Source organism: Pelobates fuscus, chromosome 3 (assembly GCF_036172605.1).
Source record: "Pelobates fuscus isolate aPelFus1 chromosome 3, aPelFus1.pri, whole genome shotgun sequence".
Taxonomy (NCBI): Eukaryota; Metazoa; Chordata; class Amphibia; order Anura; family Pelobatidae; genus Pelobates; species Pelobates fuscus.
The window spans coordinates 174,055,602-174,119,666 of NC_086319.1; the positions used below are offsets into that span (position 1 = coordinate 174,055,602).

Below are 64,065 nucleotides of genomic sequence, written 5' to 3' on the forward strand. Positions count from 1 at the left end.
ATCCCTTACATCCTTGGACAACTATTTGGTCTTGGCCATGGTGGAGAGTGGAATCTGAGTGATTCCTTCTGTGGAGATGTGTCTTTTATACAGGTAACAAGCTGAGATTAGGAGCAATCCCTTTAAGAAAGCTCTCCTAATCTCAGCTTGTTATCTGTATAAAAAAACCCTGGGAGCCAGAAATCTTGCTGATTGATAGGGGATCAAATACTTATTTCATTCATTGACATGAAAAAATTTATAAACTTTTTTTGAAATGCGTTTTTCCTGGAATTTTTTTGTTATTCTGTCTCTCACTGTTAAAATACACCTACCATTAAAATTATAGACTGATCATTTCTTTGTCAGTGGGCAAAAGTTTAAACTCAGCAGGGGATCAAGTGTGTTTTTCCCCTCACTGTGTGTATATATATATATATATATATATATATATATATATTTGTGTGTAGAGGTCTGTGATTGTATGTGTATAGTCTGACTGTATGTGTGTAGAGGTCTGTGATTATGTGTTTAGTAGATGGTTTGTACATATCCTACAGAACAATAACAAATAAGGGAATTATCTACCAAATAAGTAAAATATCAAAATTGAGAAGTTTTATTATATAAATGAACTAGAAAAGCTACAATTTCTGGGGAAATTGTGTGAAGTGTTCTTGCCTCCACCAGTAGTCTACAACTGGAGTGGGTGGAGTAACTGTTATTTATTTATATAGCACATTTAATTGCAACGTTGTTGCCCAAAGTGCTTCACAGTTACATTAAAACATACAGTTATAAAAACATTAGCAGGTGCAAAAGGCCCTGTCTATGACATCACTTGCTGCTGCAGCCTGGCACAGGTCAGAATATTTTGGCGGTTTCCATCTTCAAACGGTCGTATTTTAAAAACTATAAATCCTACAGTGAAGAGCTTTATATTGTGAGAATCACAAGACCCAAACCTACATTTTGATATATAGTATGTCTCTGAGATATTAACAATAAAGGCACAATCGCAGTTTAGAAATTGCCCTTCAAATGTGAGCTTTGCAGAGTGGAGTTTCAATGAATGTCAATGGACTGTGTAAGTTGCAAACAAATGGTCATATTGTGAAAACTATAAGGACTATGGCTTAGCTGTGGACATTTTTAGTGGCAGCAGGGATAGCTGAACGTTTTGATATAAGATTTGAATAGGTGGGCCTGAAAATGAGGGAGCGGTGGCAGTTTAGAAATCATGTCCTGATTTTTCAACTTTTGCCAGCTCCCACTCTAGCTTTGCCATTCATTCCTATGGGACAAATTTCGCCAGAAGAACGACGATATTCCGTGAACCATTCGGCGAAACGTTCCACAAAGTAATAGCAATCCGATCGGGAACAATCTGCACGTTTTGGTAGATTTTTGTCTATGTAGTGTAAAAACTGTGGGAGGAGTTAGGGTGGCAAATTTGGCTATAATAATATATATGTGAGATAACATTAAGTGGTCTTGCTATGCAAGAACACTTAATTACAGTGTAGATTTTATGTGCGGCCCAAGACAATTCCTATTCACGCAATGTGGCTTGAAGAAGCCAAAAGGTTGAACATCTGTGCCTTACACCATGCAGCAGAATTGTTTTCATTCAATCAAAAGTTTTTGGGGATATGTAGTGAATCACTGCAAGTTTCATTCATGCAAAATTGACTAAAAATGTTAACCAATCTGGCGAGCTGTAGCTAGCTTCTATCAGTGTACTGATTTCATCCACCCCCCCCCCCCCCCCCCTATGAATTAACTATAGATGTGGCTGTGGAACTGACTATTTCATAGATTTCCTCCTTTGCTGTATTTAAATGAGGGACTGGGCATGTAGATTCTGTTATCTTTGCCATTAGCTTTTAGGTATACACTGTGTGAAGACAGGCAACCTCCTTACACTAGAAATATACAAAAAGCATAGATATTATGGAAGTGGAGAGCCCATTACTGGATACATATCAAAAGTAGGGATTGTCTTCTTGGAGGGGACTGCAGCTAAATGGATACTTTGTGTGGCATGAGGGAGGTGTCTTCATAGCTTATTGGGAACTATTCCAACCTGCCAGTCTCTCTCGTCTTTCTCCTCTGCAGGTATTGAAGCATGGTTTGTGCTCTGCCTGCTGTTTCTCCCAAGTGGTTCCAGGATTCCTCTTTTCTTCCTCATAGCCCTGCAATGGAAATTGAGATTATTATTGATGTCAGTTCTCTACCCTTCCCTCTCCTGTCCGCTGTCCCCATTTTCATTACTCCTGATCCTCTAGTGTCTACCCTAGCTGTCTCCACTCTGATTCTTTTTTCATTTAATCCCCTTCTCTTTTTGTCCTTTTGGTTTTCTTCCTCATGTTTCTCGCCCTTTGTTCACTTCTCCTGCCCCAGTTCTTCCTTCCCCTTCCACTGTCACATGCAGCACTTGATGGCTGCCATGTCTGCCTCACTCCTTCCCCTCCACTAATGAAGGCGGCCATAGTTTGTGGTGGGCCCCCTCTGTGACTCCATGCCGCCTCTGCCTCTTTCCGAAGGACAGCCCTCCTGGGATCTTCAGGGCCACAGTCGGCACTCAAGATGTGGTGACAGATCTTCATGTGCGACCATTTGGTTTGGCCAAGCACATCTCCAGCTTCTCCTGCAGGCCACTCCACTAACTTTGGCCAGTATTATTACTATGCCTCCTTCTTATCCTGCAGCATCGAGAAAGGCACCACATAGAGGTGGTCTGCTGTCCCTTCCAGGTTGGACCTTCCTGGAAGGGTATCTTGCTTGTCCTCCTGTGGTTATTCCTATAATTAACCCTGCTCATGCTTTGCATTCTAAATTTACACAGCATTAAGTGTACCTTAATGTTGCACCTTTTGATTATGTTAACCCTCTGGTTATCAACAATGCTGCTCATGTTATTCCTAGTGTAGTCTGTCTATTTCAATCCTCCTTCACTTTGCCTGAGTCTGCGCCATCTGTAGGCACCGGCTCCTTCAAGTTTAGCATGGGGTGGACATAACTTTGTCTTGGTGTCAGGGTAGGATCACTGTCTCATTCCACATGGACTCCCAATTTGTCCAATGCCCTTGGTACTCCCTAGTTTTTCCTTCAATTTTGCAGGCATTCAGCAAGCAAATGCCTCCTGTGCGCTGCTGAATGAAGTCAGGCATACGTCCAGTGACACCGTCCTTCCATAGCGACCTGGGCGAGCATCTGATATGGCCCCTCCTCGGCAACCTTTGGATGAATCCCCTTCAGATTCTTCTCCTGCACAGTCTGGGCAAGAACAGTGACCTGCTGTGTCTAGTGATGGGTTGACTGATTCAGTGCAGGATCGCGGTGCCATCTTCTGGACCGACAGTCCATCATGCATGCAATTAAGGACCTGTTTGCCTCTTCTCAGCTTGTTGTCCACGTTTTTTACGCTTCCAGCAGTTCAACATTTCATTAACAGCCAAGCAAGTGCCGGGAGTGAATGGTACCTTGTCCAGATTGGATTGGCATCGCTTTTGTTCTTTGACTCCCTTTGCTAATGAGTCTGGTGTTGCCCTTTCTGTGGCAGTGGCTGAAAAATGGCAACTACTCCTACTGTTGCCAAGTGCCTCCTAATGCCTGGAAATTAAATGTTGGCCAGTTTTTGCCACACCACTTATGTTTCGATGCTGGAGACTACCCAGGTTATTTTGTGTGACTTTTATCCCTCTTGTAATCCAGTATTCTTTCAAGGCAATAGTTCAGTTGTTTGCCTGTGTTGGCTTATTTTTAGAGGCTGGCAGGAAAGTCCGACCTTACTAAGCTTTTTCTGGTCAGGCAGGTTCTTAAGGGTTTGTGTATAGTGGCATGATAGCTCCTAATGGCAGTGAACCCATTACTCCTTAGCGCTTGCTTTCCATTTTGTGTGCGCTTTGTGTCAGGATTACCAAGTGATCCAGCACGCAGAATTATATTACACCTAGGACTTAGGATAACGTATAACCGGACCTTAGAATCCAAGAATAGTCAAAATACTTGCCACGGTCAGGAACACAGAATCAGACACAACGATGAGGGAAAGCCAAAAGTCAAGGATACCAGAAATCAGGGAAGTCAAACAAAGCCAAAATCAAATACCAGAAATATAACGATCAGGAACACTCTCTCGGATAACCAGCTAAGGGAAACTATGACAGGGCAATGAGTAAGAGGAGAAATTAGTTTAAATAACCCTCTTGTGGGGGCGGGGCTTATACTCTGAGCAGAGCAGCCGCATGCCGAGCGAGCTCCTGCATAAACCGACAAATTTCGGGGTAATACCCCCATCTCCAGCCTGAATCCTGGCACCCACACTCATAATCCTGCCAGGGGACGAGTTGCTGCACATAGTGACTCCACTCTTAAGCTCCTGAGACGCAGAGGGCCCGTGGAGAAGAACTGCGGCCTGCAAGTGACCAGGTGGGGGGGAAAGGCGGCCGATTTCCCCACTCTCATGGTTGCTGAAAAGAACTGCTTCAAATAGTTCCCCCCCCCCCCCTTTGGACCGGTGGGGGTTATCCCGGTCCCCACTGGACTGCTACAGCTAAACCCTGTGGTCAGATAAGAGAACCTACATGCATGCGACAGGAACCTCCAAAATGGCGGACACACATTCTCCAGCAGAACTGACTAAACTACCTACCAGCACTGGCCGCAGCTTCTCTGTCAAGCACTCACTGGAGAGACTGGAGGCAATATTCACCAGCTTCTGGGCAAAATTGGAAGCACGAGCAGCAGCTTCAGCTTCTCAACAGTAGACTTCTATCCATCAAGCTGAACCACGTGGAATGAGCGGACCCCCTACGAACACCGAGGGTAAGCAAGTGCACTTCCCTCCACCCTTATCCCAACCTGGGCCAAAAAACAACCAGGGCTCAACAAAGCCATTCCAGTGCCCGCCCGCTGTTACTCTGAAGGGGACCCATCATTACAACCCACACGGGAAGGACTTGGGCACTCTGCGCCATCAGGCGAGCGAAACGGAGGCACTAGACACCACATGGGCCCAGTACCGGGTGGACACCCTCTCACAACGCCGCCCCAGCGCTCCCTCTAGCAAAATCTCTGCCTACACCGTAGGCCACCCGGAGCCAAGACAGGGAATGGGGTGAACTCCTACCAAGGTCTGCCTGGGCATATCAGTGACTACCATGCTTTTACCACACTGACCGATCTGCCCCGGCCTGAGCCAGAATTGGATGTGCCACATCACCTGCTAATTCGACCTCATTGGACTTCCTTTATTAACCCTGATGGTACCGAGTTCTACCCGACCTGAACAGTAAAGCTTGATGTTTAAATGTTAATTGTTAAATGTTTATGCCTTTTACACCCATTGACCAGGCTTACCCAGTGAGAACTACCCATTTGATTAAACTACTGGTCAGATTGCTACATACCTTCTTCATTCACATACTATCTTGAGATAAAGTGGTCCCACATGCTAGTTGCTGATATAAGCATGCTTAATTTCCATGTACCAATCGTAGGGTATACATAGTCAGCAGTAATTAGCAGGTTCGCAGCCCAACATGTTTACCCTTATATAAAGTTGCATAGCATGTCTCCTAATAATGCAGCTCACTTAACTATGCTGGCATACAGCCTGTCTCCCGACTATCTCGATAGTACCCAGTACACAACATGTATACTAACACCACTAGCTTCTATACACTTTGGACCCATCACTTGTCTATTGTCTCAAGCTCAACTTACTTCACGCAACCCAGTACACCAGACACACTAAGCTAGCCTGTCATACTAAATATGGTTTCTTGTTTTCACACCTCTATCAACATGCCTAGGATTTTGAATCGACTAGCTTCTCTTGTCTAATATGTAACCTAGACATGCTTTGCTTAGCTTGTAATTTACACTGCTTAAAAGAAAAATGTGCCGAATACTCAAATGCCTTGTAGCCAATATACGCGATGTCTAACTAATTGCCTAGTCAGTGCTGTTGGGGCATTGAAAGATTATCTGTAAAACATGTGCACTCAAAAATAAAGAATATAAATAACCCTCTTGCAGATCCGATTGGCCATAACCGGCCTTTGACCCCAAAATGTATGTGTCATATGCACGTCGATGCCGTCAAAACCGTGGAGCTACAATATGGCGTGGATCTGCAGCGACCGGCTTCCACCGCCATGTTGCAGCAGTCAGGCATACTGGCGCCGGACCGCTGAGCAGCACCTTCATTACAGCTAGGAAGGCAATTTTCAGTGCAAACATCACAAGGTGAGGATGAATATGTGACACTTTGTCCTTTACCTGTTCCTCACCTTACAAAGTTTTCTTGTTCCATGCTGCTTTCGGACTGGCATTTCTTGGGACCCTGCAGTTGGGGAAGCTGGTGGCTCCCTCTAAGTCAGCCGTTGGGTTTTGGGGGAGTTCAGTTAACCCACGTTATTCTGATGGGTGTATAGTTTTGTTGCCTGTCCCATGGTCCAACATGGATTGGATGGGCAAAAGGTTCTTGTACAGGGGGATTGGGACCTTTGGCTTGTGGCATTGGGCAGGTTTTTATTTTTTGTAATCCAGTTGCTCACAACCATTTCATTCAGTTCCTGGTGCTTTTTGGTGGGTTGTCCTTTTTTAGGTATCAGTTTGTTAAGGTGTGCATGGCATCCTATTCGTTTCAAGTTGGGGTGGCCACTCACGTGGCGGGGTTAAGTATGGATAAGCGGAATTTCCATGCGTTGGGTTGTTAGAAATACCCACAGTACAGGCTGTACATTAGACTCCTTACCTTAAGTGCAGACCCTGTTGGCTCCACACATCCCTGTTGAAGTTCACCACCCCAGGCACACGCATCAACTTTTTCCTCATCCCTCTCGGCTGATATGCCCCTGTTTTCCGGTGTTGGCAAGAGAGTTTCTCTCTGGTGGCGAGAGGGTGTGGCACCAAGGTAATGCGGAGATGTGCCGTCAGGTTTCAAGTTCGGCCCTTTCCTCCTCAAGGTGTTGGCCTGTTGGAGAGCCCTTCCTGTGCATCTGGGTGAGTAGCTGTGGCCAAAGAGGTCCATTATGCCTGGGTGGAAGAAATGGGAGCTGCATCATCTTGTGGTCTGAGGCATAGAGTTAGGGTTAGCCTCTGTGCTGCCACCCAAGTCAGTTATTATGTATTAGTATTTTCTATTTCTATTGTAGGTTAAATGTTGGATGCTTTTTAATTATGGTTACTTAAAGCAGCCAGCAATGGTTTTTTTCCTTTCAATCTGTTGTTTGTGTATCCTTGCTATATTATGGGAGGTTTAGGGAAATGCTACAGAGGGTGCAGGCAGGGCCGGATTAACATAGGGGCTAATGGAGCTGCAGCTCCAGGCCCAGGCCCAGGCTCATGGAATAGGCCTATTAAAAAATTTAAAAAATGTATTTTTTTTCTTAGGTTTGCCACCTGACTGGTATTTTAAGGCACAGCCGGTATTTGAGGCTGCCTGGCCGTGCCGGTATTGCAGTAATACCGGCAATACAAATATTTTTCTCAGTATGAACGGAAATTACTCTGCAATACCAGAACCAGCCAGTAGGGGGTCACTGTGTATGGAGAGATGCAAGGATAGGAAGTTACAGCATTTCCCTCCCTGCTTCTCTCTAATCACTGATACGCAGAGGAGCAGCTACACAGCACAGATAGTCCAGACAGTAGCTCCCAGCCTGCAGAGACAGACTACAGTTCAGGTATGTGAAGGAGGGGGTGGGGGGGAGGCAGCAGGGAGACACTACGGGACACAGACACTAGGGGACACTGGGAGACACTAGGGACACAGTGTCTCCATGTCTCCCAGCCAGTGTCCCTAGTGTCTCAGTGTCCCCATGGCTCCCAGTGTCCCTTAGTCTATCAGTGTCCCCATGTCTATGTCCACAAGTGCGCCATGTCTCCCAGTGTCCCCAAGTGTCTGTGTCCCCATGCCTCCCAGCCAGTGTCCCTAGTGCCTCAGTGCCCCATGTCTCTCAGTGTCCCTAGTATCTGTTTCTCCAAATGTCTGTGTCCCTATGTCTGTCTCCCTAGTGTCTGTGACCCCATTTCTCCTAGTGTCCCCAAATGTCTCAGTGTCCCCATGTCTGTATCCACAAATCCCCACCAAGTGTCTCAGTGTCCCGGGGTCTCTCATGTCTGTGTGTCGCGTGTCACTAGGATACTAGGGGACACAGTGAGACACGGGGACACAGAGACCCCGGGACACTGGTAGAAATGGGGACACAGACACTGGGAGACTAGGGGACTGGGTGACATGGGGACACTGACACTGCTACATAGGGAAACTGATGCCAGGCTGGTCTTCCAATTCTTTGGACAGAGATGCCCCCTTTTTAGGCATGTTCGCCCCTTTTGGCAGTTCTGGTCAAGTGATTTGCATCAGTGGCCCACTCTTTTACCCCGCCCCTTGACTTCCTGCTTCACTGGACACTGCTGTTAGGGGGTATGGATTTACTTGAAAAATTAAAGCATAAATTAGAAAGAGATTAGCATTCTTATAGTTGCATCCTTTGAGTTTCCCTCCAACACTAACTGCATCAGATACATGACGCTTGAGAGGTATGACTGTTTTAGTGTTTTTAGTCGATATGATTCTGTAATTAGGCACCATCATAATTGTCAGCACCAGGCCCACCAGGCTCTTAATCTGGCCCTGGGTGCAGGTAGTGTTATGTTATGTACCGTATATACTCGAGTATAAGCCGAGTTTTTCAGCACATTTTTTTTGCTGAAAAACCCCAACTCGGCTTATACTCGAGTCACTGTCTGTATTATGTCAATTTGCATTGCCATAGTACAGACTGGGGGCTGTGGGGGCTGCAGAGCTCCCTTCTCCTCCGCGCCGGTCCGTTCAGCACCTCGGTCAGCTCCCAGTGTAAATCTCGCGAGAGCCGCGGGGTCATAGTGCGGCTCTCGCGAGACTTACAGTGTGAGCTGACAGAAGAGCTGCACGGACCGGCGCGAAGGAGAAGGGAGTGACAGGAGCTGCAGGAGAGGTAAGTGCTCCCTGCCAGCAACCCCTCTTCCCCCCAATGAACTACCAATGCCACTGGACCACCAGGGAAGGAGAGCCCCCCTCCCTGGCCAGCTAGGAAGCAGGGAGGGGGCGAAAATAAAATAAAAATAATAATAAAATAAAATAAAAAATAATAATTCAATATAAGAAAAAATAATAACAAAAAATATATTAAACTAATTAAAAATAATAATAATAAAATTGCCCACCCCCCACCAAGGCTCTGCAACACACACACACTGCACTCATACACACACACTGCATTCATACACATGCACACTGCACTCATATACACACATGCTGCACTCACACACACGCTACACACACGCTGCACTCACACACACGCTACACACACGCTGCACTCACACACACACACTGCATTCATTATATACACACACTGTAAATAAATATTAAATTAATATAATTGTTATAGGATCTAATTTTATTTAGAAATTTACCAGTAGCTGCTGCATTTCCCACCCTAGTCTTATACTCGAGTCAATAAGTTTTCCCAGTTTTTTGGGGTAAAATTAGGGGCCTCGGCTTATATTCGGGTCGACTTATACTCGAGTATATACAGTATTTATCTATGTGGATGCACGTAGGGACAATACGAGATCTAACCCTTATGATACCTTTATTAATTAAACTGTGTTAGCTGCATAATCATGCGCTTAGTTAGTAGAGCCCAATACAACGTTTTACTTAATAGAGAACACCTAGTAACCCTTTATTTTCACATATGGTTCATGGAAAACATGAGCAACATTTGTGCAGCACAAAGAATAAGAAAGAGGTCAGAAGTTTACATAAAACACAGTGTCCTGTTACCTCCAGCCAGGAAAATCACAAGAGAAAGGTTGTGGTTGACTTGATATTATGCAGAACAGGTTTATTATAAATTACAGTTGCTTCCACTCACTGCCTATCTCGTGGTAGAGAGTAAGTGTCTCCACCACCATAAGCCTTGACAAAGAGTGCTGTGTGTCCAGAGCCAAGCATGAGGCAGAGACTCACTGTGGACATGAATCTCCTGGCAAGAAACCAGGGAATGATATAAGAAGCAGTTACACAGTGGACTTATAAAACAGAGCTACAAGCATTTTAGTGAACAATTCTATGAAGCAATGCAAAGAGGTATGTGGAGCAACAGAATGAAATGTAGAATGAGATATACGGAAAGGGATATTATAGTCACCATAACAACAATAGCATACTGTAGTTGTTATGGTGTGTTTAGCATGTCCCTGCAAGTATTTTAATGTAAACACTGCCTTTTCAGAGATAAATTACTGCCTAGTTACACCCCCAGTGGCAGTCACACAACATGCAGCACTGACTTCAGCATCTCTGTACTCTGCATGAAGAAGCTTTACTTTCCCCCATAGAAATGCATTGATTTATTGCATCTCTATGAAGAGATGCAGATTGCCCAGCGCAACGTTTGGCTCTGCCCCCGACCCACCTTCTTGGTTAAGATCAGCTTTGACGATCTCAGCCAAGGAGGTGGAGCAGGTCATGCGCTAGCAGACCCATGCAGCGTTGGAATAAAGGCAAGATTTAACCTTTTTAAAGGGGAAGACCAGCCACTTAAATTGTGTTTTTAACACTATAGGGTCAGGAATACACATTTGTGTTTCTGACCTTCTAGTGTTCCTTTAAATTGAACGAGTAATTATCGGAAAATTGTAATGAGCATTGTAGTTACAAAAAGCGATTACAACTAATGAAAGATTATGTGGACTAATAAGAGTAGTTATAGGGAATGGTTATGAAGCCTAATACGAGTAGTTATCGTGAAATACTACATTGACTACTAAAAACTGTAATAAGGGGTTATATTGCATATTAACATAGTAAAAGTTTATTTGAAGCACTGGGAGTAGTTATTGAGAGAGGTTATATGGAGCATAGCAAGATGCTATAACGGGTGTGGATATGCAAGGCATGAGCAGGTAATCAAAGTAGAGTTGTAGGGGCAATAAGAAGAATTTCAGTGAACCATTATATGAGAAGTCAGATGCAGGAACAGATAGAACAGGAAGCAGAATAGGAATGAAGCCTGGATCCAGGGATTTCAGCATCAAAACGCCAAGCTACAGGCAGGAGGAGTATTATGGGGGGCGTGTCTTGGCCACCATCTTGAATGGCCACATTTTAGAGAGGCTCCTGGACAAGGGGGACAATTTTGTTCCAAAAGTGCCAATTTTAACCTTAATGGACCAACTCTGATCAAAGCTACAAATAGCCAGTCCAATTTCTAACTTGCAGAAGCAAAAAAAAGTCTGACAAATCCGTACCTGGAATGAAGAAAACGGAAGCAGGAGCTGCTGGGGCTTCTAAATCCGTCTCGTTTCGCCACTAAAAATATCGTTGGTGACGTCAGGGAAATCCCTCCCTACCTCCGCCCGGTCTCCCAAGCCAAAACTTATGCCTGTGTGGCCGTGACCCGTTCGCAGCATCCTGAGAGCAGCTGGATCTCAGCATGCTCGGAGCACAGCATTGTGACTCCTGTGAGCGGCAAGGTTTGGTCAGCAAGCCGCTTGTGGTCTAACACTAGAGCAGCCGGTCGCTCACTTACAAATGCGACCGGATTGCAAGTGAAGGGGAAGGCAGTGTGAGGTCACGCTCCCCGTCGGGATCCTCAGCCTCCAGGTTGTCGGTCTCGGCAGGGGGGGCCTCTGCTGTCCGACCCAAAACTTTTAAAGGCACAGTAAGGCTATAGTAAGCCCAGAGGATAATAGTATGGAATTAGGAGCTGAAGTGCTCCAAACAAGTTCTTATTCTGCACTACCACAGAGAATAAGTCATGATACCACAACAAAGGTGGCTGCCAGCCCAGATAGTGTATTCCACTCCCAAGATGGCCACTGCCACCTCCAATATGGCTACTACCACATTTAAAGCAGCGACTTACAATCTCAATATGCCACCTGAACTGGCAGACCTGCCACCATCAGCTGGCATGATAATTCAACTCATTAAAGATTTGAGAGTAGATTTGAAAAAAGACTTTAAAAAAGACTGACGCATTATATGGAGCCATGGAGGGCATTAATCAACGAAATAATAGAGAATAGATTGCACTCTCGAGCAATCTCACCTGGATCTGGTTGAAACTGTAAAAGAGCTCCAGAAGCAAGTGCACCAACAAGCGGAAAAGTTAGCGGATGCGGAGGATAGAAGTAGGTGTAATAACCTAAGGATCAGGGGGATCCCTGATAATATCGATTCTCTGGAGTTACCAAATTATTTCCAGACAATGGTGAAATCAGCTCTATCAACTGCTAATAATACGGATTTACTACCGGACCGCATCCATAGATTGCCCAAACCCGGCAATGCACCTGCGGTTGCACCCAAAGATCTGATAGTGAGATTTCACTACTACCACATTAAGGAGGAATTTCTAGGTGCAGTAAGCACGTCAGGCCTCACGGGGGATTACAGTGGCATGAAGGTCTTCCAAGACTTCTCTGCTCAAACAATGAGGCTATGCAGGGAATTTCAACTTTTCACTGCGGAGCTAAGACAGATAAGATATAGATGGGGATTCCCGCATAGATGGCCAGAATCTCATAATCACATCACCTGAGGAAGGAATGGAACTCATCAAATCCAAGAATAGACGTCAGGTTTCGCCTCATAGACTCTCGCCGTGTACTCCTGTGCAGGCCAGCAAGAGAAGCAAATCGGACACTTCCTGAGATTCCAGCTCATAGAGTTACAGTCTTCGTTTTCCACGGTCGTAAGTTGTTCGACACTTCAAGTTGAGATGTTCTTCCTATCTTCACAAAGGAATTTTATTAATTAGATTTTTTTTCTCTTTATTGATTTTATGTCATGGTTCTGAGAAAACTTTATCTCTGAAACAGCCTATCGAGTCCTGCTCCAGTTCGGAGATTTATCGGGATTACTTTGAATCTTTACTTGTTTCTCTTTTTTTATGACAGACTTTTGAGTTTGCACACCAACGGTTATTTGATATTTGCCTTTACGGTTTATTTTAGAAATCGATTCAATTACTAAAAACATTCTAAATTTATACTATCAAAATTGTTTTTTATATAATTTCATATTTAATTTTATTATTATTTTTTATTGTTTTGTGCTTTTTGTCCTTTCATATGTCATACTTAAAAAGTTGCTTTTTGTTTTTGTTTTTTTACTATTTATATTGGCTCCCCTTGTACCCAGTAGCCTTCTCTCCCCCAACCTGGGCCTAACACCCTGAGATGGAGAAACTTTTTTTGTTCTCTCTCATGACCCTCTTTCACTGTTTGTTTTTCACCCCTGATAGGAGTATATGCCCAAGTTTTTTGTACTGCTTTTTTATTTTTCTATATTTTTTGTCCATCCATTCTTTAAAGCTTGGTAAAAATGTTTCCAGACCACAATCCACTGCAGTGCTTCATACAAAAATGCATACTATGTGTCATCAGCAACTTGCAAAAATGTGTTTATTTACTATTCCTGTACACACATGTACACAGCTTGAGTTTAATTTGACAGTATTGTTGGACTTGCATGTTTCTCTCTTGGAAGGCGGTTGCTTGGACTCTCACAAAGTTGAATGTTCTTTTACCCTTTACCAGGTATTGCTGTTCCATAAACCATGGTTTTAAAATATGTCATTTAATGTGAGAGGCCTGAACACCGCCCACAAGGGACGATTATTATTCAAAGAAGCAAAATCCAACAAATCAGATGTCATCTGTGTACAGGAAACGCATGTTAAAGATGATAAAGACCATAAGATTATGTCAAAGCTTTTCCCAGTCCAATACCATTGCACTTATAAATCCAAGTCTAGAGGTACATCGATTTTCTTTCACAGGAATCTAGCATGTTTGACAAACAAAGTAATAACGTATGATGACAGGAGGTATTTAATATGGATAGGATCACTCAATAACATTGAATATACTATTGTGAATATGTATTTTCCCAACACCGGTCAGTTGCAGTTTTTTAGGAAATTGATGGACTTAGTGAATGAGAATGTGAGAGGCAGTTTGGTAATGTGCGGCGACACAAATTTTGTTATGGATGGAGAATTGGATAACGCTAGGGAAGAACGCGATCAACAGCATAGAGGGGATAGTGACAGATTAGCATACAAATGCTCCAGATATATGATTGAATGTGGCTTATACGACTCCTGGAGACTGATGCATGAGAATGAAAGATTTTACGTATTATTCTGTCTCTAAAAATATGTATTCCAGGCTGGACCGGTTTATGGTCCAGGGTGCTTTAATCCCGCACATCTTGAAATCTGATATCTTAGACATCAACTGGTCCGACCATGCTCAAATCATAATGCATATTGACAAAATTGTTTCATCAGCCCCAAACAGAACCTGGAAATTAGGCGATTATTTGTTAAATTATGTTGTGAACAGGTCATTGACTGAGAAAGCTTTGAGTGATTATTTTTCGGAAAATGCTTCACCCGAGGTTCCTGGCGAGGGGACTTGGAATTCGCATATGTCTATGTTAAGAGGTCATTTTATTTCTAGAGCGTCTCACCTGAAGAGAATTAATAGCAATAATTTAAGAACATTGGAAAAAGAATTGTACAATTTGAACCAGGCTAATGAATGTGGGCCATCATCCTCCCTATCAGCAATGATAGGAGAAATTAAGGATAACATTAAAGGAACACTATAGTCACCTAAATTACTTTAGCTAAATAAAGCAGTTTTAGTGTATAGATCATTCCCCTGCAATTTCACTGCTCATTTCACTGTTATTTAGGAGTTAAATCACTTTGTTTCTGTTTATGCTGCCCTAGCCACTCCTCCCCTGGCTATGATTGACAGAACCTGCATGAAAAAAAAACTGGTTTCACTTTCAAACAGATGTAATTTACCTTAAATAATTGTATCTCAATCTCTAAATTGAACTTTAATCACATAAAGGAGGCTCTTACAGGGTCTAGCAAGTTATTAATAGTGATGTACCGAACTGTTCACTGGCGAATAGTTCCCGGAGAGCATGGCGTGTTCGCGTTCGCCACGGCGGAAGAACACATGCGCGGTTCAATCCGCCCCCTATTCGTCATCATTGACTAAACTTTGACCCTGTGCCTCACAGTCAGCAGACACATTCCAGCCAATCAGCAGCAGACCTTCCCTTTCAGATACTCCCACCTCCTGTACAGCATCCATTTTAGATTCATTCTGAAGCTGCATTCTTAGATAGAGGAGGGAAAGTGTAGCTGCTGCTCATTTGATAGGGAAATGTATAGCTAGGCTAGTGTATTCAGTGTCCACTACAGTCCTGAAGGACTCATCTGATCTCTGCTGTAAGGACAGCACCCCAAAAAGCCCTTTTTAGGGCTAGAACATCAGTCTGCTTTTTTTTTTTGTGTGTAATCTAATTGCAGTTGCCTGCCTGCCTGCCAGCTTCTGTGTCAGGCTCACAGTGGATACTGTGCCCACTTGCCCAGTGCCACCACTCATATCTGGTGTCACAATAGCTTGCATTTAAAAACAAAAATGTTTTTTCACTGTAATAGATTAATTAGCAGTTAGTTGTCTGCAAGCGTCTGTGTGTCAGGCCAACAGCGTGTACTCTGCCAACCTCTGCAAGTGCACATTGCCACTTATATCTGGTCTCACAGTAGCTTGCACGCAAAGTACCACTAATCCAAAAAAAATGACAGGCAGGGGCAGGCCACCCCGCAGGGGCCATTGTGGTCGTGGTGCTGTGATTCCCTTTTGCCCTAGAACAGGCAACCTTCGGCTTTCCAGATGTTGTGGACTACATCCCCCATAATGCTCTTACACACATAATGCTGGCAAAGCATCATGGGAGGTGTAGTCCAAAACATCTGCAGTGCCGAAGGTTGCCTATGCCTGCCCTAGAATAATGCCCAGTTTTCAGAGGCCACGTACCCTGAACTTGAAAAGTTCTGAGGACATAGTTGACTGGCTAACACAGGACACCCAATCTTCTACAGCTTCCGCTCAGAACCTTGACGCACCATCCTCCTCCATCTTAGCTTTGGGCACCTCTCAAGATACCACTCACCCGCCTGCCACCACCACCAACATTAGCATCACAGCCGCTTCACTTGGTATGCCAGAGGAGTTATTTACACATCCGTTTGAAGAAATGAGTGATGCGCAACCATTATTGCCAGAGGATGTAGATAACAGGGATATGTCTCAGTCAGGCAGCATTACACACATGGACGTACGGTGTGATGATGATGATGTTGTACCCGCTGCTGCTTCGTTTGCTGAGTTGTCAGATACAAGTGAAGCGGTTGATGATGACGATGCGTCCATGGATGTCAAGTGGGTGCCCGCTCGGCAAGAAGAAGAACAGGGCGAAAGTTCAGATGGGGAGACAGAGAGGAGGAGGAGGAGACGAGTTGGAAGCAGGGGGAGGTCGTCGCAAGGAGCTAGTGGCACAGTCAGACAGCATGCATCGGCACCCGGGGTCAGCCCGACAGCATGCCAATCAACGGATGCTGTGTCCACCACCAGAATGCCGTCATTGCAGAGCTCAGCAGTGTGGAATTGTTTTTGTGTGTCTGCCTCTGACAACAGCGATGCCATTTGCAACCTGTGCCAAAAGAAACTGAGTCGTGGGAAGTCCAACACCCACCTAGGTACAACTGCTTTGTGTAGGCACATGATCGCACATCACAAACGCCTAAGGGATCAACACATGAGTACAAGCAGCACGGAAACTCAAAGCCGCCATCCTACTCATGGTCCAGCATCTTCAGCCACGTCAACCACTGCTGTCCTCCTTGCCCCCTCTCAACCATCCGCCACTCCGTCTCCCGAATTGAGAAGTTCCCGCTCATCTGCCCACAGTCAGGTGTCTGTCAAGGACATGTTTGAGCGTAAGAAGCCAATATCAGAAAGTCACCCCCTTGCCCAGCGTCTGACAGCTGGCTTGTCTGAACTCTTAGCCCGCCAGCTTTTACCATACAAGCTGGTGGAGTCTGAGGCGTTCAAAAAATGTGTAGCTATTGGGACACCGCAGTGGAAGGTAACTGGACGAAATTTCTTTTCACAAAAGGCAATCCCCAACCTGTACTCGATTGTGCAAAAGGAAGTAATGGCATGTCTGGCACACAGTGTTGGGGCAAGGGTCTGACCACTGATACCTGGTCTGCAAAGCATGGTCAGGGCAGGTATATCACCTACACTGCGCATTGGGTAATCCTGCTGACGGCTGCCAAGGATGGAATGCGTGGCTCTGCAGAGGAGTTGGTGACACTGCCACGACTTGCAGGCAGACCTGCTGCCACCTCCTCTACTCCTCCTACTCCATCCTCTTCCATAACCTCCTCGGCTGAGTCTTCTTCTGCTGCTGCATCTTGCTCCACATCAACGGCACCCCCACCCCCCCAGCTCCCCAGGTACTATTCCACATCCCGGATATGGCAGTGTGACGCCGTCTTGGGTTTGACTTGCTTGAAAGCAGAGAGTCACACTGGACAAGCACTCCTGTCCGCCCTGAACGCACAGGTGGAAAAGTGGCTGACTCCGCAGCAACTGGATATCAGCAAAGTGGTTTGTGACAATGGAACAAATTTGTTGGCGGCATTGAAGTTGGGCAAGTTGACACATGTGCCGTGCATGGCACATGTGTGTAATCTGATCATACAACGCTTTGTGCATAAGTACACAGGCTTACAGGACGTCCTGAAGCAGGCCAGGAAGGTGTGTGGCCATTTCAGGCGTTCCTACACGGCCATGGCGCACTTTGCAGATATCCAGCGGCGAAACAACATGCCAGCGAAGCGCTTGATTTGCGATAGCCCGACACGTTGGAATTCAACACTCCTAATGTTCGACCGCCTGCTCCAACAATAAAAAGCCGTTAGTGAATATTTGTATGACAGGGGTGCTAGGACAGCCTCTGGGGAGCTGGGAATTTTTTTGCCACGTTACTGGCCGCTCATGCGCAATGCCTGTAGGCTCATGTGTCCTTTTGAGGAGGTGACAAACCTAGTCAGTCGCACCGAAGGCACCATCAGCGACATCATACCATTTGTTTTCTTCCTGGAGCGTGCCCTGCGAAGAGTGCTGGATCAGGCCGTAGATGAGCGTGAAGAGGAAGAGAAAGAGTTGTGGTCACCATCACCACCAGAAACAGCCTTATCAGCATCGCTTGCTGGACCTGCAGCAACACTGGAAAAGGATTGTGAGGAAGAGGAGACAGAGGAGGAATGTGGCTTTGAGGAGGAGGAAGACCAACCACAACAGGCATCCCAGGGTGCTCGTTGTCACCTATCTGGTACCCGTGGTGTTGTACGTGGCTGGGGGGAAGAACATATCTTCATTGAGATCACTGAGGAGGAGGAATGGGAAATGAGTAGCTCGGCATCCAACCTTGTGCAAATGGGGTCTTTCATGCTGTCGTGCCTGTTGAGGGACCCTCGTTTAAAAAGGCTGAAGGAGAACGACCTGTACTGGGTGTCCACGCTACTAGACCCCCGGTATAAGCAGAAAGTGGCTGAAATGTTACCAAATTACAACAAGTCGGAAAGGATGGAGCATTTGCTAAATAAATTAAAAAGTATGCTTTACACAGCGTATAAGGGTGATGTCACAGCACAACGGGAATCTAACAGGGGAAGAGGTGAAAGTAATCCTCCTCCTCCCACGACCACGCCGGCAAGGACAGGACGCTTTAAAGCATGTTGTTGATGGAGGACATGCAGAGCTTTTTAAGTCCTACGCATCGCCACAGCCCTTCGGGATCCACCCTCAGAGAACGACTCGACCGACAGGTAGCAGACTACCTCGCCGTAACTGCAGATATCGACACTCTGAGGAGCGATGAACCCCTTGACAACTGGGTGTGCAGGCTTGACCTGTGGCCTGAGCTATCCCAATTTGCAATAGAACTTCTGGCCTGCCCCGCTTCAAGTGTCCTGTAAGAAAGTACCTTCAGTGCAGCAGGAGGTATTGTCACTGAGAAGAGAAGTCGCCTAGGTCAAAAAAGTCTAGATTACCTCACCTTTATTAAGATGAATGAGGGATGGATCCCGAAGGGACTGACAGTGGGCGATACATTCGACTAAAAAAGGCCTGATGAGATGAGCTGCCTTGGGCTAAAAATTGTCCACACACTGCTGTATTTTAGCTCTGAATGCCAGTTGACTTGCGCCACCAAATAGGGTTCAAGCCGCAATGTTTTAGGGCACTTTCTGCCTGGGAAACAAACATAAATTTTTCTGGCCGCTGCTACAGCAGCGGCTGCAACAATACCTAATTTTTCAGGCATGTGTACATGCCTAATTTTTCGGGCCTCTGGTGCTGCACACTGTGGCTTCAAAAACCAAACCAAAAATAAGGCACATAACAGGGATTAAACTGATAGGAATAGTACTCCTTAACACACCACTCCTATCTGGTGGCACATTAGATTGCACGCGCAGTGGCCCAAATTTGAAGTAGGAGGACCGACCAAGCATTTTTTAATTTTTTTTTTTTAAATTCTTTATTTTTCTTGTGCATAGATTGACAACTAGCGTGTAGCGCCACAACAGCGTCTACAAGCAATTCCATAACATTGTACAGTGTGGCATTTTAGACGGCACATTTTTATATTATATGAAGATAGCAAGCTCTTAAACAACGCTTTCGTAATAAAACATGCTAAGCTAGACATGCATAAAACAGATCTAGTTATGAGATGCATATTATTGATTAACTGCGCGTTTTTAACTATAATTATCGCTTAGCAAGCATAAAGTATAATAAGAAAATAAATTTAGCTTTTGTTAAATACGTTAAGGCAATATGCATAGGGATATACAGCCCCCTAGGTCAGATTGGGTTTGCCTGAGATCGCCTTTCAATATTGAACTGCCTATTTTCCTAGCCTATAGAAGGAGAGAATCACGTGGTTCTGTTCTCAGGATTACATATATGCAATTTTTAACAGGATAATTCGAACGCATATGAGTCATAATATGCAAGGTGAACATTTGCATTTAGAGGGAACTAAAAAGAAAAAAGACAAAGTAGAGGTGTGTTTTGCTATAGAGTGGTCGGCAGTTTACTCAGCCTGTGCCTGTAGGGGGGGGGGGGGGACACTGTCCTTAGCCAGCTGGAAACAGGAGTCCATCTCGGTCACCCAACCCCTTCCCTGGAGGCTGGATATGTGCGCTGGGAGTGAGGGCAGGCGAGGTAGTCGGTGGTGAGAGCAGTCAGGAGGCTGGTGTTGCGTGCAGGAGCCCTGTTGCCATGCAGCGGTAAGGGGGGGGAACGTGGGCCCAGTCTCTTTCTGTAAGCCGTCGCTGGCGGTGGGGGAGCGGCCGCCTCCTCCACGCCAGCCTTGCTTGTAGGCCTCGGTTTGCGGTGCTGGGTGTTCTGCAGTCGATGCCTGGTGTTTGGCACCAACGCGTAGCCCTTGTCAGCAGCTCTTTGTTGGTGGCCCATTGGACGAGTTTTGGGTCGTTTTGATGCTTTTTATGCGGCAGATTTGGCGTTTGGAGCGGGAGCAGTTCTGACCTGCGTCCGCTCGGCTCTGCGTCCAGGCCCCGCCCCGCCCCAGCATCTTTTTCCATCTCCCGGTTCCTAAAATCGATGCCATATACACGTCCCCTGATAGGGCGCCAGCTCGTTATTCTCTTGGGCGCCAGCTCGTTATTCTCTTTTTCACTTCACTAGGGACACTTTACTGCACTATGGGCACTTAGACCCACTCTTTGTCTTGCACAGTGTTATTCCTAGCCAGCATCTGTGATGGGAAATCAGGCAGTCATCTAAACGTTTAGATTGAGCTTTAGCTTAGGACACCCTTGAAGGTGTTTAAGGAGATTAGGGATAGTTTAGAGGATTCTTCTTAGACCTCTCTGAGTCTTTATAGCCCTTCTACATATCCAGCATTTCTGGAAACTAGCTAAGAGAAAGGGTGGCTGTGTGTCTGTGATACATTTAACTTTATATCACCCTATTGACACTTTTTATGACAGCATCACTCCGGTCTCCATACTCTCTGCCTATACTCATCTATTTAGAGGGAATTTCCTTGCCCCAGGCAATATTATATAATAGGTAATAGTATTACCATTATTACACAATTAGCCACTATAGGGGAATGAGTATAGTATCCCTTTGTTATTTATAAATGATACAATAAAGACTTTTGTCCATTATTCAATTTACTTTAACAAAGGGTACTAACCACGGTATTAGGAAGCATTACTCTGCTATCCCTTTCTCCCTCTATTATACACCTATGCTCACTAGGATTTGTAGGTATCACTTTATTATAGTTGTCTAACCTTTTCCTATGCCAGTTTTAGATCTCCTTCTTGGGATTTTTTCTTTTTTCAGTTTATTAGTATACCTTGGTACAAGCCATCGGTGCGGCTGGCACCACCACCTGACCACATTTCCTCGTTTCTTCCACTCATACTGCTTTTTCCATCTTTGAAGGGGTTTGGCGAAACACGGAAATAGTCCTCTACTCGTAACAGGGATTAAACTGATAAGAATAGTACTACTTAACACACCTTATAAGAACGCACAGAAAGGCAACGCAGAGAGAGGAGTCTGAAGAAGAGGAGTCAGAGGAGGAAGGTGGCTTTGAGGAGGTGGAAGACCAAACACAGCAGGCGTCCCAGGGGGCTTGTTGTCACCTTACGGGGATCCTTGGTGTTGTACGTGGCTAGGTGGAGGAAGAGACCTTCAATGACATCAGTGAGGACAAGGAACGGACATGGCTAGCTTGGTATCCAACCTTGTGCAAATGGGGAGTTTGCGGTTGTGCAAATGGACTGTTTGCGGTTGTGCAAATGGACTGTTTGCTGTGCGTTAAACGGGGAGTTTGGTCTGTCACTGTGAAGCGGGCGTAACCCTTACACTACCTGATCGATACAACATCATACAGTAGGTCCCCCGCTCATTATTTTTATGGCCCCCACCCACGGGTGGGGGGCAGGCGGGAGGACAGTAGGTCCCCCCCCCCATTGTGATTCATGGCCCCCACCCACCGTGCAGGGGTGGGGGCCGGGGGGGAGGACAGTAGGTTCCCCCCCCCTTATCCTTATTTACTGAATATTCCCCTGTATAACAATGTTTGGCATTTAGTGAATATTCCTTATTCTGCTCTGTGTCAGTGTGTATCAGGGTCCCTGAGGACAGGTGTCAATCCATATCTGCCAAGTGACCCTCTGTAGGGGGAACAGTCCCTATTCTGCTCTGTGTCAGTGTGTATCAGGGTCCCTGAGGACAGGTGTCAATCCATATCTGCCAAGTGACCCTATGTAGGAGGAACAGTCCCTATTCTGCTCTGTGTCAGTGTGTATCAGGGTCCCTGAGGACAGGTGTCAATCCATATCTGCCAAGTGACCCTATGTAGGAGGAACAGTCCCTATTCTGCTCAGTCTCGGCCGACGGAATCAGAGGGAGGAGCGGCGCAGAGGAGGAGGCAGCAACGAGGGACATCGCCGCTGCCTCAGGTAAGTGACTGAAGGGGTTTTCACCCCTTCAGTAACCGGGGATTGGTGGTTGGGAGGGAGAGGGACCCTCCAGTGCCAGGAAAACGGATTGTTTTCCTGGCACTGGAGTTTCCCTTTAACTCAATTTGGAGAGATATCGTACTACAAATTAAACGAATCTAAGACTCAGGCCCTTCCGTTTCATTTAAATAATTTGGAAACCACTGCCCTTAAGAAATCATTTATTTGATTGGAGAACTGACTATATGGAATATCTTGGCATTCATTTATGCAAAAATTTGGTCAAATCACAATTTGAGGAAAGAATGGTCGGACTTACAAAAGGAGATGGAGAGATGGGATGGGATGGAGCTCTCATGGCTGAAAAGGGTAGAATCTATTAAAATGACAATACTTCCAAAAAAATTACATTTTTTTTTAGGACCATGCCTCTGTCCATCCCCTTATCATTTTTTAATAAAGTTCACTTGACAATGCTGAAGTTCGTCTGGGGGAAAAAACCTGCCTGAATAAGGCTCACTTCCCTGCAGCACCATAAATCGAATGGCGGTATCGGTGTCCCCGATATCCGCAAATATTATTTCGCCACTAATCCTGCAGTGGCTGTGAGCTTTAATAACTAGGTTAATAAACTCGGATGGATGGAAATAGAAGAATCAAATATTTTACCGGTTATATTGTCAGAATTACCTTGGTTAAACCCTAAGAAAAGACCTGGAATTACAAAATTATTTTTATCTACCAAGACTACGCTCAAGGCCTGGTACATTATTTTTAAAAATGACCATTCTACCAGTTTATATAGAGCAATGCCTATTGAGTTATTGAATTCTGTAACCAACAAGGAGTGGTTTCCCCAATAACAGCCCTAAATCAGAGCAATGCAAAAGGCTACTCTTTAGGACTGGGTTCAGAGAGTGAGTGGCAGGCTAAAAAAAAAAAAAAAAAAACAACAATTTACTCTTTGAGATGGGCTTTAGTAGCTAAATTGTTTTTTCCCCAGAACTATTAGTTGCCACTAGTCAATACTTTGCACCAGTGAATGCTAAATTAGACCTCAGTGTAACCCTACCTGGCATGTAGTCTACCAAGTCAGCTGTTTTTCCTTTTGTACACTAGAACTCTTACCATGTGTCAGGATCTTACCTGGTGTGGAGTCCGACATGCAGATAGTTTGTATCATTTGTGGCTTAAGTTCAACGTTTTTTCTTCATTGATTTTTTTAAGAAAATCCATATATTGCAGGAGAAAGAGGAACGACTATTAATATACTTACTACATTAAACATCTTCTGTTCAAGGACTCTTTACAAGTAAATGATTTATATAGGCATCCTACACTCTTATAACAAATCAAGAACCTCCTTTTAACTGGTTGGGCAGGTTTTAGCACTCCATACAGAGTATAACTCCTGCTCTCGACGTTCTGTTTTCGTTATACCTGTGAACAGATGAAAAGGCAGAATGATGTAAGAAAAAGCTCTACAAATCAAATTTCTAGACATGTGCAATTCGTTTTGATCTGAATGTAAATTCAGCCGAATTTTGGGCAATTCTGACATTTGCATGCTTCCGAAGTGCCGAATTTCGGAAGTGCCGAAGTGCTTCGGATTTCTGAAAAGTGGCAAAACAAGAGAGGGAGGGAAAATTACATGAATGATGACAGGACTCTTGACCAATAAGCTAATTCCTGGCACTGCGAGCCCTACAGATGTGGTTGTGGTGGGAGCCCTATAGCTGTGTAAGTGGTTGTGGTGGTTAGGTGCCGAACCAAAACCAAATTATTTTACTTACCCGAATTTCCAAACTGAAACACATTTTTTGACCATGCACATCCCTACTAATTTCTAAAACTCTGATCACCAACTGATCTGTGTTTCAGAAATACATAATGCTGGGAAAACTGCCTTGGGATGTAGATCACTGAAGTCAAATAAAAAAAAAAAAAAAGAAAAACACAAAATGCACACAGACGTTTGGAATCAAGACAGGGCATGGGTTATTCGGAAGATAAAGTTTTACAAACCCGTTCCATGCTTGCATCTGTAATAACCACCAACTGTGGATGGACTGAATTGGAATTAGGGCTGACTTCTCATGATTGATGACGAATCCCAAATTCTCCAAACAAGGGGGGGAAGCGAGAGGGAAAATTCTAAGAATATAATAGAGATAGATTATATTCTTCGACCTGGAGTATCGCCCATGACCGTTTTCAAAAACGTGGTGAAGCATTGGAGTGAAGAACATTCAAGTGAACATTCAAACCTGACCTCTCCATTGGGAATGAAGATCCCACCGACAGTACTGATGCATTGATAAGTGACAAAAGAATTCAAGTCTCAAAGATTTATGATCGGTACTAAATCTTCCATCTTATTTCTGATGAGGAATATGTTGCTTAGGAAGACAATTCTTTGGCAGCTTTTCCATGAAGGGTCTGAATCCTATTGTCAACCAGACTTCAATGATGATCACCAGGTATGAAACGTGAATAAGGGACATTTTGCCAGTACGTATGTTTGCCTTCTGCCTGATATTGTATACCAGTTCCTGGCATGACTTCCCATCCTGTGGACCAGTCTCTGACATTGCTTTTCTTTTGCTCCTGACCAGTGTCTGGTATTATGTGTTTTAGTTTTTGTTTCCTCTCTTGGTCTGTAGTCTGTTTCTTAGTTTAGTCCTGTTACTTCCTAGAATAGATCCTGCTTTACGTTAAGCCTTGGCCACTTCAAGGTCCTGTAATAAACCTCTTCCTATCCCTCTCTCTTTGCCTTTACTAAGTTGCGGTCTCATCTTGCTAAGGATCCGCTAGCCAACCCTGACAAGATACTCATACATCTGAAGTAACAGTTGCCCTGCAATAGGAAGAGAAGCTCTTACGTGTCAGAAAGAAAGGGCGACCACAACCCAATTAGTCTCATTCTACAACCTACTTTGTATCTGAAAACTTAAGCTGGCCTGGTAAGAGGCATCCGTAGATCCCTGAGGAATGGTGGCCATGAAAGTTTAGCAAAACTGGCTTGCTGCTAGCCAGCCCTGGGAAAATCACCTCTTTGGCTAGTACTTTCTTGATAGAATACTGGGCCTTATTGAGAGAAGTGAAAAAAGAGAATTATTTTTAAATAAAAATTTTTAAATAAATTAAAAAGTATGCTTTACACAGCGTATAAGGGTGATGTCACAGCACAACGGGAATCTAACAGGGGAAGAGGTGAAAGTAATCCTCCTCCTCCCACGACCACGCCGGCAAGGACAGGACGCTTTAAAGCATGTTGTTGATGGAGGACATGCAGAGCTTTTTAAGTCCTACGCATCGCCACAGCCCTTCGGGATCCACCCTCAGAGAACGACTCGACCGACAGGTAGCAGACTACCTCGCCGTAACTGCAGATATCGACACTCTGAGGAGCGATGAACCCCTTGACAACTGGGTGTGCAGGCTTGACCTGTGGCCTGAGCTATCCCAATTTGCAATAGAACTTCTGGCCTGCCCCGCTTCAAGTGTCCTGTAAGAAAGTACCTTCAGTGCAGCAGGAGGTATTGTCACTGAGAAGAGAAGTCGCCTAGGTCAAAAAAGTCTAGATTACCTCACCTTTATTAAGATGAATGAGGGATGGATCCCGAAGGGACTGACAGTGGGCGATACATTCGACTAAAAAAGGCCTGATGAGATGAGCTGCCTTGGGCTAAAAATTGTCCACACACTGCTGTATTTTAGCTCTGAATGCCAGTTGACTTGCGCCACCAAATAGGGTTCAAGCCGCAATGTTTTAGGGCACTTTCTGCCTGGGAAACAAACATCAATTTTTCTGGCCGCTGCTACAGCAGCGGCTGCAACAATACCTAATTTTTCAGGCATGTGTACATGCCTAATTTTTCGGGCCTCTGGTGCTGCACACTGTGGCTTCAAAAACCAAACCAAAAAAAAGGCACATAACAGGGATTAAACTGATAGGAATAGTACTCCTTAACACACCACTCCTATCTGGTGGCACATTAGATTGCACGCGCAGTGGCCCAAATTTGAAGTAGGAGGACCGACCAAGCATTTTTTTTTTTTTTTTTTTTTAAATTCTTTATTTTTCTTGTGCATAGATTGACAACTAGCGTGTAGCGCCACAACAGCGTCTACAAGCAATTCCATAACATTGTACAGTGTGGCATTTTAGACGGCACATTTTTATATTATATGAAGATAGCAAGCTCTTAAACAACGCTTTCGTAATAAAACATGCTAAGCTAGACATGCATAAAACAGATCTAGTTATGAGATGCATATTATTGATTAACTGCGCGTTTTTAACTATAATTATCGCTTAGCAAGCATAAAGTATAATAAGAAAATAAATTTAGCTTTTGTTAAATACGTTAAGGCAATATGCATAGGGATATACAGCCCCCTAGGTCAGATTGGGTTTGCCTGAGATCGCCTTTCAATATTGAACTGCCTATTTTCCTAGCCTATAGAAGGAGAGAATCACGTGGTTCTGTTCTCAGGATTACATATATGCAATTTTTAACAGGATAATTCGAACGCATATGAGTCATAATATGCAAGGTGAACATTTGCATTTAGAGGGAACTAAAAAGAAAAAAGACAAAGTAGAGGTGTGTTTTGCTATAGAGTGGTCGGCAGTTTACTCAGCCTGTGCCTGTAGGGGGGGGGGGGGGACACTGTCCTTAGCCAGCTGGAAACAGGAGTCCATCTCGGTCACCCAACCCCTTCCCTGGAGGCTGGATATGTGCGCTGGGAGTGAGGGCAGGCGAGGTAGTCGGTGGTGAGAGCAGTCAGGAGGCTGGTGTTGCGTGCAGGAGCCCTGTTGCCATGCAGCGGTAAGGGGGGGGAACGTGGGCCCAGTCTCTTTCTGTAAGCCGTCGCTGGCGGTGGGGGAGCGGCCGCCTCCTCCACGCCAGCCTTGCTTGTAGGCCTCGGTTTGCGGTGCTGGGTGTTCTGCAGTCGATGCCTGGTGTTTGGCACCAACGCGTAGCCCTTGTCAGCAGCTCTTTGTTGGTGGCCCATTGGACGAGTTTTGGGTCGTTTTGATGCTTTTTATGCGGCAGATTTGGCGTTTGGAGCGGGAGCAGTTCTGACCTGCGTCCGCTCGGCTCTGCGTCCAGGCCCCGCCCCGCCCCAGCATCTTTTTCCATCTCCCGGTTCCTAAAATCGATGCCATATACACGTCCCCTGATAGGGCGCCAGCTCGTTATTCTCTTGGGCGCCAGCTCGTTATTCTCTTTTTCACTTCACTAGGGACACTTTACTGCACTATGGGCACTTAGACCCACTCTTTGTCTTGCACAGTGTTATTCCTAGCCAGCATCTGTGATGGGAAATCAGGCAGTCATCTAAACGTTTAGATTGAGCTTTAGCTTAGGACACCCTTGAAGGTGTTTAAGGAGATTAGGGATAGTTTAGAGGATTCTTCTTAGACCTCTCTGAGTCTTTATAGCCCTTCTACATATCCAGCATTTCTGGAAACTAGCTAAGAGAAAGGGTGGCTGTGTGTCTGTGATACATTTAACTTTATATCACCCTATTGACACTTTTTATGACAGCATCACTCCGGTCTCCATACTCTCTGCCTATACTCATCTATTTAGAGGGAATTTCCTTGCCCCAGGCAATATTATATAATAGGTAATAGTATTACCATTATTACACAATTAGCCACTATAGGGGAATGAGTATAGTATCCCTTTGTTATTTATAAATGATACAATAAAGACTTTTGTCCATTATTCAATTTACTTTAACAAAGGGTACTAACCACGGTATTAGGAAGCATTACTCTGCTATCCCTTTCTCCCTCTATTATACACCTATGCTCACTAGGATTTGTAGGTATCACTTTATTATAGTTGTCTAACCTTTTCCTATGCCAGTTTTAGATCTCCTTCTTGGGATTTTTTCTTTTTTCAGTTTATTAGTATACCTTGGTACAAGCCATCGGTGCGGCTGGCACCACCACCTGACCACATTTCCTCGTTTCTTCCACTCATACTGCTTTTTCCATCTTTGAAGGGGTTTGGCGAAACACGGAAATAGTCCTCTACTCGTAACAGGGATTAAACTGATAAGAATAGTACTACTTAACACACCTTATAAGAACGCACAGAAAGGCAACGCAGAGAGAGGAGTCTGAAGAAGAGGAGTCAGAGGAGGAAGGTGGCTTTGAGGAGGTGGAAGACCAAACACAGCAGGCGTCCCAGGGGGCTTGTTGTCACCTTACGGGGATCCTTGGTGTTGTACGTGGCTAGGTGGAGGAAGAGACCTTCAATGACATCAGTGAGGACAAGGAACGGACATGGCTAGCTTGGTATCCAACCTTGTGCAAATGGGGAGTTTGCGGTTGTGCAAATGGACTGTTTGCGGTTGTGCAAATGGACTGTTTGCTGTGCGTTAAACGGGGAGTTTGGTCTGTCACTGTGAAGCGGGCGTAACCCTTACACTACCTGATCGATACAACATCATACAGTAGGTCCCCCGCTCATTATTTTTATGGCCCCCACCCACGGGTGGGGGGCAGGCGGGAGGACAGTAGGTCCCCCCCCCCATTGTGATTCATGGCCCCCACCCACCGTGCAGGGGTGGGGGCCGGGGGGGAGGACAGTAGGTTCCCCCCCCCTTATCCTTATTTACTGAATATTCCCCTGTATAACAATGTTTGGCATTTAGTGAATATTCCTTATTCTGCTCTGTGTCAGTGTGTATCAGGGTCCCTGAGGACAGGTGTCAATCCATATCTGCCAAGTGACCCTCTGTAGGGGGAACAGTCCCTATTCTGCTCTGTGTCAGTGTGTATCAGGGTCCCTGAGGACAGGTGTCAATCCATATCTGCCAAGTGACCCTATGTAGGAGGAACAGTCCCTATTCTGCTCTGTGTCAGTGTGTATCAGGGTCCCTGAGGACAGGTGTCAATCCATATCTGCCAAGTGACCCTATGTAGGAGGAACAGTCCCTATTCTGCTCAGTCTCGGCCGACGGAATCAGAGGGAGGAGCGGCGCAGAGGAGGAGGCAGCAACGAGGGACATCGCCGCTGCCTCAGGTAAGTGACTGAAGGGGTTTTCACCCCTTCAGTAACCGGGGATTGGTGGTTGGGAGGGAGAGGGACCCTCCAGTGCCAGGAAAACGGATTGTTTTCCTGGCACTGGAGTTTCCCTTTAACTCAATTTGGAGAGATATCGTACTACAAATTAAACGAATCTAAGACTCAGGCCCTTCAGTTTCATTTAAATAATTTGGAAACCACTGCCCTTAAGAAATCATTTATTTGATTGGAGAACTGACTATATGGAATATCTTGGCATTCATTTATGCAAAAATTTGGTCAAATCACAATTTGAGGAAAGAATGGTCGGACTTACAAAAGGAGATGGAGAGATGGGATGGGATGGAGCTCTCATGGCTGAAAAGGGTAGAATCTATTAAAATGACAATACTTCCAAAAAAATTACATTTTTTTTTAGGACCATGCCTCTGTCCATCCCCTTATCATTTTTTAATAAAGTTCACTTGACAATGCTGAAGTTCGTCTGGGGGAAAAAACCTGCCTGAATAAGGCTCACTTCCCTGCAGCACCATAAATCGAATGGCGGTATCGGTGTCCCCGATATCCGCAAATATTATTTCGCCACTAATCCTGCAGTGGCTGTGAGCTTTAATAACTAGGTTAATAAACTCGGATGGATGGAAATAGAAGAATCAAATATTTTACCGGTTATATTGTCAGAATTACCTTGGTTAAACCCTAAGAAAAGACCTGGAATTACAAAATTATTTTTATCTACCAAGACTACGCTCAAGGCCTGGTACATTATTTTTAAAAATGACCATTCTACCAGTTTATATAGAGCAATGCCTATTGAGTTATTGAATTCTGTAACCAACAAGGAGTGGTTTCCCCAATAACAGCCCTAAATCAGAGCAATGCAAAAGGCTACTCTTTAGGACTGGGTTCAGAGAGTGAGTGGCAGGCTAAAAAAAAAAAAAAAAAAAACAACAATTTACTCTTTGAGATGGGCTTTAGTAGCTAAATTGTTTTTTCCCCAGAACTATTAGTTGCCACTAGTCAATACTTTGCACCAGTGAATGCTAAATTAGACCTCAGTGTAACCCTACCTGGCATGTAGTCTACCAAGTCAGCTGTTTTTCCTTTTGTACACTAGAACTCTTACCATGTGTCAGGATCTTACCTGGTGTGGAGTCCGACATGCAGATAGTTTGTATCATTTGTGGCTTAAGTTCAACGTTTTTTCTTCATTGATTTTTTTAAGAAAATCCATATATTGCAGGAGAAAGAGGAACGACTATTAATATACTTACTACATTAAACATCTTCTGTTCAAGGACTCTTTACAAGTAAATGATTTATATAGGCATCCTACACTCTTATAACAAATCAAGAACCTCCTTTTAACTGGTTGGGCAGGTTTTAGCACTCCATACAGAGTATAACTCCTGCTCTCGACGTTCTGTTTTCGTTATACCTGTGAACAGATGAAAAGGCAGAATGATGTAAGAAAAAGCTCTACAAATCAAATTTCTAGACATGTGCAATTCGTTTTGATCTGAATGTAAATTCAGCCGAATTTTGGGCAATTCTGACATTTGCATGCTTCCGAAGTGCCGAATTTCGGAAGTGCCGAAGTGCTTCGGATTTCTGAAAAGTGGCAAAACAAGAGAGGGAGGGAAAATTACATGAATGATGACAGGACTCTTGACCAATAAGCTAATTCCTGGCACTGCGAGCCCTACAGATGTGGTTGTGGTGGGAGCCCTATAGCTGTGTAAGTGGTTGTGGTGGTTAGGTGCCGAACCAAAACCAAATTATTTTACTTACCCGAATTTCCAAACTGAAACACATTTTTTGACCATGCACATCCCTACTAATTTCTAAAACTCTGATCACCAACTGATCTGTGTTTCAGAAATACATAATGCTGGGAAAACTGCCTTGGGATGTAGATCACTGAAGTCAAATAAAAAAAAAAAAAAAGAAAAACACAAAATGCACACAGACGTTTGGAATCAAGACAGGGCATGGGTTATTCGGAAGATAAAGTTTTACAAACCCGTTCCATGCTTGCATCTGTAATAACCACCAACTGTGGATGGACTGAATTGGAATTAGGGCTGACTTCTCATGATTGATGACGAATCCCAAATTCTCCAAACAAGGGGGGGAAGCGAGAGGGAAAATTCTAAGAATATAATAGAGATAGATTATATTCTTCGACCTGGAGTATCGCCCATGACCGTTTTCAAAAACGTGGTGAAGCATTGGAGTGAAGAACATTCAAGTGAACATTCAAACCTGACCTCTCCATTGGGAATGAAGATCCCACCGACAGTACTGATGCATTGATAAGTGACAAAAGAATTCAAGTCTCAAAGATTTATGATCGGTACTAAATCTTCCATCTTATTTCTGATGAGGAATATGTTGCTTAGGAAGACAATTCTTTGGCAGCTTTTCCATGAAGGGTCTGAATCCTATTGTCAACCAGACTTCAATGATGATCACCAGGTATGAAACGTGAATAAGGGACATTTTGCCAGTACGTATGTTTGCCTTCTGCCTGATATTGTATACCAGTTCCTGGCATGACTTCCCATCCTGTGGACCAGTCTCTGACATTGCTTTTCTTTTGCTCCTGACCAGTGTCTGGTATTATGTGTTTTAGTTTTTGTTTCCTCTCTTGGTCTGTAGTCTGTTTCTTAGTTTAGTCCTGTTACTTCCTAGAATAGATCCTGCTTTACGTTAAGCCTTGGCCACTTCAAGGTCCTGTAATAAACCTCTTCCTATCCCTCTCTCTTTGCCTTTACTAAGTTGCGGTCTCATCTTGCTAAGGATCCGCTAGCCAACCCTGACAAGATACTCATACATCTGAAGTAACAGTTGCCCTGCAATAGGAAGAGAAGCTCTTACGTGTCAGAAAGAAAGGGCGACCACAACCCAATTAGTCTCATTCTACAACCTACTTTGTATCTGAAAACTTAAGCTGGCCTGGTAAGAGGCATCCGTAGATCCCTGAGGAATGGTGGCCATGAAAGTTTAGCAAAACTGGCTTGCTGCTAGCCAGCCCTGGGAAAATCACCTCTTTGGCTAGTACTTTCTTGATAGAATACTGGGCCTTATTGAGAGAAGTGAAAAAAGAGAATTATTTTTTTTCCATCTTTCGAACAAACAGCAGGCCTTGTGTTTCAGGGCCCAGTTCTGTGTTGCTGAGATTTCCTAGTTTTGGATCCAACCACAACAATGCTGCCTTGCGGCAGGAGGGTCACAGTGTTTCGCAATAAGCAAATATAGCACTGGGCCCATGCCCGGATGCTTTGCAAATCTAAGCTTGAGCCAGAAGAGTGGTCCTCATCTTCCAAGAACAGATTTGCTTATGCAAAGAGAAAGCATCATCTTCAGCAGTGGAGTAGCGGAGATCATCCAGTGGCTCAGGAGTATGGACAGTCTACGACCTCATGACTTTGCCCATTGTAGACACACATCTCTTCCAGCAGCATTTAGAAGGCAGTAAGGTCTCTTGATCTAAATGATCAGAATCACAAGACTTCCCAGAGACATAAACTTCCGTTGCAGACACAGACTGGAGCTGCAAAGCCTTAGATATGGTCTTTTCTAAGCAAGTCACAACAGCTGTATTCATCTTAACCTGAAATTCAGCAGGCTAGGCCTAGGAAGACATCATTATATATTCAGTCAAACATAACTGAGTGAACAGAGAGGCAGCGTAGGGAAAAGCAGATGGTGATCAACCACAAACCAGGCAACTAATAGGGTGGCAGGTTCAATAGAAGCAGGGCCACAAAAAGTGTGGCTGCCCCGCAGCTCTGGATAAAACAGATACGATGAACAGACAGATCTAGCTGGGGCTCACCTACTAAAAAGGACTTACTTGCGGTCAGGAGAGAGCCTAACAGTAGAGCAGTGCAGCACATTCACATCGGAGAAAAAATATTGCCAGAATCAATAGGGGGAATAAAATGGCAGTTGAGTCTCTCAACATCCCAAATGCTTGTCCGGCACTGAATCCAGTACAGACTCCAACAAAATTGCAAGTGCGTTCCTGCATAAAACAAGATTGCAGTATCCAAAACGCCACATCAAGTCTCTGGGTGCCAACTCCCACTACTCTTAACCCTGCAAGTGTAATTATTGCAGTTTTCATAAACTGCAATATTTACTTTGCAGGGTTAACTCCTCCTCTAGAGGCTGTCTACTAGACCGGCACTAGAGGGCACTTCCGTGTTTATAGCACACGAAAAGTGTGCTATAGCGTCGCTGGACGTCCTCACGCTATGTGAGGACCTCCAGCGTCGCTAAAAAACCCACATCCATTATGTTTTGCAGTGTGTGTAGTGAATGTAGTGGATGCAGATTGTGTATTTGTGTAGTGGATGCAGTGAATGCATTGTGTCTCTGTATAGTGGATGCAGTGTGTGTGTGTGTGTGTGTGTGTGTGTGTGTGTGTGTGTGTGTGTGTGTGTATAGTGGATGCAGAGTGAGTGTGTGTATGTATAGTGTATGAAGAAAGGAGGGGGGGTGACAGGTGGCAGAGTGACTGAGGGAGGGGTGACACAGGTGACAGTGGGTGACAGGTGGCAGAGTGACTGAGGAAGTGGCAGAGTGAGGGAGTGAGGGGGTGACAGGTGGAAGAATGACTGAGCGAGGAGGTGACACAATAAGGGAGGGGATAAAATGTGGCAGAGTGACTGAGGAAGAAAGGGGTTGACACAGTGGGGTGGGGTGACAGTGAGGGAGGGGATTGTAATTTTTAAAATACCTTTATTTTTTTCCCTGGTGGTCCGGTGAGCTGTCTCTCCAATCTGCCCTGAGAGGCAGAGAGCCAGCAGTCTGCAGCTCTGCCGGGTGTGAGCTGCAGACTATGCACTGTCTCGTGATATCCAGAAGTCAGAGCATTGCGGCAACACTGATTGGCCAGAGATCGCAAGACACTGCACAGTCTGCAGCTCACACTTGGCGGAGCTGCAGACTGTGCTGACTCTCTGCCCCTTATGGCAGATGGGAGGGGTCTCGCACCCAGCGGCAAACTGGGCAAGCCGCCGGGCCACCTTCTGGTGTCGGGTCCTCGGTGAGGGACCAAGGACCTGACACAGTCTGCCTGTCCTATGGCGAGTTAGACAGCTGCGAGGCCTTAGGTGGCCACATAGCTCGCCTAATTAGAGAGCCTCCGGACAACCACATAGAGGGGCAGCTGTCAGTGCTGCCTGGAGCCATGTCTCCACTGCGGGTTATGGACGGGCTCCCCACTCCCCCATAAATATTAAGGCACCCTCCTGCAGCCAATTTAAATGTTTAGTAGATATGCCCCAACCTGCTGCCTCACACGCAGGGTCTTTAACTATTTACTGCTGGCTGCTAGCTGGCAAATAGTTCAGATTTTTTTTTTTTTTTTTTTTTAAATCCTGGCCTGGATTTAAAGCCTAAAGCTGGATCAAATTCACTTTGCAGTCCAAATGGACTCCCTTCGAACTCTAGCAATTAACCCTGTTAGGCAGAAACAGCCAAGTAAAGTAATTTGTCCAAATTTTGCATTTTATCTAGTCAATGTACAGTGAATTAATCCTTATTTTTATAAAATATATGTAATTATATATATATTTTTTTTAAATGAGCTTTGCGCCTTGTTTATATTAGAAAGAAAAGCCTGGGGGCAAGAATTAACATGTAACCAGACTGGATAAAATGCAAGGAAATAAGTATAGATGAAATGTATCAATTCACAGGTTCCTTGGTTGTGTAGGCCTCTGCTCGATTTTGTCCCCTATTTCCTCTCCCGGGACTTCCAGCTGCTGGTTCTGAGGTAAAGGCAGCTTCTGACCACGTACCACAAGTGGTTACAAGGGAGAGAGGCAAAAATCCACAAGCATCTGCAACGTTTACCAGAGCCTGAGAAACCCAAACAGACAGTGACCGCAGCAAGCGCCACTAACCAAGTATGTGTGTGTATAATATACCAACAGAGGATAGTAATGGGACTTCTATACAGTACTGTAAGTGCATAGTATTGCCGGAAAACTTTGTTGCAGAGATACATGTGCTAATTACAAGCCAGGCAAGAAGCTGCTAAAAAAAAATAATAATAATAATAATAAATACACTTACATACTAAGCTTTTGATGTTACCATGCAACATACTGCATATGATCCTAACATTAAAGGAACACTCCATGCACCACAACTATTGTAGCACACTGTAATTGTTATGGTACTAGGATTAGCCTTCTGCCCAGTGTAAAAAGGCACACTATTACTAAATAGTTAGACTACTTACCTGGTGTCCGCTGGGCACCCTACCTCCACTGCAGCCTCCTCTCAGCTCTGGGTTTAGCGCACCGGATCAGCTGACACTCTCAGCCAATGAGGGGGTCCTGGATGCGCTACGACCTCCGAATTTGAGTGAGTGGATGCAGTCACTGTGCTATAGGCAATTAATCACACAATCACTAAACAGTTTTACTACTTGGGTGGGAGGGGAGACTGGGAAGGCAGGGCAGTCCAGGAACCATAACCACTACAGCATGCAATCCCTTTAGATGAGTGTGCTGTAGTGGATATTAAACTTGGAGTGATCCTTTTATATTTGGCACAGCAAAGTATGGGAAGGGTAGATCGATAAGACCTCTGTTATTCGGTTCCTCTTCTCATCTAGAAAATTACAAGATGTGCTTCCAGAGGAAATTTAAACACAGCAACTACATAGCATTGCAGTGGCAGAGACCTGAAAAATCTGTAGGATATTTCTGGATCTCAATTTCCAGAATAGAGATTGATGCTATAGGCCTTTTACAGGAGTCTGTGTGGCACCTGCAAAGTGTTCCCACTTTTTTGGACTAAACAAAAAAACAAAAAAAAAAAACACACCAGCCCTGGAAAGGAATGGAAATATGAAGAAACACCACCCTCAAAATAAATACAAATGTTGCCTGGACAACTGTTAACTGCATTGTTTAAGGAAGCACTGGATGAGTGGTAGGGTAACACAAGAACTAACTTTACACATTTTATTACAGAAAAAATAAAAATATATTAGGCACTTTAATAATGGTGCTAACTTTGATGAAAATTAAAGACAATCTAATCTTCAAAATCACTCATTACATTCAGTTACACCAGCATATGGAACTCCTATAAGTACCCAACACTTGGTACCAACTTTAGTTCATATTCAGTTAGGCTGAAGACACCATAATAAGCTAAAGATAGAGTAAGGGTCACAGGAAATGTAGTCTACAAAACATTTAGTGATCACTCTTTTTCTTGTAGAACGAAAAGATTCTATGCATGTCAGTCGTATAACTAGAACACGTGCATCAAATATTATGCCAGCATGGTAGAAATCTAATTTGATAATACGGACAGTTTGCCTTTTCTCATGCTGTGGATATTCACTAAATTATCCACATAGTAAACTATTCTCCACCCCAAGGCAATGAGTTGAAAATAAAAAATGCATTTTACAAAAATCTTATTCCAAGTCCCATTGCAAGAACAATGCACAGAAAAACAAGCTTTGTGCACGTTTAAAGGTTTAAACACTGAACTGTTATTCATGGAGAGCTGACAACTAACATTGTGGGGCCAGCTATTTTCCTTACATTTGGCAGCCTACAGTCGTCAAAAGATGAATACACATTATAACTGTATAAAATAAAAATAAAAACATCTCCGTCATTGCAAGCACTAGTTATCCATTCTTGCACAAAGTTAAGACACACAACTTCTTGGACCATTACCCCAAGCAGGCTGGAGTAAAGCAAATAAGTCCTGCAGCAGCTGGGGATGGTCACTAATCCATAATGCCATTGAGTTAAAAGTCAGAAACACTAGATGTGTGACAATGTGCACAATTATCATATAATGTTGGGTGCTATATGTATAATGGTTTTTAGCAGATGTTCCTAGATGTCACAAATTTACAATCTGAATCAGTCTTTTGAACGGCGATTGGTCTCTCCAACACATGCACTTAATATCCAGCTACCTGACTAGCAACATGTTTAAAACAGGGATAAGAGGTCAAGTGTGCCACCTAGTGGAACCAGAAAAAAAAAGTACCAGTATGATAGCTAAATATCTGCATTCTCTAGGCTTGGTATGGTACTATATTTAGGCAAAATATCTATAGCTGTATGTGTACATGAACAGGGAGGAAAGAGAGCATGACAGACAGGTGGACACTAGGGATTATCTATATATAGTTAAATCTATAAACATGGAGTCACATGTGTACACAGTGCTAGCATCTTAGTTTGTACAGATGTAGCTAGGTTTCTACTTCTGGTGGTCAGCTCCTGCAAAGAAAAATAAAGGAAAACTAGTTTTCAGAGTGGTGGAAGCATCTGGTGATGTATGTATATGTCTGTCAGACATGGGAGAATGACAAGGAATGGACTGTAGAATGTTAAGGTGTTTGGGAGAAGAGCGCCTACTGTTATTCACACACACACAAGGCTGATCTTGTAAAAGTTTCAATGTTTATTACAATAAAAATCACTCAGAGTGGATCCGGAGGGAAGTTCTCTGCAGTGCAGTGGTTAGAGGAGATACCGTCTACGTGGCCATCCTGTAAAAAAACAAAACATCAGGCTGTGTTTCAATATGTAATTTAAAACCCCTTAGTGACCAGATAGTTTTTTCAATTTTCTTATCATTAAGCACCAGGGTTGTTTTTGCGGTGTTTGTGTTTACTGTACCTATACATATTATATACAGTTTTTATCGACCATTAAATGGTCTTTCTAAAGATACCATTATTTTCACCATATAATATAATTTAAAATATATTTTTACAAAATATGATGAAAAAAATAAAATAAAAACACACTTTCTAACTTTGACCCCCAAAATCTGTTACGCATCTACAACCGCCAAAAAACATCCGTGCTCAATAGTTTCTAAATTTTGTCCTGAGTTTAGAAATACCCAATGTTGCTGTTTCTGCAAGTTATAGAGCTAAAAAGTACAAGTAGGACATTGCTGTTTCAAAATATATATATATATATATATATATATATATATATATATATATATATATATATATTTTTTTTTTTTTTAAATGTATCAATAGTGACATTGTAACACTTAACTGTAATAAATCTCTGAATCACACGTCACATGTACATTTTTTTTTTTTTTTTTTTAATGTAGACAACCCAGGGTATATAATATGGGGTATGTCCAGTCTTTTTTAGTAGCCACTTAGTCACAAACACTGGCCAAAGTTAGCATTTATATTTGTATGTTAAAAATGCAAAAAACAATTATGAACGCTAACTTTGACCAGTGTTTGTGACTAAGTGGCTACTAAAAAAGACTGTATATACCCCATTTGCAATACCTTGGGTTGTCTTATTTTACAAATGGTATGCCATCATGTGGGTAATTCTCATTCCTGGGCTACCATACGCTCTCAAAGGCAACATTCTGGTCTTTGCCAATCTGGAAATCAAAAGCCTTATATTTGACCCTGTAACTTTCAAAAAAAGAGGGAGGGGTGTTACTGTTATACCCGGGAGACTTCTCTGAACACAAATATTAGTGTTTCAAAACAGTAAAACGTATCACAACAATAATAGCATCTGTGAAAGTGCTGTATTTCATTGACCATATCATTGCTGTGATATGGTTTACTGTTTTGAAACACTAATATTTGTGTTCAGCGTAGTTTCCAGAGTTAAACAGTACCCCATGTACATGTTTTAGGGTGTCATGTAAAGTTACAGGGTTAAATACAGTGCTAGCAAATTAAATTCTCTGGACCTTCGGCCTGGGTTGTCAAGCAGGTCCCTCAAATTGCAATCAATAAAATGACTTAATTATGTAAAAATATTACATTAATATGCACATAGAATTTAAATATATATATACATATTTATATATTTGAAGTCTACGTGTATATTTATGAAATTATTTATGTAATTATGTATATGGATATATATATTTCAGATTATTATTATTATACACACATATACATACACACACACACACACACACACACTTTTTTTTTTTTTTTTTTTAATTTACAAAACATTTTTTTTATTTTACAGATGCAGGGAGACTACCTGACAGCCCCCCCTGCAGGCAGCAGTATGGACGCCTATTGCCCGTGAGGGCCTAATTTGCAGAGGAGTCACTGTCTGGGCTGTCAGGCTGCCCCCAGACTGGTAGCAACACCGAACGCCAGCGGGAGAACCCCAGTGATCAGGTAATCTTTATCAATTTGCCGCGGACGTACCTAGTACTTAAGGACAGTTTTTGTCGGACGTACCTAGTACATCCGCGGTCCTTAAGGAGTTAATGTAAGTAGGGGTACACTCATAAATGACAAGAGCATATAAAGTATGCCATACAGGTGGCACTGGCAAGGTAAGTCTTAAATAAGAGAAGATTAATTTGCCCAGTGTTGAGAAGAATATAGTTCGAGAAATTCACTCATATGAAGTAGGGGTGAAACTTCCTGCAGGACATATTGCTACCAATGCAAAAGTAAAAAAGAAATATGGATAGTTTAAAAGAATGTATAAAGGGGGCAGGGCCTGGCCGCCAACCTGGATAGACGTGAAGCACTTTGGCTCCGCAACGAATCTCCAATAACCAGCCTAAACTTACCCCCTCTCGCCTATAACAACCTCAAGCAGCTGTCGGTTGAGAAGGGAAATACAAGCAACGGACTCCTGAGCTAATGTTGGCTCCCGTCCTGCCGGCGGCACCGACAGATGGGCCGCTGAGTCTGCGGCCTGCTGTGAGGCTCTGGCGGGAGAAACGGCCAATCTCCCGTGCTTAGTCCGGCGGGACTTCTCTTACGCCTATCCAGGGCCCTGTACTCCCCCCCCTGTGGGCCGGTGGGTGTTATCCCGGCCCCCACCAGGGAAGCAATGCTCATTTACGGTAGCTGGGCAGCGAAGGGCCCACATGGAAAAACCAAGATGGCCGCCGCGTCCATCACAAGATGGAGAGTAGAGGCTGCATTACCTGAGCAGCGGTTGTGTACCCTACTGGAGGTTGGTGTCAACCTGCATGGCGCACGCGGACAATGATCCGATGGCTGACAGCGCAATCTCTCCGTTCCCCCTGACCACCGGATAACTCCAGAGGGAGAAAGCTTGCCACTCAAGCTGGGAGACACCTCAGCTCACTCACAGGAGCACTGTCTACACCATCTGAGGTTTAACCCTCCACCGTCCATGAACTGCGGGTATGTAGGGACTTTACCGGGACTCTGACACAGCCCATACTTGTGGGGATTATGGACATGGGGCACAAGCTCTGCCTGGGGTTGGCGCCAGCGGACTCACAGGAAAGAACACAATCCTAGTTGACAAGCACTCCAACACTCAGCGTTAACTACACAGGACCTGGTCCTAGTCAAGACACCGGCTGATCCAACTGAGCCCAAGATTACAGAAGACTACTGTATATTCGTTTTCATTATATAGTTATTTTTGTGTTTCTTTACAGTTTAATTTTTAATGGTTTAATTCTGCAATTTCTCACTGACAATACTTATATCTCCTGAGTCTCTGCATGTACACGAAACCTAGCTAGCCCAGTACCCTGCTGTCCTTTGGTGGTTACATTGCGCCACAGCATTGCACGCTGGTAAGAACTTACAATCGAGGTTGGTCCTATGTTACCCATCTGGTCAGTCACATATGTAGTAAGTGCAGTCACATGACACCTGATTTAGCTTATTTACTAATCAGACAGCACTACTAAGCTTGTTCATACATCCCAAGTAACAACGTTACTCTCGTCATGGGGGCAGTATTTCTCTTTAGCCAACAGCGACCGGCGCCAGTTGGTACTTACACTAGCCAGCTATGCATGATAATACCACTTATTCAATATGATCATGTTACCCAACACTTACTATCAGCTTGTTATATCCTATGCTAGAATTGGAAAGCGTCAGTCAATCGTTATACACCTTCCATAGCACAGTCAGTTGTCAAGCCACACAACCGTTCATGCACGCGCAATGACTTACAACACACTACTGTTTCTCATCTTTTACTTCCAAATGTGCAGTTACTCATGCCATGCCATGCAATTGTAATTCTCTGTCTCTGAAAACTGGCAACAGCTGTTGTGGCATTGCTAGACTAAATGTTATTTGTCTCATCAATGCACAACTAAAAATAAAGAATTAAAAAAAGAAGAAAAAAAAAGATAAAAATGTATAAAAAACAAATATGGTATTAATGTATTTTATATACACACACAATTAATACCATATTTGGTTTTAATGTAACAACGTGTAACATATATGTATCACCTGAAGTCCAGCACCATATCAGTCTCCTCAATGCAGCTGCTCCCTATCCAGTGAAGTCATCAATGATGACTTTTGTCCAATCTTATAATTCTCATAGAAACATGAGAGAAACACTAATCAAATGCTTCTTATAGAAGCACTGATTTCAATGGTTTTCTCTGAGAAGCATCGGAGGCATTCTGCACCAGCATGCTGTGCCGTGAATACATGGAACATGAAGATCTTCCCATTTTGAAGATCTGGTGAGGAAGTGCCTCAAGTGGCTGCCAGTTGGCAAACATTAAAGGTGTTTTGGTCAAGTGTATACATTGGTATTGATCGGAACAAACACACCGAGCCTATCACCATCCGCCAAATGAAACTTTACTAATTGCTGTGATGGCAGAGGAGGAGAGAGTAGGCAGTTTTGGGTGCCGGAGGGACAAATTAGGGTTAAACCATTTGCCTTAATCTTGTAAGATTATGAAGTCCCAGTGACTCCAAAACCCGCAACTTTTAATATTAAGTTATATGCTGTAGTGAGACAGGAGTGTAACTTTAACAGAACTTTGCCACCTGACTCCAGACCACATAACTTTAATTCAGTAAAGTTGTAATAAAGGCTTTGACTGGTTTAACTCCGAAGTTGGGTCCCCAGATACCCATCCTCTTTCTCCTCTTCAGGCCGGTGTACACTCCAGGAACATTTTCCTTAGCAGCCAGTGATAGGATGATTGTCAGCTGAGGCTCTCAGCCTATCACTGGCTGCCCATTGCGAGATATAGTACATACTATTATTTACATTTAGAAGTTCTAGGTTAAGAGCGTCAGCTGGCAAACCTTTCTGGACTGTATGGTGGCTGGAAGACTGAAGCAAGCAGTGCTAACAGGAGCTGCTGGAACAACTCCCGGCTTAAACCATTCGAAAATAGTTTAACCCTTGACGGAAAGAAAAGATGGTAACTAGACACTCCTCCCTCCATAACATAATGAACAAAGTTGTTATAAAATAAAGGATTTAAAAAAAAAAAATGTTAAGGAGGAGTAGGAGACAATAACGAAAGGGGCAGCAAACAGTAATTATTCTGTAGAAAGGGGAAAAAAAAACAAAACAAAAAAAAACAATAAGAGGAGGGTATTAGTGGTAATTATCCTAGCACAGTGTTTCCCAATTGGTGTTATGAGGAAACCCTAGGTTTCCGCAAGTACAAAATTGGGGTGCAGCGATTTTCCATTGGGTGGCCCAAGCATTTAGGGCCACCTGATGGGTATCACTAAACAGGGCTTCGTGACAGGGCCCCTGTAGTATGGGATGCTAGGAGGAAGTTACAGCACTTCTTTCCAGACCGAGCGCGCCGGCTGGAGGGAGAGAGGGAGCAGCACATCAGCCTCAGCCAGCAGAACTAAAGGAAGTCACCCTCCTGCAGATAAAAGGTAAGGGGGTTTCCACGATGTTAGAACACTATGTCCAAGGGTTCCACTGGTAAAATTAAAGGACCACTCTAGGCACCCAGACCACTTCAGCTTAATGAAGTGGTCTGGGTGCCAGGTCCAGCTAGGGTTAACCCATTTTTTTTATAAACATAGCAGTTTCAGAGAAACTGATATGTTTATAAAGTTGTTAAGCCTTCCCCCTAATCCTCTAGTGGCTGTCTCATTGACAGCCGCTAGAGGCGCTTGCGTGATTCTCACTGTGAAAATCACAGTGAGAGCACGCAAGCGTCCATAGGAAAGCATTGTAAAGGCTTTCCTATGCGACCGGCTGAATGCGCGCGCAGCTCTTGCCGCGCGTGCGCATTCAGCCGACGGGGCGGAGAGGAGGAGGAGAGCTCCCCGCCCAGCCCTGGAAAAAGGTAAGTTTTACCCCTTTTCCCCTTTCCAGAGCCGGGCGGGAGGGGGACCCTGAGGGTGGGGGCACCCTCAGGGCACTATCGTGCCAGGAAAACGAGTATGTTTTCCTGGCACTAGAGTGGTCCTTTAATTGGGAACCCCTGTCCTAGAGGATGGAAGGAGAAAACAAAGATGAGCAATAGCTGTGATCAAGGGAGATTAAAAAAAAAAAAAAAAAAAAAGAAAAGTTGAAGTTTACACAAATGCAAATTTCGAAGTATAAAATGAAAGAACTGAATAAATGCTAAAATTAAGTATTAATAAATAATTACTAGTGGAAATGTGGGGGTATAAACAAGAGTAAATTGATTAGCGAAACGGATCGATTAACAGAGATTTTGCGATACAGAAATAGCTAGTTAGCTGGTGGGAATATGGATTATCCATTAACGTAGATGGTGATATATAATATTCATACGACAATACTCACTTCATGACGTCTGTAAACTCCAAGCTTGAGACGACAGCAAATAAGATCTATGAAGAATTCAGCCAATCCATGAATCATTCCTGCCACCAAAAGATAAAAATGTAGCTAAAAGACTAGCTGTAATCACAGAAATACAGGTGTATACATGCAGCTCACGCTCTCTCACCTGTAGTGGTGAAAATTCCTCCAATGATGCCACAGAGCCTCACTAGAAACTTCCACAGAGGAATGTGATCTTCAGTGACTGTCACCATCAGGGAACTGATGTCATATTTCATGAAAATCCCAGATACACCATGGCTGCCAGTGGCATGATTTATCACTCTCTCCTGGATACAAACACAAGGTAACATTAAGTCTTTAATTAACTTTGTAAAAAGAAACAGTACAATGAACATTACTACCTACACAAGTAGCACAAGATTGTGGTGTAATATCTTTTGAGGGTTTGGCATTCTAAAACTTACTCTTTCTGTCACAGAGAATTGATGGTGGTCGCAGTAAACTTTTCTTGTGTTTAGCTTTGTTGGCACAATAGTAATAAAATACTGATACATTTGGTTACCTGCAAGAAATAGGAGCCATGGTGTTAAAAATAAATATATAAAACAAAAATGAAAAGGTAGGAACATGTCAGCCAACATGAAGAAAGGTAGTATAAAATCAAAAGTCAAGCATCTGGCAACAATTACGGGTGGCAGGCTATATGTGGTTACACTCACTGTCCATGGCTATTTTTTCAGTTCCATCCAAAGGATTGATAATCCCAGGCAAGAGTTCTCCAAATGAAAAGTGATCAATACGATGGGAGAAGTTGTAGCCTGTGGATTAAGACAAATTATATGTGAGCAGTACATGAAGTGTTACGTGATGGAAGAGGTCAATTAAACCATGCATTCATGGGTGGGTGAGGGGGGCAAATTATAGAAAATATTTGATATTTTAGGCACATGCATGCACAGACACTGATGGGGCCAACTCCATTTTAATAATTTCCACTCTTGAATGAAATACAAAAATGAAAAACAAATTTAATCCTTCACAGCTAAAGTCCAACACTACAGGTTTCATTTTGATAGTAACACTAGAAAAATTCCCACTGTCCTATTGGTGTGAATATAGTCTGGATAAATAAATGGAAATACAAAACCGGACAGGTTTAAAGTGGGAGGAATTTTGCATTTAATCCTGGAAAACAATTTATAAAAATGTATTTGCTTTGACAGCGAGAGCAATAATGAACAAAAGTTTCTCACTTACTATCGTGGCTCACAAGAGCTGCAAGATGCGCGTGACCCCTTGGGTGGGGAATGGCTCTATAAGAGTAATGAAAATGCAGCATTAGATAATAGATCTGATATCCGGATAAAAAAAAAAATCATATAATCAGAGTGTTCGGTTAAACGTAGACTGCTGTATTGCAGTGGTGTTTGGTAAAATGAAGAATAGCCTTCCGCATAGTTTAATCTTGTACCAAATCCCTGTACTGGAATTGACTCACACAATACTTTCTTACAAGAATTGCAAGAACACTAGATGAGCAGTCACACGATAACTATGCACTTGGCAACTGTTATTGTTATATAGTAAAGCACAGTCTAGTTGATTGCAACAATGGATTTTTCCAAGACTATTTCATTTTAATTATTGCTAGCTTAGTTAACAGTTTGTCTTTCCTTTTCAATGCTAGCTGTTCCATTATTAACTCTGCTGCTAGATGAGTATATATTACAATTCTGTGCCCTACGATAACATGAAGAAAAAGGAAAAAAAAAAAAAAAAACAGCACAGTAACGAATAAGTTAAATGTCGGTTCACATGTTACCTTGGCCGTGATGAAATTGAAAAGCTGCAGTGTTTTTATGGGCAAAAATGTATATTATAAAAATATTTTTTTTAAGCACACAAATTAATAATGTATTATGAAAATAACATTTTCAGGTCAATTGTCAATTATCCATTATTAATTGCTTTCGGAAAGGAAGGGATGTGTGAATTTTAAGTTTACTTTCAGGGGAGGTCTGAGACTAATAAGGTGAAGAACCGCTGCCATGGAGCAATAAAAATAAAAACTTAACTAGGCATTGAAGGGACACTCTAGTCACAAAAACAACTTTAGCTTAATGAAGTTGTTTTGGTGTATTGATTATGTCCCTGCAGTCGCACTGCTCAATTATCTGCCATTTACAAGTTAAAGCACTTTGTTTATGCAGCCTAGGCACACAACCCTGCATGTGACTTGCACAAATACTTCCTGTAAAGAGTCATCTAATGTTTACACTTCCTTTATTGCAAATTATTTATTTTAAATTATTTATATTTTCTAATCTGCTGCACTGTACATAGCTTGCTAGACCTTGCAGGAGCCTCATGTATGTAATCTAAGTTTAATTTACAGAGCAGGAGATAAAACATTTTAAAGCAATTTACATCTGATTGAAAATGAAACCATATTGTTTTCATGCAGGCCGTGTCAGTCACATGGAGGGGAGGTGTGGCTAGGGCTGTTTAAACAGAAACAAAGTGAATTGAGCAGTAAGACTGCAGGGGCATGATCTATACACACAAACTGCTTTAGTAATTGAAGTTATTTTGGTCACTATAGTGTCCCTATAAAGTGCCATTTTGAGTTTTCAAACAATTTTAACTCACCAAAAAGAGAAAAAAATACTAAAAACTTTCCACTTAAAAAGGGCTATTGAAAAAGGTTTTGAGTGCTGAGAGATACACAGACTGAGAATAAAATAAAAAAATACAACAAAACAAACCGCTAAATAAGTATGCACAAAGAAAGCCAAGGAATGCAAAACCAACCCAAAAAATTTTTTCAAGTACATTAATTCTAAAAAAACAAAAAATTAAAGTGTAGGTACACTGAAAACAGAAATGGGTCTGTTAGTCAATGAAGACCAGGAAAAGGCAGACATTTGAAATAACTTTTTCTTCAGTATTTATTAATGAGGATCCTATGGCAAGAATATGCAAATGATTGCTGCAACAAACTTGCAGATAACTTGTGATTGGATAACTCGAGACAAGGTGCTACAGCTATTAAAGAAAATTAATGTAAATAAAGCTCCGGGGCCTGACTGTATCCACCCACGAGTACTTAAGGAGCTAAGTGGGGAAATAAGTGAACCTCTGTATTTAATTTTTCAAGATTCTTTTGTTTCAGGTATTGTACCGGAGGATTGGAGGAAGGCAGATGTTGTTCCTATATTTAAAAAGGGTTCAAAATCCTTGCCTGGAAATTATAGACCTGTGAGCTTAACTTCTGTGACTGGGAAATTATTTGAACGGCTATTAAGGGATAATATTCAAGAATTCATTGGGAAGAACTGTGTTATTAGCAATAATCAGCATGGTTTTATGAAACATAGGTCATGTCAAACTAACCTAATTGCATTCTACGAAGAAGTAAGTAGAAATATAGATCAGGGTGTTGCAGTGGATGTGATCTACTTGGATTTTGCCAAGGCATTTGATACGGTTCCTCACAATAGGTTAGTCTTCAAACTAAAAGAAATTGGTCTAGATGAATATTCTTGTTCTTGGGTAGAACATTGGCTTAAGGATAGAGTACAACGAGTTGTCATAAATGGTAAATTTTCAAGCTGGACAAAAGTGGTAAGTGGTGTCCCTCAGGGTTCTGTTTTGGGACCGCTTCTATTTAACATATTTATAAATGATCTTGAAATGGGCATTGAAAGTCATGTATCAGTGTTTGCAGATGACACAAAACTTTGTAAGGTAATAAAATGTGAGCAGGATATTGCCTTGCTGCAGAGGGATTTGGATAGATTGGGGGACTAGGCACTAAAATGGCAGATGAAATTTAACATAGAAAAATGCAAAGTTATGCACTTCGGGGTTAAGAATACACAAGCAATTTACACCCTAAATGGTAGTGAACTAGGGATAACCACACACGAGAAGGATTTGGGAATTGTTATAGACAACAAATTAGGTAGCAATATGCAATGTCAATCTGCAGTTGCTAAGGCCAGTAAGGTTTTGTCATGTATAAATAGGGGCATAAATTCTCGAGATGAAAATATAATTTTGCCTCTTTATAAATCGCTGGTAAGACCACACCTTGAATATGCTGTGCAATTTTGGGCACCTGTTCTAAAGAAAGATATCATGGCACTAGAAAAAGTGCAGAGACGAGCTACAAAATTGATAAAAGGAATGGAGCATTTTAGTTATGAAGAAAGGTTAAGAAATGTAAATCTCTTTAGTTTGGAAAAACGGCGCCTGAGAGGGGATATGATAACATTATACAAATATATTCGGGGCCAGTACAAACCATTATCTGGAAATCTATTCATAAACAGGGCTATACATAGGACACGAGGTCACACATTTAGGCTTGAAGAAAGGAGATTTCATCTAAGGCAAAGAAAAGGGTTTTTTTTACAGTAAGAGCAATAAGGATATGAATTCTTTGCCTGAAGAGGTGGTTTTGTCAGAGTCTATACAGATGTTTAAACTGCAATTGGATAAATACTTGCAAAAACATAACATACAGGGATATCATTTCTAATTAGTGGGGTAATAGCTGCTTGATCCAAGGAGACATCTGACTGCTATTTTGGGGTCAAGAAGGAATTTTTTCCTAGTTTGTTGCAAAATTGGAAGCGCTTCAGACTGGGTTTTTTGCCTTCTTTTGGATCAACAGCAAAAGCATATGTGAGGAAGGCTGAACTTGATGGACGCAAGTCTCTTTTCAGCTATGTAACTATGTAAAGAAAATCACCCTAGTTAAAATAATTTACATATATTTACAGATGTGTATGAAACCACACATAACATACTTGTACTCAGCTGTGGTACATCACTACCCCTTCTTTTTACACCAAGATGACATTTAAAAACTACAGTCTAATATGCAAATAGTTAAAATAATCCCATTAGAAATACTTAAAAACATTCCCTCCATAAACAATATATGTATAAATATAGACCGGTAGCAGCAACCCCTTAGAGAATAACATACTTGCCCACAGTGATGTGAAAGTTTCCAGCCACCTTATTGATTTCAAGATGACCATGGATCCTGCAGGCGTTGGGTGGCTCTGTGGGGGTGTCTTCCCTAACAAAAAAAAAAGCAGAGGACAGTAATTCAGTATCCTGCATTTTCCCATATTTGGCAGATTGTTCATTACTGTTTTTCTAGGTTTTTTATGCATTAAATGTTGGCTAAGAGGACTAATATAGGAATCAAAGGAATGGGATGAGTTTTCCTTTAACTGTAAACCCAGGACTTACTGGATACTGCTAGAACAAAACATATCTAGTCTCTGCAGAATGGGACACTTACTTCAACCAAAAGTTATATATATTCTCTTTTGGGGTTGTCAATCAGTTCCAGTTTAAATATCTATTGGAAGGGTCATCCAGCCCCAGGTTTACATAAATGTTGCAGAGGTCCTCAAGCCCCAACCTGTCTGTAAGGGAGTTCCTCTAGCATCTGCTTTAGATGTTCGTTGTAAGGTCATCTTCTAATCACCAGGTTTATGTGTTAGCCAAGCAGGGAATCTAATTCTCAGGTTTAGATGTTGGATAGACAGGCTACCCGTCTGGCATTTAATATATGCATTGCATATGTCGTCCAACGCTTTGTTACAATATGTCAACAGCATATGAGAAGATTCTCCATTGTAATTATGATGCACTCTCACCTGGGAGGCAAAGCAGTGACAGAACTCTTCATTGCACTTTTGAACAAGAGGTCCTGCAGAGACAACTCTTCCTGCAAACGGTTCTGGATATGTTGCAACATCCTGAGAAAAAAATGCACACTGCTGAAATGGCAACAGAATAGAGACTGTTTATTTGTTTATTTCCTTTCGTCTTACCATTGCCACTCCCTTTGCTGAGGGGAGAGGTCAAATGTCACCTGCAGAAACAACAAGAAACAAGTGTCAGACACTGGGTGAGATTAGGCATTAATCTACAGGTGGGATGATTGTAGCAATGTAACGAGTGTTGCACTCTAAATCCATGGACTGGAATTGGATGACAATTGTGTCCATTTTACAATGTAGTACATGTCCCTCTTTTTGTATTTGGTCCTGCAAAGTCGGCCTCTGCGGTGTTACTAATTAAACAGTACAAGTTCATTATTTAACAACCACTCGTGTTGCTGAAGAGAAAATGCACTGACCATCCTTACATTCTACTTAAATCAGGCTTTCTCCAGTTATAATTAACCGCTTCTCTACCAGCATATAAACATTTTTATTTTTTCATGTATTATACAGAATGAAGCCTCACTCCCTCATTTAGAATCTAGTAATGATTACCAGCCTGTGGAGGAATGCATTTCTCTGCCAGAAGCCTCTAGTCAAGGAAATAGTGTCTGGATGAAAATCTAAGCTTACCCCTTGTTTCCAAACACTATACATAGTTTCAATTGGTCATATCATTCCTTCTGTCAGTGAGGGGGAATGAATGAATGAATGGACACAGTCAATTTCACAGTTATCTTTACATTAGCATTCCAGAGACTGAAAGATTGCTATCGAAGTTTTAAAGGAACACTATAACGTTAGAAATATAAAACTGTATGCCTAACACTATAGTGTATCGTTGGCTCTGCACCCACCTTCACCCCAGTCATGAACGGCTTAAAACGTTTTCTTTCTTGTCATAGTGATGTGGGAATCTAATGCGCATGTGCAGCGAATAAAGCACACTCATCAGAGCTTCCTCATAGGAAAGCACTTAATCAATGCTTTTTTTATGGTTGTGACCATAAAGCTGTATTTTGGTCTCGTCACTCCAAATTACAGAGTGCCAGAAGCCGTGAGGCATGTCAAGGTGTTGTCGGGCATATTGTAACCGGGCTTTTTTGTAGCATTGGCTCAGTAAAGGCTTATTTCTGGCAACTCTAGTATGCAGCTCATTTTTGTTCAAGTATAGTCGTATTTTGCTCCTTGAAACAACCACATCGTTTTTTTTCTAGAGCAGCCTGTATTTCTCTTGAGGTTACCTGGGGTTTTTCTTTGTATCCCAAATAATTTTTCTGGCAGTTGTGGCTGAAATCTTTCTTGGTCTACATGACCGTGGCTTGATATCAAGAGATCTCCGAATTTTCCACTTCCACTATAAAATTGTATGCCACTGTATAACACTATACTGTCTCAATGCCTCTGCACCCGCCTCCACCCTTGTCATGAAAGGATTAAAACCTTTTATTTCTGGTCACCGCGATGGGGGAATCTAATGCGCATGTACAGTGAATGGAGCGCATGCATCAGAGCTTCCTCCCCCATAGTGCAGAACTCTGTCAGTTACTAAATGGTCCAGGTTCCTCCTTCCCCGACATCGGGGATCAACGGCGCATGCCCAGCAAGCACATTAGAACAGCCAAATAGAAAAGCATTGTATATTGCTTTTCTATGGGGTTTTATGTTAACGCTAGATGTCCACATGCAGAGCGTGAGGACATCCAGCGTCCAAAAAAAAAAAAAAAAAAATGAAATGACCCCTGTTCAAAAGTCTGCATACCCTTAGTTCTTAATACTGTGTATTGCTCCCTTTAGCATTAACAACAGCGTGCAGTCTTTTGTAATAATTGTCTAGGAGGACCCAAATTCTTGCAGATGTTATAGCTGCTCATTCCTCTTGGCAAAATGTTTCAAGGTCATGCAAAGTCTTTGATAGTCTTGCATGAACCGCATGTTTGAGATCTCCCCAGAGTGGCTTGATAATATTAAGGTCAGGAGACGGTGATGGCCACTCCATAACCTTCACTTTTTTCTTCTGTAGCCACTGTAGGGTCAACTTGGCCTTGTGATTAGGATCATTGTTATGCCAAAACATCAGTGAGCCACCACCATGCCTCACAGTAGATATTTTTTTCACTATAGGCCTTGTCGATCCCCCTCCAAACATAGCGCTTATGGTTGTGCCCATAAAGCTCTATTTTGATCTCGTCACTCCAAATTACCGTGTGCCAGAGGTGTGTCAATGTTTTCAGGCATATTTTAACCTGGCTTTTCTGTGGCATTGGCGCAGTATAGGTTTTTTTTTGGCAACTCGACCATACAGCTAATTTTCGTTCAAGTATCATTGTATTGTTCTCCTTCAAACAACCACACTGTCTTTTTTCTAGAGCAGTCTGTATTTCTCCTGAGGTTACCTGTGGGTTTTTCTTTGTATCCTGAACAATATTTCTGGCAGTTGTGTTTGAAATCTTTCTTGGTCTACCTGACCTTGGCTTGATATCAAGAGATTCCAGAATTTTCCACTTCCTAATAAGTAATTGAACAGTAGTGACTGGCATTTTCAAGCTTTGGATATCCTTTTTCATCTTTATAAAGTTCCATTACCATGTTATGCACATCTTTTGATAGTTCTTTACTGCTCCCCATGGGTCAGTATCTAGCATGCTCAGTGCATCCAAGTGAGAGCTAACAAACTCATTGACTATTTATACACAGGCACTAATTGCAATTTAAAGAGCCACAGGTGTGGGAAATTAACCTTTAATTGTTATTTTAACCTGTGTGTTTTACCTTGTGTGTGTGTAACAAGGCCAAACATTCAAGGGTATGTAAACTTTTGATCAGTGCCATTTGGGCGATTTCTGTTATTATGATTTTTAAAAACGAGCCAAGCAACCATGTGATCAAATAGATTCATATGATCACTATCCTGCAATAAAATACATTTTCATGATCAGTCACATTTTCAAAATAAATGCCAAAATTTCACAATTTCTGCCAGGGTATGCAAACGTTTGAGCACCACTGTATATTCATTTTGAATGTATTTATATGTCCAAGCCAACGAATGTGTGAAAAAGACAGTATTCCAGGTTAGTTATAACAGTGCCAATCAATGGTGTACAGAGGTATTTAACACTAGCCTCCACTCATATGCCCCCATTTCACTTTCTGCTCATTATTTTTCATTCATCTCCTCAAAAACATCAGCCAAGCAGCTTTCTTCTATAGAGCTTCACATAAGCAGAATAACCGTCTAGAGAACATATCTGCCACCAATCATAAGTCTTTTAAAACATCTGCATACATTAATTTCATTATTTTATAATTGTATATGTCCATTGTATGTATAAAAATGTACCTTTACTTGTATTGAATACAGGACTCAGGACACCTTTTTTGTAAATATTCTATAAATAAATTTCTAATGAATACTAAAACTACAATTATCCACATAAAGACTCAATGTGACACACTGGTGGGTTAGCAACTCAAGAAATATATACGCTGTGATCCATCTATATCAACTTCTCCAGCTCTAACGAACGTCACTGTTAATAAATTCTTACCGGCTCATACACAAGGCCCTCCGCTGAAGTTATCATAGTCTCAGCCAAATCCAACACATCAGCACCAATATCTGGGGAGATGAAGTGTTTATTAAACACACAGTGCAATTAATGAACCATCAAAGTAAAATTCTGCTGGGAATTAAAAATACTTACACTGACATCGCATTGCCACTGTGATATCAATGTTTAGTCTTAGTTTGCTGCAAGACAAAAGAACAGCACTTACAACACATCACAAATCCTGACAATACAGATGTGAACACTATGCACCTTAGCTTATCATGAATGGCATTTCCACCCATTTTTTTTTTTTTTAAAAGATACATAGTTACATAGCTGAAAAGAGACTTGCGTCCATCAAGTTCAGCCTTTCTCACATATGTTTTTTGCTGTTGACCCAAAAGAAGGCATATATAAAAAAAAAAAAAAAAACAGTTTGAAGCACTTCCAATTTTGCAACAAGCTAGGAAAAAAATTCCTTCTTGACCCCAGAATGGCAGCCAGATTTATCCTTGGATCAAGCAGTTATTACCCTACATTGAAAGATTATATCTTTGAATATTCTGTTTTTGCAAGTATGCATCTAGTAGCTGTTTGAACATCTGTATGGACTCTGATAAAACCACTTCTTCAGGCAGAGAATTCCACATCCTGATTGTTCTTACAGTACATGATTGTTCTTACAGTACATTCTTTACATATATTTTTATAGATGTATACTGTAACTGAACCCCTGTTCTTTTTGCGAAGGTTAATTTTTTTTCACGAACAAAAAAAAACACACAAACACACAAAAAAAAAAAAAAAAAAAAAAAAGAGACTGCCTACGCTCCTTCCCCGACGACGTAAGCTGGCATTGGGAGACCCAATGCGCATGCGTGGCAATGGCCGCGCTTACATCACAATTCTGGTGACGCTAGAAGTACTCATGCATAGCGGGAGGACATCCAGCATCAGTTAGCCGACCAAAACTGCAATAAATTACCTTTGCAGTGTTAAGGGCGCTGGGACTATGCACCGAAGACCACTTCAATTAGCTTAAGTGGTCTGGGTGCCTATAGAGTCCCTTTAGTTTGGCCAAGTCAACGTTGTGTGCGCTTGTAACTTTTCTGTGCTTAACTCAAAATATTCTTCTGTCTCAAAACTTTTACAGATTTGGTTGCAGCTACTTGACACCAGGCTCTTTCAGTACCGCCAGTAACATGCTATCTGTAGATGTAACTTCTCTGTCATCACAGAAACAGAATACTGTGAGGATGCTTAATCAGGACCTCTAGTTTCTGTTAACAGTTTGTATGTCATTATGTATTATCAATTCTATAATTGTAATATAATTGTTGCAGATATTTTTGGATTATCAAGCAATATCAAGAATAAAGTCACTTTCCCAGAACAGATGACCATTGCACCACATTTTTGTATGCTTCAGACAGTTACAGAAAGAAAAAAAAAAATATATATATATATATATATATTTAGCAAGCATGTGATTCCATAAAAAAAAAAAAAAAAACTAAAACAGATGGATCAATTTAAGTTTCAATAAAAATAGTTTCCCAAGTTTTGCAGTGCTAAAAATCTAATAAAAAAGCCATGACAAAATAAGTAGTCTTTTTGCCATATCACCTAATCCAGCCAAAGTGATTAAAGGGATACCATAGTGCCAGTAATACAAAGCTGTATTCCTGGCACTATCGCTTCCCCTCCCAAAAGAATGTTAAAAACTGGGTGCCTACAGTGTCCCTTTAATTGCACTTCAAGCTTTATAAAGGGTAATAAAGGAAGAGCTTCTGACAAAACATTACTGTATTTTAGGTGCCAATAACAGGAAACTAAATACATATCTAAGAATGTTGGATGTTTGTCTTATTCTATATATAATTACAGTAGCTATGTCTGACTCTTACACCCTAGCTATGGTATCACAGCCATAAGCAGGAAGGTACATGATTTATATAGCTTCAACATATCATGCAGTGCTGTACGATAGAATTAAATGTGTGCATTGTTTCCTAACAAAACATGTATGACATACAGAACAGTAGGTGAAAATGAGCTCACAATTCTAAGTGCTTTCATTACCCCTTGCCCATTTCTGATTAATGTCAATTTCATGTTTATTATTTTCATGTTTGTACACCACTGTTGAATAAGAAACAACAAATATACTGCAATTCTACATCATTTCGTTTGAATGAATGTACCTTGAAAAATCTTTGTCAACTTCATATTCATATTTCATCCATGTGTCACGATAAACCAGAAATTCCATAATAGTGAGTAGAGCCATAGCAGAGAATGCAAGCAGGGACACTAAATAAAGAGAGATTAGTGAATGAAGGAGGGGGAATACTTAAAGGAAGAACAAATGAAAACATTGAATGAATGAGGAATAAGCAAATAAAAAAAATAAAAAAGGGACATATAAAAGTGTCTGAGAAATTAGAAAGAAAATAAATTAAAGATTATAACTATGTATGTAAGATTGCAACTGACCGTAGACTATGCAATGCATAAACTCAAATAAGGCTAATGGACAATTTAACCACCAAGTAAACAAATACGCTTACAATAAAATAGAGATTAAAATTCAATAGTTACTAAAACAAGTGGAATAAAGTTTATTACTAAAGTGGGAATTCTAGAGACTTGACAAGGAATTTGTAATTTTTAGATTAAAATGACCAAACTAAAAAACGGAAAAAAGTAATTTAAAAAAATTGAAGATATTTTCAAATTCTGCTATTATGGCCTATAATTTGCAATTCTTCTGATCCCTAAAATCTTGAAGCGGAACTATCACAAGTGAGAATTTTCCAAGACTAAAAATTAGCTATAGAGGGTGCTAGTTATTTCTTAAAGGAACACTACAGGCACACTATAAGCTCATTGAAGTGGCCTGGGTGCATAGTCCCAGGTCCCTTAACACTGCAAAGGTAATTTATGTCAGGGTTTTTTTTTTTCTATAAACTGCAATAATTAGCTTTGTTGAATAACTCTACCTCTAGAGGCTGTCTACCAGACAGCCATTAGAGGAACTTTCGGTCACCTATTTTATGCTGGATGTCCTCACGCAATGCATCCAGGGGGCAGAGCTATACTGCCAAGATGGCACCAAATTCGAATATATAAACAGTGGAAGGGAGGGGAAACCTATACACCTGAGGAAGACTTAAGTTGAAACGTGTTGTGTGTGGACTCCATGGGAAATATTCTTTGCTGAAGGCACCTTATTTTGATGTAAGAACGTTTATGTATTTTTTAAAATAAATTGATGTCTTTTTAACTTAGAATTTTACTTTAGTTATTTATCAAACTATATTACCCTATGTTAGCCACCATTTATTACAGCTGTATCTGATAAAGAATATACATAAGGGTAATTATACCATCCTATAAGTGTTATACTCACCATTTCACTGTGTATAGTTGGTATTTTTTCCCACAGTGTGCGCCACCCACTATATATATTTTCTATGTTCTAAGATTGTATGGTGGAATTAAGTGATTGATTTCACAGTGTGGTTGGACGCACCTTCCTGTTTATCGCCTATATTGTGTTGCACTTTTATAAAAAAATAAAATAAAAAATAAAACAACCAGAACGCAAAAAAAATACAAAAACAGCAAAAAAAAAAAATCCTGACGCCAGAAAAAAAAAAAAAAAAAAAAAAAATCCATGTTCACCCAGCGAGGGAACCGCGCAGACTGAGCTCCGCAGGGCGAGGAAAGGCTTATAAAGCCTTCCCACACCCTTCAATTTGACTCAGAGGGCTCTGATTGGTTGGTTTAATCCAACCAAAAAGAGCGCTCTGATAGGTAAATAGTGAGCCTTACCTGATTGGCTCACTATTTACCTATCAGAGCACTCTTATCGGTTGGCTTTGAATCCAACCAGAGTGCTCTGAGTAATTTTACACAGCGTGGGAAGGTTCTTTGGCATTTTTGCCACGCTGTGTAATTTGACTCATAACACTCTGATTGGCTGACTTGGAATCCAACCAATCAGAGTGTTCAGAGTCATTTTATACAGCCTATTCTCCACCCCCCCCCCACTTGACATTTAGGGCCCTCACCTGCCGCTCATGGGTGGGGAACAGGGAAAATAGGTCCCCCGTCATTGTCATTTAGGGTCCCCACCTGCGGGGCACTCGCAGGGCGCAGGTGGGGGCTCAGGGGTGACACTATGTCCTCTCCGCTAGTTAATAGCTAGGTGGGGGGGCATTTTATTAGATAGGGGGTTCACAACAGTGAGCAGCCTACCCGCAGCAAAGCGAGTAGGGGCATTCAGGAGATTTTAATCTCCCTTATGCTATTATGAGGGTCATACTGACCCCCATGGAGTGAGGGAGGACATGTGGGGGGTTAGGCAGTGGCGAGGAGCACAGCTCCCTGACGCTTCAATTTTTACATATAAAAGGAGGGAGCCACGAGCCGGCAGCTCCCTCCTTGTAATAAACTAACTAACAAACGAACACCGACATTCGGTCTTTGTTTGTTCACTTGAAATTTCTATTCATTTATTTCATCTTTTTGACGAATGAATGGTCGAAATTCCCGTCTGAATGCCGAACTTGGCATGCGCGGGAATTTCACAGCGCTATCTAGTGTGGGCAGATGACGTGTCCCACAGGGAGTTCATCTACCCACAAAAAGATAGCGGCGCCCAGGCAGAAAATAAACATTAAATATAGGTAATATGGGGGGCTTAGGGGCGACCAGGGGGGCTATTAGATGTATTAGAGGCGGGAGGGTATTAAAAAAACAAAACAAAATAAAAATACGGAAACGGCCAAGGCAGTGTCGCTTTAAGAAGGCATGATGATTGGCTTAAACATTTCCTGGTCTTGGCACAACTCACTACTTAAACAGGTAACCCTGGAGAGTTACAGGATATGCAGGAAAAAAAGTAAGTTATTTTTGCATGTGTCGGTTTATTGCATTATGTATGTAATGTATTAGAACAAAAGATAGGGTCAATTCAATCCCAAATAGGGCCTTTAAACTACCCTTTACACTCTCAAGAGATGGACAGATTCTAACTTTTGTTAATGCTTGCACCCCAATTATTCATCCCATTGCTATGCTCTCCTCCCCCTCACCGGTCCCCCTGCTTGCTGAAGTCTCAACGTAGCTCTCTGGCACCTTGGGGAAAGCATCCAGCTCTTTTACCAGACTCAGCGTCTTCTTGCGGTTGAGACGCCTCATATTTCCAACCTCTCCCTGAGGCTTCAACACCAAGAAACTGCAAAGTGAATAAGTGCAAGGGACACAGGGAGAGATCTGTAAATGGAAAATGGAGACAGTTACCACACAGTTAGAAATAAATGCCTTAATAAGCATTACAAGGTTATCTTGCAGTGATATAAAATGTAAAATATTTAAGTTACAGCTGTTGCCCAATTATTTCCGTACTAACCTTTGTTGAACTATTAATTTCTAGCAATAGCCAATTACTAGAAGGTTGGCATAAAATAACATTTTCATGGCATTTTTTATTTCCACAAAAGGAATACAGTGTCTTTGTAAAGCTCATTACCAATTCTTTTCTGATGGCATATTTAGGTTCTGTGATTTGTTGAACTTTTGCATCTCTAAGGTTGTGTAAAACTGACAAAACATACCACCATTTTCTAACATTTTAGAGCAATACAGACTATAAACAAAGTAGTGAGATATGATGTCAGGAGGCTGGGAACACAGACTAAAAATGACAGAGAAAGTAGCGCTGAAAGATTAAATTTGTTTTCCTTATGCTGTAACATGAGTTAACAAATATTACTATATACAGGTTCCTGTCTTTGTTTTTGAGCCAGGAAAGAACAACATCTGCTGCAATAACACTGCAAAAACAGACATGGTTACTTTTGGATGCCATGGTTACATATACATTATAAACATATATAATCATTATAGTTAGGGTTTGGTGTACTTGCAAGCATGTGTCTCTGAGTAACAAATACAATGAAGCCTTAAAAAAAAAAAAAAAGTAATTCTCAAATCCCACAATTATTACCCATCCACCTCACACAATAAAAATCAATTATTTTACCAGGAGAAAAAAAAAAACCTGTAAATGAGGCAATACTATTCATTTTACATAGAATATGATTTTTTAGGTAAGAGCAGGCAGCATTAACACAACCCTAAAAAATGATAGGTGTCAGCTAAATAAACAATGGCTGACATGACAACCCCTAACTATATAATGAATACATACTACAAACGGATTAAAATTATTATTGGCATTTATGCTATAAATGAACTGTTAAATAAACAAATATAGCCTTAATATACTCCTCAGAGCATACATATTTTGCAGGCATTATCCAGATAGAAGCAGATCCCTTGGAGGGCAACAGGCAAAACAGAAAGCTGCTATAGGAGCAGTACATACCTTATAAAAATCAAATATATAGGGTCAAATTTCATACATTTCAAATTTGAATTTTAAATAAAATTCAATATAATTAAATTTTCCATAGGAAAAGAGCAATGTAAGTATTTGATTTTAAATTAATTTGAGTTACTCTGTGGTGTTGCTTTCTGAGTAAGTTATATAAGTGCAGTAGTAGCGAGATTTGGTACTGCAGATTTATGTGAACTACATTTCCCATAATCCTCAGCCAGCCTATTTAGTGTGCACTGAATGGCATGCAAGCTAAGGATACACAGTGTAAGCTGGACACACAGCATCATATACACTGTAGATAATAGAGAACATAAAGTATGAGTCACATACCGGCTCCGGTTCTCGGGGCCAGCCCCGATTTAATAAAAAGAGACGCTAGACGGCCACTCTGTAATCATAGCTTCCAGAAGCGTCACTTCCGGGCTCGTCAGCACAGCGGCAAGGAACCAGGTCACATGATCCCATGGATCCAGGTCACATGTTCACAGGTATCGGCGCCATGTTTAGTGATGGCAAATACCACACGTGGTATTAGAAGACAATATGGTCGTGATGGGATAGAATACCATTCACCTAATTAAAGATGCAGTATATGGGTTCGCGGAAACCACGTGACAGGTGAAGGGCTCCTCGCTGAAGAGAGGGTTATTCATTAAAACCCATAATTGTGGAGCACAGGCAAGAGCATTGAACATGTCAGGCCACAATAGCCAAGTTGGGAGAATTTTCCATTATATAGTTCTCTTCCAGCAATGCTGTGTTTCCCTATGTTGTCATTTTTCTGTTGCTTTAATAATGCAAATACAGGCACAGATAATTTCGGATACCATGGTTATATATATATTCATTTCTATACTTATTTTTTTTTTTTTTTTTTTAAACATTTAAGTTTATAGACTTGACCTAACTTGGAATTGTTTTATTAAAAGGTTACTCCATCCACCATGACTACTACGGCTTTTTGAAGATGTCATGGTGGTACGAGTCTGGATGTGCAGTGTTTCAGCTTGAAAACAGAGATATGTTGGAATGGTGTGAAGGGGGCAAGGTACAACCATGGCAGACGTGCCTTAGGCAGTGCAGTACTCTGGTCCGGGCTGCCTAATGCCAATTCTGTGCATATTTCACATCAACATTTGTCATCAACGCACACTGCACACTACTGACATACGTAAGCAGGCTTTGACTGGCCATCTCACCTGCCAGCCCATGCAGGGCAGCACCTGCCCTAAGAGGCACTACTGTCCTTTCATGGGCCGGACGAGAGATTCACAGGCTGGAGGGGAAAAATTGATCAGAACACGCTTTATTCGTGCTAGGCAGCCTCTGTCTTCTTGTGAGCGTTGATACACAGTGTAACAGAGCATTGTCATGGTAACCTGTGGCAACACTCTAAAAACCGGCGCTCGCAAGAGGCACAGACATGGTACACGCACGGTACAGACCAAATAACCAGCCAGCTTGACCCCCAGGGATCTCTGTGCAGCATGCTCCCTCTCCCACCTGCAAGGTAACAAGGGATAGGGGAAGTAAATGGTTAATAAATTTTATTATTAAATTAATCAAGCCACTATCCTACCCCCTATATACACATATACAGTACACCCCCTGCACCTAGACACTCTGTACCCCCCTTACATACACACAGAACACCTCCTGCATCTACACTCTCTGTTCTCCCTTTCATACATACAGTACACCCCCTGCACCTACACACTCTGTACCCCCTTAGATGCACCCGGTACACCCCCTGCACCTATACATACACTCTGTACCCCGATTTATACACACAGTACTGTCAGGGTATTTATATCGGCAGACATTTTGTGCTACGATAGAAATTAAAATGTATATTGTCAGAATCACTCTGAACAGAGCAGACTCCATTTTGTTATTTTCAAGCTAACACAAGACACAAGATTTGTATCCCTTCTGTAAAACTAACCACTTTGCCAGAAGCTAAGGAATGCTTAGTATATACAAACCAAATTGATAAGAAATGAGAACGGGGGATGGACAGACTGTCTAAATGCTAATGGAATATAATTAATTCTAAACCCAGACATTTGTGACAGACAGGGGCGGGCTGGGCCGGGGGGCAGGGAGGCAATTGCCCCCCAGGCCGCCCTAAATCCTTTTAAGACCGGCCGCGGCGGGCCGGCCCTTTAAATGCTGCAGCCGTCTGAGCGCTCTGTAAAGAGCCTCAGGCGGCTGCAGGACAGATTCTCCCCTCCTCTGTAGCATTGCTGAGCTCCTCTCTGGTCCGCGGTGCCCGGCTGGAGTGATGGGAAGGCGCACGCTCAATGTGCACTTCCTTTCAGTCCGGCCGGTTACAGGAAACAGAAACTCCTGTTCCGCGCTGAGTTTCTGTTTCCTGTAACCGGCCGGACTGACAGGAAGTGCACACTGAGCGTGCACCTTCCCATCAATGTGAACCGGGCACCGCGGACCAGAGAGGAGCTCGGCCACGCTACAGGGGAGGGGGTAAGAAGAAGGGAGGGGGGGGGGAGTAAGAAGAGAGGAGGGGGGGAGAGTAAGAAGGGGGGAGTTAGAAGAGGGGAGGGGGAGTAGGAAGAAGGGAGGGGGTAAGAAGAGGGGAGGGGAGAAGGGAGTAAGAAGAGGGGAGGGAGGGAGTAAGAAGAGGGTAGGGGGGAGTAAGAGGGGAGGGGGGAGTAAGGGGAGGGGCGGAGTAAGAGGAGGGGGGAGTAAGAAGAGGGGAGGCGGGGTGTAAGAAGGAGGGGAGAAAAGAAAAAGAGGGGGAGAGGAGTAAGAAGAGGGGGAGGGGGGTGTAAGAAGGAGGGGAGAAAAGAAAAAGAGGGGGGAGTAAGAAGAAGAGGAGGGAGTAAGAAAAAGAGGGGGGAGTAAGAATAAGAAGAGTGGAGAGTAAGACGAAGAAGGGGTAAGAAGAAGAGGGGGTAAGAAGAAGGAGGGGAGATGAGAAGAAGGGGGGAGTAAGAAGAAGAGGGGGTAAGAAGGGGGAGTAAGAAGAAGAGGGGGAAGTAAGAAGAAGAAGGAGGAGTAAGAAGAGGAGGGGGGAGTAAGAAGAAGAAGGGGGGTGTAAGAAGAAGGGGGTAAGAAGAAGAAGGGGGTAAGAAGAAGGGGTTAAGAAGAAGAAGAGGGGGTAAGAAGAAGAAGGGGGAGTAAGAAGAAGTAGGAGGGTTAAGAAGAAGAAGGGGGGAGTAAGAAGAACAAGAGGGGGTAAGAAGAAGGGGGAGTAATAAGAAGAAGGGGGTAAGAAGAACAAGGGGGGAGTAAGAAGAACAAGGGGGGAAGTAAGAAGAACACAGGGAGGAGGGGGGTAAGAAGAACACGGGGGGGGTGAGGAGAACACACAGAGGGAGGAGTGAGAAGAACACAGGGAGGGTGGAGGGGGGGATGAGAAGAGCACAGGGAGGGTGGGTGAGTGTGAGAAGAGACCGCTAGGGGAGGGTGGGGAGAGGAGAGACCACTAAGGGGCAGGGGAGAGCTCTAAGGGACAGCTCTATAGGACAGGGGGCAAGGCAAGGAGCTCTTTCACACTACACACACACACACACACAATGCATCCCTATACATACACAGAGACACACAATGCATCCCTATACATACACAGAAACAAAACATGCTTCCCTTACACACAGAGAAACACACAATGCATCTATTACACACACACACACACAATGCAACCCTTACACACAAAGACAATGCATCATTTGCACACATACACAGAAACATACAATGCAAACCCTTACACACACATGCAAACACACGCACTGTTTTTCTTACATATATACAGACACACACCTTGCATCCCTTATGCATACAAACACAGATTCACACAATGCATCCCTTACACACAACCAGAAACACATAATACATCCCTTATACACAAATACACACTGCTTCCACTACACACAAACACACTGCATCACCTGCACAAACTGGTATCCCTATACACTACATACAATAAGCACACATATTAGATCCATACAAAAACACATAACACATCCCCTACACACTCCACTCCCTGTGAGCGAACTCATGGGTGGGTGGAACATATAAGTTGCCTTATGAGTGGGCCTTATGGTTATACTCACCGTCAGGCCCTGGGGCCCAGACCTTGAGCTGTGTAAGAGGCCCCCAAAAAATGGAGCTGCTTCCAATTCTCCCAGAACATTACATTTTGTGACCACAGTTGCAAACAGCCTCCAGAGATCCTGTTCTACACCAGATCAGTGGAGCCAAACTGCAGCCCATCATCATCCTCATCTAATTGTAAGTAGGCAATCTAGTATATTATTAGTGACACTAATCT

General features: G+C 42.6%; 1 protein-coding gene across 1 annotated transcript; it reads right to left on the bottom strand.

Annotated features, from left to right (window-relative positions):
- Positions 1 to 37,940: 37,940 nt before the first annotated feature.
- ERGIC2 (ERGIC and golgi 2) lies at positions 37,941 to 60,206 on the bottom strand. Its single transcript, XM_063445340.1, has 14 exons — positions 60,102 to 60,206; positions 58,462 to 58,642; positions 55,564 to 55,672; positions 53,513 to 53,559; positions 53,357 to 53,427; positions 49,914 to 49,954; positions 49,737 to 49,838; positions 49,052 to 49,147; positions 45,313 to 45,368; positions 44,775 to 44,873; positions 44,520 to 44,617; positions 44,219 to 44,381; positions 44,053 to 44,132; positions 37,941 to 38,042 (listed from the first exon to the last, which is right to left on the bottom strand). The coding sequence occupies exons 2-14, from the start codon at positions 58,565 to 58,567 to the stop codon at positions 37,974 to 37,976; spliced, it is 1,137 nt and encodes a 378-aa protein (XP_063301410.1). The 5' UTR covers positions 58,568 to 58,642; positions 60,102 to 60,206; the 3' UTR covers positions 37,941 to 37,973.
- Positions 60,207 to 64,065: the final 3,859 nt, after the last annotated feature.

Excerpts from the sequence above, each read along its gene's own strand:
- ERGIC2 (XM_063445340.1), bottom strand. The coding sequence starts at position 58,567 with ATGAGGCGTCTCAACCGCAAGAAGACGCTGAGTCTGGTAAAAGAGCTG. Across the intron at positions 44,618-44,774 it reads TGAAAAAATAGCCATGGACA|GTAACCAAATGTATCAGTAT; the intron begins GTGAGTGTAACC and ends TATTTCTTGCAG. Across the intron at positions 44,133-44,218 it reads AGGAATTTTCACCACTACAG|GAATGATTCATGGATTGGCT; the intron begins GTGAGAGAGCGT and ends TTTTGGTGGCAG.